General features: G+C 39.9%; 1 protein-coding gene across 3 annotated transcripts; it reads right to left on the bottom strand.

The window, feature by feature from the left end:
- Window positions 1-306: 306 nt before the first annotated feature.
- Window positions 307-30,264, bottom strand: FMR1 (fragile X messenger ribonucleoprotein 1). Of its 3 annotated transcripts, none has more exons than XM_059858943.1 (15): window positions 29,974-30,264; window positions 21,833-21,885; window positions 20,884-20,977; window positions 19,781-19,852; window positions 19,349-19,497; window positions 18,269-18,362; window positions 18,064-18,180; window positions 14,482-14,652; window positions 14,297-14,375; window positions 11,867-11,976; window positions 8,434-8,520; window positions 6,271-6,466; window positions 4,787-4,930; window positions 3,748-3,830; window positions 307-2,269 (listed from the first exon to the last, which is right to left on the bottom strand). In XM_059858943.1, exons 1-15 carry the CDS (start codon window positions 30,022-30,024, stop codon window positions 2,108-2,110), a joined length of 1,662 nt encoding a protein of 553 aa, XP_059714926.1. In that variant the 5' UTR covers window positions 30,025-30,264; the 3' UTR covers window positions 307-2,107. The 3 variants fall into 3 exon arrangements, with proteins under 3 accessions (XP_059714926.1, XP_059714925.1, XP_059714927.1); XM_059858942.1 differs by having other exon boundaries at window positions 4,787-4,966; window positions 29,974-30,261; XM_059858944.1 differs by having other exon boundaries at window positions 307-2,218; window positions 4,787-4,966; window positions 29,974-30,255.
- Between the last annotated feature and the right edge of the window lie 30,684 nt (window positions 30,265-60,948).

Below are 60,948 nucleotides of genomic sequence, written 5' to 3'. Positions count from 1 at the left end.
TGTGGTTTAGGAATTTCACATTTACCTGGATTAGCACCTTAGTGAACTCAACCACTGAATGTGTGAATGTGAGAAATGAGTGCATGAAGTGTGACCACTCAACAGGTACTGTACCATTCCATGAGGAGACTGTGTCTTCTTGAGCATTTTGTACTGTATTTTTGAAATCTGGTAATATCTGAGACTTTCTTAAAATGTGTACATAAACAATGGCTACAGTTAAAGTCTAAACAAAGAAATACTTCCTACTTTCTGTCAGTTGAGATTTTTTAAAGCAATCATTCATAAGGATTGCATCAACATCAGTTAGCAGAGGAAGATCAAACTTTATTGAAACTGCTTGCATACAAAATATATTGCACTATAACCAAACAAATGTCAACATAAAATCCAATCTGTTGTAGCTAATATGTACAGAGAATATTGCCCAAGAGCAGTTACATTACAAGGTCAGTCTACCTTGGTTAATTATCTACAGTATTTTAAACCAAACAGCTTACAGATGATGTGTGCAAGGTACCAATTTCTGTTTTCAAATACTATACATTCCCAAAATAAATAACTAGAAATCAACATTAATGTTTGGCAATACTTTTTAAGACATTTTTATATTTGTTAAATCATGTGCAGTTCGTTGCCAGTTTTAGTATGCTCACCTGTATGCAAGGAAAAAAAAGAATGAAGAAAGCAAAGAAACAAAACTCACAAAATACATCAGAGGCAAGGTCAAGTTTGTACAATTCTGTACATAAACAGTGGCTCTCCTTCTGGAGTAATCTGAACAAAAATGGACTAAAATGAAGGTCCTTATGCAGTTGTGCCCAGTAAGTTGAATGTGTGATCAGAAATGAAAGAAAGCACAGCTCCTCCCACCACTTCCCACCCTTCCCTGGTGTACAGCTGTACTTTGCATCAAATTCTGTGACACCTTCATATTAGCTGGTAATTAGGACCCTGCAGCTCAAAATATGAAGAACTTTTATTTTACCTTATATATTTCAACTACTGTATCTGTAGTTGCCAGGGCATAACACGTGGTGACTTTCTTCTTACCTCTCCTGAAATAGGCCCCAAATTAAAGTAAGCAATTCAAAAATTTTGGGAGGATGAAAACCATCAACGTTTTAGGCTGGTCATCTGGCCAAACAGCAGGCACCCATTACTAGCTTGTGAATGTGTTACACTTGTTCCCTCAGTAACAATGAGTTTTTTTAGTTTTCCACAATGGAAAGATTTTTTTTAGTTTTTTTTTTTTAAAAAAAAAGCTTCTGTACTGCCTACAAAGAAAAAAATTACACCCCTTTTTCAATAACACTATTTGCCAAATCTTCAGTGCAAAATAAATTTCCTATTCTTATAACTGCCTAACTGAATGTTTATGTAAGGAAAAAATTATGGAAAGCATGCACTTGTCTATAAAGTACTAACGTCTGACAAGGATTGCTACATATATTTTACATTTAGTGTTACCAACTCATCTTCCCTGATTTCTGCATCCAAATATAATATTCCTACCTGCCAAGATATAAAAAAGGCACAGATCATACAACTTTTTTGCTAATGAAAATGACAATTGTTACATCACACAGATTTCAGGATCCACCAAAATATTGAAAAAGGTGGACCAGAATGTGAACTGACACAGGACATAAAACGACATAGCATTTCATGAAGAACTGGTAAGTTAGATTGAAAACAGAAGCCAATTTGATTACTGCAAACACTATTTATTCTGAAAATTGAAATTGAGCAGTGAATTTGACCCGATGTGTTAAAATGGTACAACTGAACAGAAAGTTTACCAATGCACAGCTCAGTATTTTTTTTTAAAACAAACAAAAAAGAATCTTTCATCTTTTGAACTGCAATATGTACTTGGAAGCGATTTTCAGAAGTTCAGGTATTTTTATGCAAATATTTGAATAACTTCTTATTCTGAAAACAACTGCATACTGTTGATGTTAAAAAAGGCTAACAGAGAACATATGTTCATTTCATGCCCTGCGCCATCTTGCCTACTATTTTGTCTTTGGCCTAACAAGTTTCTCTAACATGGAATAGGAATTACTGAAACAGTATAGGAAGTATGACTTCAGAGTTATGCAGTTTAGGGGACTCCGTTGACCAGCGGCTGCTGAGCGTCCGCGCTGTCCGTCTTCTCCTTCTTGGGGTTCCGCTCCTTGCCCGTGCGCAGCCGGCTGCCTTCGCTCGAGGTATTCTGTAAGGTTTTAGTGTGGACACTCCTTTCATTATTGCAGTCAATTCTGATCTGGAACAATTCAGAGTTATACAAAGCATTCTCCTCCTTTTCTCCACCCCTGGGCGCTCTCGGAGCAGCAAACAGTGCCAGCCCCTCATGGCTTTGCTAAATGTATCCAGCTGCAGGGGAGGGTGAAAATTCTTCTCTGTACAAAAATGCCACATACCTGTGAGCCAAAAAATCCTCTGCCATCTACCTACCCTTTGCAGCTCAGAGAAAAATTTCCAGTTTGTGCACAAAAGAGTTGAACTAATATCAGGTGGACATCTGCAACATTATTTTAGCTTCTAGTAATTCAACTTCCTACTCTTTGTATGCAAAAAGCCCCCAAATGACATAGTGTCATTTCACGGCAGTATCTCTGAATCTCAGAATCTACTCATACCTTTTTTGAATCTGAAAAAACAAGATCCATTTAATACACCCAAATAACTTCTGGAGCCTTTTGAAGTGGTCATAAAAAATTTCAAGAGAGCATGCTGAAAGCATATTTTTATGTTTGCAAAGGAGGCAAATGCTTATTCCTTTATATGTAACATGATTTTTGCAACTTGCTCAGCCAGATTTGAACAACACGCAAGTCCTTATTTTCTTGTAACGTGTCACTGCATCCAAATCTTGGGGCAACAGATAAACCCCCCGTGATTTAAGTGGCTTATGTTTTTTTTTCAGCACCACATTTCCTCAGTGCCTACTTCAAACTGGGTAAGGTAATTACTAATTAATTACAAAACTCACATGCCCATTATTTATTTTTTGTTCTGCCAAGTTAATTACTTGCATTTCACATGCCTATTCATTACAGCAAGGACAGTTTCCATGGGGGGAAACTTAACATAGATACATAAGGTATCAGCTTGATAACTTCATGAAACAAAGCATTTGAAAAAAATGTAGAAATATCTTTATAAAAAATTTAAAAATATTTAAGGTTACAAGATATTTCAAACCTGTTACTCGAAAAGTCACTTGATGTGTATTTCAAACTTCCTTTCTAGACTGAATAGCCTTCAATGACAAATGTTTCATTCAGTAGTGAAGGTAGTTTCTAAAGTTTAATCTTTCTTACTCTGAGGATTCTGGCTACAACACACTCTATATAGTGTTAAGGATTTTCTTCCCTCAGGTACATAGAAGATAGACAACAATACACAACACAGCAAGAAATAAAAGCTAAAACCAAAGCACTAGTAAGAACAGAGACTGGAATCAAGCTGGTTAGTAAATCCTTGTGACTTGTCATCAGTTTTTCACCAGACAGAGCTAAACAGCATTACAAAATTGCATCTTTACACAGCTTAAATAGTTAGAGTCCTGAGCATCTGTGTCATTTTGTAACACAACTTTTGTAGAGGTGATTAGGGAGTCAAATAATATGGAATCACAAGGCCAGTGTGTCACTCACAACTCACAAAAGAAGGCTCTACTGTTACTATAGGACACAAGGCATTTTTAAGAGTACAGACTTGCCACATGAGAAGAGTTACCTCGAGAGACCCGTCCGCTGTCCTCCCTTTCGCCTCTCTTGAGTTGCGCTGACGGTTATCTGTTCGCGACTGTTCATCATTGCCTGGAAGAAGAATTAATCCACCAAGTTGTTCAACAAATACATCATCTTCTGCCACTTAAATTTTACACAAGCACAGCAGGCAATACAGAATTTTCTGGCTCATGAACAGATATTATTACTAACAAATAACAACAGCTCTTAAACTATGGGCCAGGAATCACTAAAGAAAATGTTCTCAGGTGATAAGGCAGACAAAACCTCAGTGTTTCAAACCACCACAGTTTAAAAAAGACTAACTAGTGACTGGAAAAAGAATGCTTCTCAAAATGATGAACTACAGAAGAGAGGTACCCAATCAGCAGTGTTTAATACCTTCACATTTTTCAATGGCTTCTAAGTTTCCTAAATTATACATTACTGTCTTATTATGCAGCACCCATATTTTGAAAAAAAAACATTTCAAGAAATAGCAGAGCTGTAGAATAAAGTATTTTAACCAATAAATATAATGGAACATAATATGTTCTTGTATCTATATATTTAAACTTTTTAAAGTTCTCCCTTCTCACTTTTGCCTGATCCTTCCCACTGAACACATAAATTACAATGTTATCCTGTTCCATGAAAATCAAATACAAGAAGATGTGAATATGGACAGCTGAATGAGTAATACAGATTTTAAAAGATTTTTCTGTATCTACTGACAAACTAGAATTTAATTCCTTGATGTCCATGTGTGATGGGACAGGCCAAAAACTTGAGCCAAGAGGCATTTTAGGAAAACAAACGATAGCAAAAGCTCCCCCAAAAATAAAGCAGGTCAAAAAGAACAATACCCCTCTGCTCAATGCCCAACACATCCGAAACAAAATACTCTATTTAAAAGACTGACAAAGAGAAGTCAGGAGAGGCCACCAGGTGGGGAGTTGGAGCAGATGAGAGCAGGAGCATCTGGCAGAAGTGTTTGCTTTAGGATTCCCTCACTGACAGCTGTTTCCCAAAAGAGTCTGGTTTACCTTTGAATCCTCCGCGGCCCCGCCCGCCCTGGCCTCGGGCGCCACCGCCGCGCCGTCGCCCATCCCCCCTGCGCAGGTAATTGTCCCGCTCCTCCTCCGCCGGGGCCGCCGACCAATCGCTCAGCTCGTCTCTGTGATCAGACTCTGTTTCAGAAGCATTTGATGCTTCAGAATTAGTTCCTATCAAGAGGATGAAAAAAATCCAAACACGCCAGTGTAGCTTAGCATGAAATTACTATAGTAGAATGCAAAATGTATATATTTACATTTTACCTTTTTTTTTTTGTTAATAGACAGTTTTGGGATGTTTTTGCCTCTGTAACATACATAATACAGCAAGGTACGTAATATATATTACTTCTTCAAAATTCAAGACAGACTAATAAAAATTAGTTGTGTGTTTAAGGCTAAATAGAAGTGCGTCACATGCTTAAAACTGGTGTTGTCAGTATATCAACAGATTACTGAATAAACTACAAAATGTAATAAAAGGCTAATAAAACAAAGCTTAATAGACTAGACTCCTTCATATTTCTACAACTGAAAGTTGTGAATATAACCTGTCCTGTCTCCTCTCACCACTGCAATTCATCTATGAAAAGAAAAAAATTCCATCATGAAACAGCCTGTAAACAGACTACAAAAGCAGAGAACAAAGTCAAAATGCTAGGAATGTATCAAATCAAATAAATGGCCACTGCAATTTTTCCAATTAACAGATCACCTTTATTGACAAAAGCTGGTTCTTTCCCCGTTTTTCCCCCCATAACCCATATTATTAGCAAGGTGAGTTGACATCTTCTAAAAATAGTAAACATCACAAAAACATTAAGTTTGTATTATGCAGAATGTAAGCTAAGATTTTCTTACAAAGCTCACAGTACAGGCCTTTCAGTCAGGACAAACACCAGCTGACCTACATTATGGATAATGAAGTAATAGATTGCTCTGAAGAAGCACAATCTGGAAAAGTATTCATTAATGAATTATCCAAGGTTTCAAAGAGTAACACAATATTTTGGTGACTAAGGTCTTCCATTAAAAACATAAAAGTTCAATTTAGTATGAAGAAAATAGCTTTCCTGCAAATTGAGCTACACAGTATTTTCACCTATAAATATTTATATTAGGATAGACTCACACAGGATTAAATGAATACTAAGACTTCATTGTCAGGAATTGTTCAAAATATAGATAAAATAACAATCCTTGCCCTGAGGAGTTAGGGAATAACTAGATATGCTCCATAATGTAGAAGACAGAAGCATGCTGTAAGAAGCAGGAACTGCATGGAAACCAGAGTAGATTACAGGAAAGCACTACACTTCGAAGTACTTTATTACAGCATAAAGCTCTAGATCATCTTCAAATATTAACACTCAATATTAACCGCATTTTAAACAGCTCTAAACTCAGTCTTTTCCAAGAAGTCATGAGACCAGGAGGCCTCCCTGAGAAGTGCAAGTGTCCCTGGAGGCACCTACCTGAAGCATAGCCTGGCCCACGCCGGCTGTGCCCGCGGTTTCTGTAGGGGCGGCTGCCGCGGCCGAGGCCGGGCCCGTCGTCAGTCATGTACCCTTTGTCCTTGTCCGTGCGGTTCGAGGGGGGCCTGGAAGTGGCCCCGATCTGTCGCAGCTGCTCATCGATTTGCAATCTTTCCAAACGCAGCTGGTCCACTTCCTGTGCAAACACAAGCCCAGAGAGTCATGTACCACCACTATGTAACCATCTGCATGTGCACACATGCAGGTCTCAGAAAGAAAAGCCACTGAAATATTACAACTGATCATCTGTTTAATACTCAAACAGCAACTCAGCTTTGAGAATAACCTGTCTAACAGAAAGACTTTCAAGTGTTCAAATCCGTGTGCTACCAACACAATTCTTCCTGTGGCACAGTTGAATAGTTTAGGTTTGTATCAAGAAAAAGTACTCAGATCAGAACACAAGCTCTTTACACTGCTGCACATAACACAGAAGTTATTAAACAATTCTGACGTAACAGTATGAGGAATGGGAGGAAGCATAAAAGCATAGAGAGAAGAGTGCTGTAACTCAGGCACAGAGGCGTCAGCACACAGCACCCTCACCATATACAATTAGGTAAAAGAGATACAGCCGCACATATTCACAAAGTACCTTTGCCAGGTTCAGATACTATCTAGGTCACATCAGAATGGCAATCCCCTTTCCTTTTTCTTTAATTAGGGGGATATCTATTGATAGAAGTTCCATTCTGACACTGCATCCTCCGCAGGTCACCTAATCCAGCTAGGACTTTGCTAGGATGCTCTGGTACTCAGGAATGTACTCCATCAGTGACTTGGTGGATCTCTCTTCTCTCCCCCTAAGGATGTTCCCTAACTCAACCTTCCTTTAGGAAGACTAAGACTTCTTGCTCCAGACTCTCCCACTGGTATCGGGGGCTGATGTTCCTTAGGACAAATCTCATAAATAAAAAAAAACAAAACTGAGGATGACATTCAGTACCTAATCCTTCCTGTTTGTGAGCAAGTTTCCTCCTCCATCCAGCAGCAGGCCTGTATTTTCTTTGGTATTCCTTTTGCTGCCAATATACCTGCAGTAGTTCTTCCTGTTCCCCTTCACATCCCTTGCCATATTCAACTTCTGATGGACTTCAGCTATCCAAACTCATCCTTGCCCACACAAATTGTGTTTTTATACTCCATCTGATTCACCTGTCTTTATTTTACTCCTTGTATCCTCATTTTTTTAATATTAATTTAGCCACAGGTTCCTTGTTAATCCCTGCAGGCCTACTGTTACTTTTGTGTGAACACCTGCATATCAAGATGAACTATTCTTGAGCTTGGGCTTTAAGAACCAGCTCTTCCAAACCTGTTTTCCTTCCAGGAATGTATCTTATGGGATTCTTCCAAGCAGATTCCTGAAAAGGCCAAAGTCCACCTTCATGCAGTCTGGGGCTGTGAATCCTGGTCTAAGTCTTTCCTCTCAAGATCCTGATAATTCACTACAGTCATTCCAGCCAAGTCTGCTTTCTTCTTTTTAGACACAAAGAAATTCATGACTCTGAGCTGATACAGTACATTTGATGTTGATGCACTATTATGTATCTTTTACAAAAAGTTTCCTTAATAATCTTTGCCTGGAGGCATAAAAACATGAAAATCTTATAGGAACAGGTTGTTCCACTTCTTGTCAGTCAACTGGAGGACACTATTCTGAATCATAAGGTAACAGGCCACTAAGATAACAACATTTTCTGTGTTTATGTTTAATGGGATGAGAAGGCCAAGATAAAACCTTAGAGATAAGAATCTATCCAGTAGTTATCACAGACTGATGAACACTTACCTGTGACCTTTGGTTCAGGAAGGTCTAAGAGCGCTAAGACAAAGTGACCATAGTTGACAATGAACTGATCAATTTAAAATTGCTGGGCTATTAAACACTTTCCACTATCATGTCAGTGCCCATTTAAGTACTGACTCACATGCAAGTATGCATTTTAGGTAGCCAAAGAAGTTTAAAGCAGAAATATCTTTTCAAATCACAGTGAGCATGCAAGAAATGAACTTGATTTTTAGTATCAAATTTCATCTGGTTCTTCTCTGCCTTGTGACAGCTGCACAAAACCAGTGGTAAAGCAGCATCATTATCCTCACCTTTAAATAATTAAGATGATAATCCAGAAGAACAGTTGCATTAGTGATGCTATCCTTGGTTCCTACAAACACAAATGGTACCATGCCCTAAAACACAGTAACAATAGGCTTAGGTTATTGAATTCTGAAGACAACCAAACTTATTACTGTAAAACCTGCAAAAAAATTCTTACATCATGAATAAGCAAAAATGAAAAAGTGAGACAACATTGTATTTTAATTCTGATATTGACTACACTATGTAGTCTAATTCCCTTTATGCAAAGAGCTTTTTTAAATAGGCAGATATAGATAATTTGCATCACAATGTCAATATTTACTTTTCTGAACAAGTGAAAGAGTCAATTTAGAACACTTTATGTTTTCCCCCTTCAAAATACCACCATCTTTGCTGACTGCACCCATTCTCTCACACTAGCTGCTTTTGTTCTACCTTTAATCTTTTAAAAAAGTAAATAAAATTAACATTGTTTCACAAAAAAACCCTGATTCTTCTTGAAGATCTGTACAGTTGAAAAAAAAAAAAAGCCAAAAAACATTCAAGGAAGAGTTACTACTTCAGGTGATGATTTCTATCTCACAGTTCTACCTTTCAAGCACGTGAAGTGATTCAATAAATACATGGAAAATATAAATCTAGTAATTCTAAAGTCTGAAATGATGGGAGACAAAACACCTAAAGATTAACTTAGGCAGGCAAAGCAGGTGAAAAAACCTCCTATCTTAAAGGGTCTCAGTGAGTGTGGAAAACAAAGTAAACCTTTAGCAAATACAAAGACAATTTTTACAACAAAACTTCTGACACTCAGCCAGGTCCCTACAGCATTTCAGAGGTGTGAACACAGCCCACCCAGGCCCAAGGAATGAACCTGACTGTTCCAGCAGCTGCAGCACCTGGGCAGGTGAAGCTTCACTGTGGACTGCAGACTTAAGCTGAGCATCTCCAACACTCAGCTGCTGAAGCCCATGCCACTGCAGACCAGAGCCTGGCACACCTGCTGATTATCTCAAATATTGTTCTGCTACCTCATCATTACCTCTAAATAAGCTTTTAATTTTCACTGTACACACACCCTTTACAGAAAGGAAGGTTTGCTGCAGAAGTGAAATGATTTGAGACACAAATGTCTTAAAAATTAAAAGCACACTATGCTGAGATTGCCCAGGAGTGGCCAGTCTATAATTTGTCTCCCCTTTAAAGGTTGTGGTTGGTTTTCTTGCCCCCTCCCTTTCTTTTACAGGCAAAGAACTTACATTAGACCTTACACATTTACATTAAGTAACCAGAAAAAAAAAAAACCAAAAAAAAAACCCACAGTCCTCTAGTCCTAAGGAACCTCAACATTAACACTGACTTTCATGAGCATTAAAAATTCTTTAGCCACAGGCATTGTTGACTGAAATGTTTTATTATCTGGGGTATTTTATGTTGCATAAATATTTTATACAACCTGATAAAGAGCAGTGAAATTTCTACTGAACTGGCATTAACCAGCTAACAGTATCAATTATTAAACGATGACAAGACAAATGATTTAAGAGGGCATTTAAGGAAACTGCTTCTGTTGCTTCTGGCAGTGAATTCAAGGTATAACAATGCCAGCTATTAAGAATATGAGCTGGTAACCATGTCAAAAGCAGCAAAGTGCTTCTTTATTAAACCTTATTTTTGTCTTCAAAGCAAAAGTACCTATGTTCAACTTGGCTGCAGTGGGGGAAATGAGCAGACTTTACGTGCATACTAAATTCAGAGATAAAAGTAATATCTATTACTGTAACAAACAGTACCTATCTCATTTTAAAATATGAAAAGCCTGTAGATAGCCTGTTATAAAATAATGGGATGTATAAAACTGCACTTGAAACTAATGGGCAGTATTCTAACATCTCAGCCACATAAAAAGAACCAAATGCTGTATTAAAATTTAATTGAACTACTGTTCTACTACAAGAAGAAGGGCTGCAATATCCAAATTTACACATGGAAAGATTATTTGGATTTTATACTTGAAATAAAGCTGCATTTAATTTACAAGTACCAACTCTTACCTATTAAAGTCTGATCTCAGGTTTCTGAATTGCACCTGGCATGACACAACTAGCACATGAAGCAGTGCAAGCAATGCCAGTGTCAGAAATGTCATTAACAGGTAAAACAGAAGTATGAATGCAGACCTTGACAGGTAAAAAAGACCTTTCAAGATAATCCATAAAAGCTGCATTTTGGGCAGAAAAATCTAAGCAAATCAGCTTTTTCAAGTCAGAATTAAAAAAAAAAAAAAAGAGCCAGACATACTCGCAGCAGCCATGAGTACTGGCTCTTTTACCCTTCTGTGATTCTCTAGCCTGCAGCAATAGCAGCACCCTCTTGCTTATTAAACTAATTCTATTTTATGCTGCAGGAATTTATCTTTAGAAATTAAATACAACAGACGAGTGAAAACTTGAGGTCTAAACATTGACCATTTACCTTTTCAGACAGATGTAAAACTAGTAGAATAGTAAAAAAACCCCTTAGTTAATTGCTTAGCTACTCTGTATAGAAAGATGGAAATTGGATTGTGGATTTCCACTAAGTTCTACAGTGATAAAACAGCAGAGGAAGTATCTACTCAAGCAGGAACATAAGGGTTCCAGAAACCACATTTCATAGCTTATCCAAAATGCAAAGGCTCTTAGCTGGTACATATTTGGGTTTTGAGGTAAATGAAAGGAAGTTCAGTTTTCTTTAAGCACATTCCACACCTGAAACTGCAGGGAGTCTTTTTGCATTGAGATGTCTAGACCTTCAAGCTGTAAGATTTTTTGCATGCCACAACTTTGCCCCTCAATGCAGCCCCACACAGAAGGGACTCAAATGACAGTGTTTGAGACTTCCTTCAGGTCCTTTACAAGGCTGAGAGCCTTCCTATGCAAATCTGGGGTTTCACAGTGTTCATGCTTGTTTTTCTTTAGGTTACAATTTACAGGCTCTTGTGAACATAGGCAGTATTTTTAAAACAGAGATTTAACATAAAGCACAAGTTTTTCATTTCAACAGAAGAAATTACTAATGAAAAATTAAACCAGGTAAAAAGGTAAGAAATCAAACTCAAGGAAGATTAATGAATGAAACCAGCAAGTTTCACATATATATAATATGGATTTATAGCCTAGCACATGCTGGGAAATGTCATTGCTTCCAATAGGAACAACATGAAATCTCTAAGAAGGTGCAACACCAATAAATTTCTCAAAGAATTTTTTATAAACAGAGAAGCCAAATTTATATAAAAATGTCCCTTAGCATTGATAGAAAATATAGACTCCATCAGAAAACACATTAATCAACACTTTATCTTACACTACAAAGATAAAAGAAAGAATTTATTTTATCATTGGGTAGGCTATAACCAATTAACAAAAAGAAAAATTAAAATAATCGGAAACATACCTCTTCTTGTGGAATATTTTTATCATTTTCAGCCTCAATTCTCACTCTTACAACGCCGGATTTGTCCACTATCTCCTGGATCAGTTTTCCATTTTTTCCTATTACTTTTCCTACAGAAAAAAAATACAGAACATTCAATCTTTATGGCTTTCCCCCAAACCTGAGAGTATTTAGGACTATTTAAGTGCCAGTGCAAGAACCTGATCCTCTACAACAAAGATTGAGCTAACGAGCCACAAACTGAAATGACCACATATGCTTGTGGTGTTCATTTATAAAACACATTGATCACAGAAATATTCAGTACCTTGAATGCTTATTTGGCTTTGCTTTGGTAGGTTTAAAATAAGTTAAAAAATTACAAACATTTCTGTTTGCATTTAAAATATCCAATCAAAACAAACAAAAGCTCTTTTACAGTGCCTTGACATTTGCTGCAACTACTTCTTCTGTAAGCAAAACTTAGTTCATTTACAAAATCTTAGCTGATCAAATGCTACCAAAGATACTGTTTGAGGCAGATGAAAAATTCTCTAAAACTGAGGTTTTCAGACATTTTTGCCAGTAGCTTATAATTCACTGAAAAGTCCAAGATAAAAATGGAAATAAATTATACTCCAATGCCAGTAATGCAGACATGTATCTTCTGAGGCAGACATTACTGTGAGACAAGGAAAATGAAAATTTAGCTCTCTTCAGTCTCAGCAAAAGAACGTGCTGCAAACTGGCAGGAAAACTAAGCTGCTTGGGACGTGATGAGGGAGGCCACATCCTTCAATCACAGCTTTCAAGAAAAACTTTTAAGAGTGATGTCAAAGATGTTTTCTTCATGGAACTAAAAAAAAGTGGTTTTATTTAACAAACTGCTGGAAAACTTAAAACATCATCTTTTTTCATTGGCATGTCACTAAATTAGAGGTAAAAAACCCCAAGTGCATAACAGCTACTGTTTGACTGATACAATTAATCCATGAAGAAGAATTTAAATGCTACTTTTAGTCACAACAGACTCCTATTGCTCCTATCATTCAAAGCTAAATAAAGTTTCATTTTTGTGTTTCAACTTTTCTGGCATGAATATTTGCAGAAAACATGACAAAATATGGCCAGTAAGTTCCTCCTCAATGACAAAGGATGTTCTGAGTGTCAAAAACTACTTCTGAGTACTTTATCTGAGTACTTTATTTCATTATATATTACTGGCAAATGGAACAGCACCTTACTCTAATAAATGTAAAAAAGCCTTGGTAATGATTAAAAAATAAATCACACAAAACCTCCACAACTTACATCAGATACTCCAATCAAAGCTTTTGTGAGGATTTGGCAACACACACAAATATTTTCAAATAAAAATGTCCATACAGTCTCTAAAAAATAAATAACATCTTAGGTGGGTTTTTTCTTTGTTTGTATTTTTTTTTCAGTTTGAATTTGTAAAAATGTAATTAAATAGAAGAAGGTGGTTGTTTGCATCTTCTTTAGATTAAAAAGTATAAAAGTATCAGTGTGTGTGTGTATATATATATATATATGTCTAAAAAAGCCTTCTGCACTTTAAAAGCAAATTACTGGGAATTTTAAAAGTCAAATTATTAAACATAACTTATTTCAGACATAACATAGGGTTCAGCCAAAGTTATATTCTAAAGGATCCATGTCAAGAATTAAGAGTAGAAATGAAAATCTGCCAAAAAAATATAATTGCTAAGTTTTAAAGAGAAACAGACTTTGAGACCTCACATTAAAATAATGATGGCAGGTTATCATTTTTACTTATCACCAGTAAAAACAGGAGGGAATAAGGAAGGAAAAACTGCTTTTAATCAATTCCAGAGCTGAGCTGCCACATTCCTTGGTACTTATCCTGCTGCAGAATTTCACAATGCTTCAACACCAGCTTTCATACACTCCCTGACAACCTATTAAAGCATTTGCTTTCAGGGCTATGCTATACAATAAAGTATTTTCTCTGCTCTTTTCTTATCTATTGAATAAAATAATGTATTTTTATTTTGTTTGTAGCATCAAAAGCTCATTAAAAATCTTCTCCAAATATATAAGGGCTGCAATGTGTTTTTAACGACTTTTTAAATTGTTTGGCAATGGAAGTATTTTAAATTTTCTTCATCACTGATACCTAGCTCATCTCACAGTGCTGCTTCTAAACATCTCTAAAAGGACAGGGGAAAAAAGACAAATTTAAGTCAAAAAAATGATTCAAAATATACTAGGAAAATATGAGAGTGCAGATTCATCTCTTCTATAGCTTAACTAATCTCTGGATTTGTTTGGGGGAAGTAATTAATTCTCTGCCTCAATCCAGAAATTATTCTGCCTTGTACTTGAACACATTGCTTCTAGTACAGTGCAGCTCTCAGAAGGCATTTTTCCTTACAATCACAGAGGCAGCCTCCAGAACTGACTTACCTACTAAATTCCTTGGGACTTGTATGACATCTTCAGCAAATTCAAGGTAACTTCTTGCCTTTTTCACAGCATCTTGATCCTACAATAGAAAGATGTGTAAGAAACAAGATGCATTTCCCCAAGTTTTTGTTTTTTTTGCTTGCTTCTTTCAGGTATTTTCTGAAATGATAAAGAAGGGAACTCACCTCTCCATAAATATGGAATGTACAAGTATCTTCATCAAGATCAATGGCAGTCACTCCAGGGACTTTTCTGGCTTGCTGAATATTAGCACCATGAGTGCCAATGGCCAAACCCATTAGGTCTTCACGTACTACAAACTGTTCATGGAACCGCGATGCAAGTTGCCTAGAACTCTGAAGAAAAATCTCATGTCAGCTCACTTTGATTGTCTCTCCAGCACACTGGAGAGAGAAATCAACATAAATTTCAAGCCTATTTTTCAATCAGGTGCTTAGCCTACTTTTTATTTACTCAATCCCTTTGCTGCACTTATTTTAGCTTCAAAACTACCAAGGAATCTCCTTCAGAAATGTTTAAATATTAACATAAGGCTGGCCTCTAGCTGTGTTGACAACTCTATTTTGAATTACCCTTTAATAGCTACAGCTATCAGGTGTTACTAGGTAAGACAGCACTCATAAGGTAGTAAAACAGTGACTGTGGTGATTATTAAAGCAAACCTTATGACTCTGAGAAAAAAAACTGCACCAATTTCAACAGGTGGTGAAACTGTAATAACCCAATGACTGACACAATTATATATAAAACAGAGCAGCTGTGGATATCTACTGCACTTTAAAAAAATGAAGAATCTGTGCCTGTGCATGACAACACAAAAACTGTTTGAATTCAGAGAACAAATATGTTCAGAATTTCATCCAGGAATCACCCATCTACCCAGACAGAAGGGTCACACTGAGCACTCACAAGCGTGAGCATAACAGAACACAGGAAAGGAACAATTGTTTAATGCATTGTGAGAAGATAGAGAATTTCCAACTGTGATAATCTGTTAAGGAAGGAGTGTTTTGCAAGGAAGAAACAAGATAAAAGCCAAGATATATAATCCTGTCCATGTTTCTGCATTGCAATTGAAGCTGTAACTACTGTCAAGACATACATAAGCACACTTCAAATTAGCAGTTTAATGTCAGCAAAATGAGACCCTACACATGTTGAGAAAACATCAAGGAATGGCCCACAACAAGCCCTATACTGTTCCAGGTAAATTGGTACTGCTTTCTGAACTGCTCCTGCCTAAATCTGTTGGTAAATATCCTGTGCTAAATCACTGCTTCAAAGAGCTAGTTACAGTAGATAATGGTCTAAGTATCCAAGTGTTATGAAATACTTCAGATACTCTGAGAGCACTGTCAAGTACTTCAGTAGCCACATTACAGACCATTTGGAAAGCAAACATTATTTTTAATTGCTCACATTTCTACTTCTAACAGATAATCCAAATGCTGATTCACTAGCTGACATCTTTTATAGACAGCCAAATAGGAGGACAGAACAAGATGACCAAGACAATGATCCATTGTTAACTATCTATGACATGTGGAAAAGATGAAGCTACATCATCACTGAGGACCTTGGCTTTGACAGTCAAACCAGAGTTTTACTGCCTGCACTAAAATATCATCAGCTTTTCTGCAAATGATTATGAAGTGTGCTCTATTTAAACATCAGAAATTCTGTATTCTACTTCCCTCCAATACATTAATAAGAAACATCTATGCAAATAATGTATTAATACCTACACAGCAGCCTGAACTGAGTTCTACTTAGATACAGTAAAATACAAACCAGAACTTAAAGCACTTGTCAATTCAGGCTTTTTAGTATGTGAAAGACACCCAAAACAGCTAAATCACACCCACTGGGAAAGAATGTTAACAAAAAATAATCTGTTATTTTACTTGGTGCTCTAAAAGCCATGTTTGAGCAGTAGAGCCATGCAAGTCAAGAAGATAATACGCAAAAAAAAAAAGGTACAACAAACAGGAAGAAAACAACTCCACTGAACAAAAGAAGCTGGTCTAGTGATTATGATAAAGAAACAAAATAGGTAAAACTGCTAGAAGAAAAGAAGTGGCAGACTTTGAAAGTTCAGTGACTGTGAGACACATACAAAGGTTTACTTGATGAAACAGTGAGCTGCCATTAATAATGCAGTAAAGTCCAAAGCGTTCACTAAATATTTCTTCTGCAGATGGACACGTGCAGTCTGTTGGTTTGTCAGTGTCTCAAGAGTAATCATGAATATGATTTTTATTATCTGAAGCTCTTCCTTTAAACTTTGGATGAAACTGATTTTATATTTACTCTAACTAAAAGAAACACAAATGCCAAACTGAAAAATACCAGCCAACTTCTGTCACACAAATTTTAACTGTATATATTTATCCCACAACCTTTATTTAAGTACTAAGGTAGAAACTGCAGTTCAATGATGGTTTTCTAGTGAGAACCAAATCAAGTTTGAGACTTTCACAGCAGCAAAAAGACTCAGTGTTACAATGACAAGAAGAATCCAAGATTAGTTTGGGAAAGGAATCAATGACAACAGTTGTTGGTGCATGCATTTGTGGGGGCAGGTAAAGAGAATTAGCTCTAGAGAGGCTGTTGTTCTTCCCACCTCCAAAATAATACTTTGCACTTCAAGAGGTAAACTGCCCACACAACTGTCAGTTCTGGAGGATAAAGAAGAATGATTACTGAAGAGCTACAATGGGGTGCTCAGTAAGGAACACCAATGAGGACAATCTGGTCCATCCTTCATCTTGAGAAAAATCAAAACCCAAACAAACTTGGATTTCAGCTCTGAAACACAGAAATCAAGATACGAAAGGGAGAACAACAGAAGTGAGAACTTCTTGTAGCAGTGAGTATTCCCATTGGATACACAAGGCCTGAACATGCCATCCCACTTCAAACAGATGCAACCCCAGGGAAGGGGGAATGAAACCTGGCTCTGCAGAAACACTGCTGGCATACACCCATGTCAAACTAAGTTACAGGAGTTTAAGTGGTACCTCTGGCTCTTGACAGTGAAATCTAAAAAGTTTTCATAAATATTGCTATTTTTTCTAATTTGTAGATAGGAGAAAAACCATGAAGAAATGTTAATTCTGGTGTATAAAAAACCCTTATTTCCTTGCCTACTCTTTTCTTTTTTTTTTTTTTTCCTTTTACCCATGGACAAGTATGACTCAAGCTTCTTGCCAGTCAACACCCACTCACCAGTCACAGGAGTATCAGAAGCTGTATCTTCTGTAAGATTATTTCCTAACATTTTATCTATAGACAAACTTATCCCTTCTTACATTCTACCAGCATCAGTTTTCACCCCTTTCATCTGTATTATTTTGCTAGATCCAGATCTAGTCCTATCAGGATCATAACATATTCACTCCCATCTATTTTTAAAGCTACCAAATATGTGGTATTATTTGTGCAATGATGGCTAACAATTTTATGCTTCAAAATATGAAATAAATACACGTGTATGTGTGTCTACATAGCTGTATTTAATCCCCCACAAAATCCTGCTGATAAAAATGAGTCTTTGAAAGAATAGGCCCTATAACTGTAAACATCTTGGTTGGATGACACTTCCGCCTGCCTTTTTTACCACCTAGATTATTATCAATACATTATTACTTTCACCTCAATGAAAGTCCCACCAGCTAAGGAACACACCAGGGATTTTTTTATTATCTGTTTCACTCAAATTACTTCAGGGAAAACAACCAACATACCTCCAGCTGTTTGCTGGCTTCTTCATTTCTCAGTATCAGGGATAACTTGGTGCGAAGACTCCGAAAGTGCATATCAATCAGCATGTTGGCCCGCTTCGTGGTCACATCGTTGATTGACTGAATTGTTAATAAACACAACAGTGCTTTACACATGGACTCTTGAAACAAACCACTGCCAATGGTACAGTAAAACATTTGGACTTACCAAAATAATAAGCTGGTGGTTTTCAGAATCATATGTTACAGAAAAAGCTCCAACTGCCTTTTTGAAGTCCTTATGTGCAGATTCTTTGGCACACCTAGGAATAAAAATGTAACAAAGTTAAAAATGGTAACCACTGCATTTATGGTTAACAGCCAAAAAGAATAATTCCTTAATAGAAAGAATGTAAATAAAGATTTCCAAGCTCTCCCTTTCAAAGCAGGTGTTATTTTATTCCATTATCATTTATTTTACTAATTTTTCTTTCATTTGTTTTCACATGAGTAGGATTAGAAGTATTTCAGAAATTTTCTGTATGTAGATCTGTGGAATGACAAGTTAAACAAAACTACATTAAAAACTATAATCACTATGATCAGCAAGTTCAAGATTTCAAACACAAAATGAACCATTAAAATGGGTGATTTTATTTTAACCCCTGCAGCATTCTAAGGACCATATGCTCATCTCATGCTGTGCTTGGCTTCTCCAGGTTTCCTGTGTCCACTTGTGTATGCTGTAACACTAACTTCAGGAAGTTTTAGTCTAACCTGAATTTATAACTCATTCCACACTGAGGCAATAACACGCATCTCAAGGAAAGCAGAAGGTGATCTGAAGGTAAACAAGGGGAGTCAGTGTTATTCTGAATTTTAGAGCTGTAACTATATGACAACAGCATGTCCATGGCCTAGGAGAAAGCTAGCTGGCTTTGTATCATACTCTGGGAGGTTCCATTATTGCTCAACTATTCCCAAAGCCATCATCAAATAATAAAAGTTGACCAAGAATGGATTCAGATTAACCTGTCCACACCACTGAACAGCACTGAGTGAAAATCTTAATCTGTATTACACAAAAACCTTAAAATTTTGAAGAAAGTGTTTCTTCCTCCAGGAATAAACCGCAATTCAAAAATTACCTTTTCTATTTTTCAAGTATGACCACATCGATATTTGTATTTTTTACATTCATACATTTCAATAAGTTAATTTAGAGTGGCAAAAAGCATTTTTATTTCTCTTGTCTCAGGCTTAAGAAGTACCCACACTCAAACAATTATAAAGAAACGCTTGTACTTACATTTGCCTTAAATCTTCAGGAACTGCCAGTTTGATTTTATGAAAAGTATCTTTTGTTGCGGGTTTATTGGGGTTCACAGATCTCAAACGCTCAATTGTGACAATTTCGTTGTATGTAGCATCACAGGCTGCATATTCTATTACGTAGAACTGATATAAAAATAATAAAATCATCCAAGCCACATATTTTATGACATGAGTGAGCATTACACTATTAAGGAAAAGGTACTTTTGTTAACTGTACAAGTCAAATTTGACTTCTCAGGTTGAGGTTAATGGTAATTGCAATTGTCCTAATCAAGAAACTCTTAAAAAATGAATAGAGATTAGTTCAAACCACAGTGTACATCAATATATAAAGATAAAAGAAAGAAAAAAGTTTAAGTAAATATAAAAAAAAAATATATATATATGTATATATGCATACTCCTACCTCACCCTTTATCATTCTCACTTTAGCCAACCACCAACAGCAGGGTTCTTTTTCATTTGCCCTGGAATAAACCTGAACAAAATACATACATTATATCCTTAAAAGTCATCACAAAAGCTGACACTAATATGATCAGGAACTCCATAGGAACAAAACCCCAGCAAAATATCTTAGTACATAAAGTCTCTGAGCACAACACAGAAAGCATGTAATAGCAAGATTGTATAGACAAATAAAAATAAATAATACAGTGCCCAATCTACTGGCATTAGCTGCCTCAGTCCTGCATACAGTCAAAAGAGAACGATTCAGACTTTTACATCTGTTAATATTTAGTCAACAGTATTTCTAATTGTGTGTAGGTCTGATGAGGTCCTACCAGTGGGTGAGGGGGGGGGGTCACACATCTACTCTTCTTTAAAATATATATGCTATCAGCCACACCCACATTACAGCAGTTTTGCTATTTTCTTATCTTTCAAATTAAAAGCCTACAGAGCATGCAAGCAGAATGCAAATCTTGCAAGTACTCTTTCTTTAAATTAGTTATAAAAATAAATGTTACAATTTTATAAATAAATGAGGTTTTAGAAATAAGCTGCTTTAAAGTCAATCTCTTTGCATATACACATAAGTATTTACATATACACATATATTTCTATGTTTTTATGCATACACACATATAAAGCAAATTATCTGATTCAGCTTGAAGGTTTGGTAATAGAGACATTATTACTATACAGCTTAATAACTACAGTTCATCACCTGTTTCTGAATTAAATGTCCTAAAAAGGACTGATCTGTAATCAATGCAGATTGAATCAATGATCATGTTTGTAAATCAGCATATTTGTAACTCAGCATGGAGGTCATGGCACATGGCATTTTACACGGCCTTTTGCGGTACATGGAATTTACACGGTTTATTACTGTCAGACTCTGGGTTTGGTGATGTGCCTGACACTGTGCTTTCTGCAGGACTTGGAATCAAAGGAGGTGACATCACCTAACATGGAAGCAAACCTTCCAGTGGCTAGGCTGCCATTTTTCTCAGCAAGTTCTCTCACTTCTCAAGACAAGAGCTGTTAATGGAGCATACACACCTCTACTTCATCGCTTTCATTTATGTCTTTATTATAGCCTGCAGGTGGTGGGAACCTCACATCATGGAATGGGATTTGTCTCTCTGGTTGCCAGCTACAAACAAAAATCACAGTGAATGGTCTAAATATTTTCATCCTATTTGTAAACAAAATCAAATATTTTTAATCCATTAATTTTACAGTTTCAAATTCCGTGGAGCTTTTGTGCACATATGTATTAAAGGTAATGTGATCCAATTTATACGTCATAAGAAAAAACACATCCAAATGACCACTAAGCATCTTAAATGAAACCCTGATGCCCGCTGCAGTCTTTTCAATCTTCTAGTAGAAGCTCTTCCTCTATTTACAGGTATGGTTTTTAACCCCAATACCAGAAACACAGATTAAAAAATATTCCATAACACATTTGGACACTTCCTTCAAAACAGGTCTGTATCTTCTTTTTCTTTGCTTCTACTACAGGTTATGAAAATTTGATCAGGATCCAGTCTGAATACAGTTTGAATTTTCAGTTTCTTTAATGGAGACTGGATAATTTTATTTTCTAGATGAAAAAACTGGTATTCATCATTTATCTATAGAACAAATTTTGTAATAATGGAATCTTCTAAAACTAAGGCCAGACATTCACATGTGAAAGTCAGTAATGGTACACTGTTGACTTACCCAAACATGGCTTGTCATCACATAAATTCAGTAACAATGTGATTATCTTCCCAGCAAAACCCATGTTCCTATGGTTTTGCACTTGAAAGTATTTAAACCATTAAAAGCATTTATATAGAAATATCACAAAATAGTAGATACTAAATATAATTTTAAAACATGCCAGCAGCAAGTTTAGAGTATCTAATATAAACTACTCTACACTAAGCCATATTTAGGTCAATCAAATGCAAGGTTGACACTCTGTCATTTACAGGTACAACACCAGCAATACACTTACTTGTTTTCAAATGAAACTGTTATTGAATCTTCATGCACATCCTTTACAAATGCCTGTGGAGGAAACAAAGTATAATTATGGTATGCTTATGGACACTTTAAAAGTAATTTTAAGCCTGTAAAACACATCCTTTTCACAAATATTGATGAATCTCACAATGAAAGTATGTTTTAAAGTCAGCCTTTTTAATTTTGCAATAGACTTATATAAAACACATACTGAAAGCTGATAACCTCCTTGGATTCATGACTGCCAGCACACTGATACACAAACAGAATGCCTCAGCTATGAAGACATTACTTCTACTTTTTAGAAGCAACAGGAAAGGTTAGTAGGAAATGACAAGATAGTTCAAGAGTTTTAAAAGTTTCGTTTTATAATCACATTTTATGTATGGACTGGAGTAGAAATAAACATCAGTATTCCTCAAAAAACAAATGAAACCAAAGCCCACAAAACCTCCAAGTCCTGTCTCTCCTTTCCTTACCTCAAAGAACATTTGAACATTGCACTAGCAAAACTCATCTATATCAATTTCAGCAGTTATCTTCCCCATATTTACCTCATCACACTAAATGTGTAGAGCACAAACTTTGGATAAATGCCCTGGGGCCTGCCTTCCCTTTTTTCCTGGGGGAGGGACAGCAGTTGTGCTCTCCATGCCACGACAAAGCAGAGGACAGAACCAGAATTCAGCACCGAGGGCTCCTCCTGCCATAAGCACTCAACAGATTTGGATCTGTCAATATTTAGCTTAAAGCCTCCAATGCTTCCCCCATTCCCCATCTACAGAACAGCAAGACCAGCATACTCAAAGAACTTTGGGATTTACCAATGAAAATATTTTTCTTAGCCTAAAACAATGGAGGTCACAGGTTAACCAAGGATGAAAAGATCGTGGGAGTTTTATTCTTTATTTTTTGAAGTACCTCTATGAACTTCTGAAACAAGTTGCTGACGTGCTGAGCATTCCACTAACATTAGTCCACACATAGTATCATTGCAAGGTAGGTAAATAAAAGCCCATGAGCAAGAAAGAATAGAGATTTTTTTCTGCTAATGGAGATCCACCTTACTAGATAAGAAAATTCTCAGTAAATCGAAAACAATTTAGCAGCAACTACCACTTCTGTAGAAGAATTAGTTAATGAACATTTTATTATTCTCCATTTTATTGTTCTTGCCCTTGCAAGTTTCCAAGACAAGAAGAGATCTTATCCCTTACAAGAGGGTAAGAGTCTCTCTTATATGGAACCTAAATGGTTTTTAAAAAATTCTTTTGCTATTTTTGCTTTACGAAGTATTCCAAAATATTTCCTGAGTTGCAGCAGTATCTTAGTAGCAAAGAAGAGCAACACCTGACCTAATACAGAGCTCCAAGAACTGGCTAAAATGAAGTGGTAATGCATGTGAATGTCATCACCCAGAGTCATTCAGTACAAGGAAGAAACCATCCGAGTTGAGAACTGAAACATAACCAATGCCACTGTGGCTAGAAGTCGAAGGAAAGCCACAGTGACAACAGCAAAAAATTATTTTACACCTTGCTCACCTCTCAATACTCTTAAGAACAATATTTTTGCCAGCAAGCCAAGGAGACTTAAAAAAGTCTCCAAATGTATTTGCATAATTATGAATTTCAAAATACCATATTCCTTCAAAGGGGATTACAAGCACAGCTGATGTTTTTCAATGACATGGTACAAAGAAGACTTAAGACCATGTCTCAAGATCATGTTCATAGGAGTACAGAAAAGGTATTTACATGAAGAGGCAACAGAGCTCTCAGGTGATCAGTATTGATACATTTAGCTCATGTTTCATATTGTGTTGTATTCTGTAAGAAGATTCTAGAACTGGATATGCATTTGAACAATACAATGGTAGTCCTGACTCATTTCACATTACACATATCACCTTCAAGGGCTTCACCCACATGTCATCCAATGGTAGTAATGTGCAACTTATTCTTACAGATGCAGCTGAAATGGATGCCTTTAGCACCTGAAAACCACTGTGATCACTACCAGATACTAGGCATGGCTCCTTTGTGCCACAGACTGGACAAGGATTAATAGTAGTACTCGAGTATGTAAAAGCAGTGATTATTTTACAAGGCAAATTCCACAGAAATCATACCAGCAATAATTAATAGCTTTCAGGAGAACAGGTAAGAGTAACACAACCCATGCCCTGAGAAACAATCTGTTCATACCTAATTTTCTCATATTTATAAAATGTCAAAAAAAAATCGCCTTTCCTCGTACAAAAGGTACTTTGGGAGAAGTCATCACCTCTGTGGTGATGAAAACACCAAAAGGTGACCTAATCAGCACTCTAAAAAAGTGAAAGAAAATGGCAGAAAAATTCACAACACAGCAGCAAAGAGCAAGACTACATCACACAACCAGAAAGAAACAGAAGAGAGCTCCTAACATCCAACTCACCTTGAGCACAATCCTAGGGACTACAGCAGTACACCTCATTAAAGGTAATAACGCTAAAACGTACCATTAATAAGTTAACCAGGATGTGCAACAAATAAATCTAAGTTAAACAAATACATCTAGTTAAGACTAGCCTGGACCTTCAAACTGTTTAGCAATTGTATTATCTGGAAACAGCAAAACTTGAGAGACACAGCTGGCTGAAAGAGGAATGAACTTCACTGTCCTGTTTCAGCTCTCCTTAAACAGTTCTTGCACGTTGCTTTGGTCACAATGCAGAAATCAGAGGGAACCTGAACCAGGAACACTGGTTAAACTACTGACCTTACACAGGTAGCATCAATACACACACTGCCAGGGAAAATCACAAATCTGAACCTCTTCAGCTTACACCAAGTTCAGAAGAGTCAACCACAGAAACAGATGAATACCTGGTTTTCCCTTCAGTCTGGCCAAAAACACTGATGTCATAAGACTGAGGTTTGTCTTTTAATTAATAGTCTCGCAAAATTAAAAGAGTTCATTGGAATAAATTTATAATTAATTACAAAGTGAACAATGCCTTGCCAAATAACTAATTTCAAGTATGCAATATATGAAACATGTCTGTACACCTCTCTGTAATCTTTATGCTTAAAACCACTATGCAAAATATTTTAATGACTATTAATACAGTCCTTAATATTTGGTTGTCTAATCCTATCTGTCCAGAGAAAGGGGGTTTTCCTTGTTTTTCAGTTTCTTGTGTCACACAAAAATGTCAGATACTTATCACATCAGTTTACCATTGTCTGGACCACAGCATCATGTCAATTTTCCTCCAATATGAATATTTTAACAGATTTGTAGTACAAAAACGTATTTGGACTCTTCAGCACTATATATTTCAATTTGTACCCTTTCAAGTACAAACAGAAAAAGTCTGAAACATTTTTAAGTTTTCCTTAAAAAAACCTAATATTTAAGCAGCAATGCCTTTGGGAAACCAAAATTAATACTTATCCCAACTGTTTGACAGCCTTGTTTTTGTAATACTTGTGAAATTACACACAATGTTAAAAAGAAATGAAGCCTTTAACACCATAAGCTAAATTAACAGACATAGGACAAGCCAGCCCCAGATGTCAGTAAAGGTAGAGAAGGGGCTCTAATCTCATGAGTTTCATGAGAAATACAATAAGCATTAATCAGCCTTTTTGAGATAGAGTGTAAGTAGGCATGGAAATTCAAACATAATGGTGCAGATATATGAGCTTAAAATGCACCCCCATGAAGGGACAGAACAGTGGCTCTGATGAATTTGGACACAAAGATGAAATGCCTTAAAAACAAAGTGAAACTGGACAGAAGCAAAATGAGGTAACAGGACAGTGAAAGACTGATGAGCTGACATACCATTATTGCTAACAGCAGAAATACCAAGAAAGAGTACACAAAATTCTGAACAGAAGCACATTTTGTAATGGCAAAGGTTGATTCTTCTTCTCTAACAGGGAAAAAAAAAATCAAATGTGGTAAGTTTTCTACACCAAATTTGACTCTGAGTCACATAAACCATTTCATTTCTCTCCATGCTTCAGATATAATTAAGTAAAAAAGTTTACAGCATGGCCTTTCTCAAACACATAAACATCCACATTCTAAGAATGGCTATATGCTGAATATATGGTCTAAATTTTACAAATTGTTTGTTAAAAAAATAAGAATCATTGGAAACACCAGCATATTTTTATTTTTATGCTAAATGGACACTTCAAAGGAAAAAATAAAGGCTTCTGTTGCCGTGAAATTTTGCTTTTTTAAAGTCTGCTCACATCATCAGATATGAGCATTGTCAACCATTTTAATAAAGGAGGATAATTAGCTGTAAGAAGGGGAAGTAGGGAAAATACGCTTTTTAACATGAAGAAGGCTATGTTGATAACAAACGTGCATCTATGGTTAGTGTAACCGTTCTGTAACATTTCATACCTGTTGGAAGGAGAATGTCAAAAGGGAACTCGGTGTATAATCAAGTCTGAGAAAGGCTGGACATACAAAGGAACAGAATAGGGAGAAGAAAAATAGTCACAGAAATGGTCACCAGATAAGGGAAAGTGCACAGGCGGTCATCCTCAGAAGGACTGAGCAGACAGGCTCATGAATGTACAAAGAGACTGGAGATATTGGCTGAGGGTGTCTGTATGGAACAGCAAAAGAAAAAAAATGGATACAGAGGGCCACAGGAACAGTTGCTAATAGTGAGACCCAGAGTAATAAAGTAGTAAGAAAGATGAATTATTTTATCAGCTGTAGCTTCAATGAAGTTATCTATAAAACCAAGCAAACAACAGCAAGGTGCTAAAACTATTGGGATAAAATGTGGAAGAGTTTCACAAGGTTATAGAGCAAGAAGTGTCAAAAATTGTGTTATAGACAACATATAGATATTAACAACAAACACCATCACAAAACGGACGGCCTCATAAACAGGATGCTTTCCATCTTTAGCAGAGGACACGAGAGAATCACTCCCAAACTCAAAAAGAAAAATCAATCCCATGTTGGAAAGGCATTCAGCATGTCCCCTCTTAGAGAGAAATATCTAAAGCTAATCCCAAAAAGACGAAGCAAAAGCTGTTTGTTAGTCTTCTGTGAATAAGAACTTCAAAACCCAACTTACTACTCCTGCACAAGAAAAGGCACAAGAAGATAGGTCCTAATACTGCACACCTTCAAGATTTAGTTATCTGGCTGTGAGTGCAAAAAGGCAGTTTCCCCCCCTTGGATTCACAGTCCTGGTGGTTGTTGGACCAGTCTTCATAAAATAAGTAAGGAAATCTAGCATTTTCTTTCCAAGGATTCTGGGCCCAACCACATAGCAAGTCATGACTAAGCATCTCTAGGTACCAGACTGTCAATTATCCCTGAATCATGCCCATTTACTGCACTGTGCTTTCCATGGAATCATTCATCTTGGGCAAGGAGTAAAGAAAATCATGAGAGCACAAAGTATGCACTAAGCAGCCTTTTAATTCCATTCAGAAAGAACTAGCCTGCACTACAGCAGTCAGTCACATCAACACACTCCAGTATTCCAGTGCACCTGACCAGGATGAAATTTTAATTCAAATCTTACAGCTGGCTATGAAGGCATCCTCAAACCATCTCCTATATCTTGTGTGGGACATGAATCCTCTGGATATATCTCAGAAAACACTGGCTTGTTACTTTCAGCAGGGCTTAGGTGGGCAGTTTTGTACTGTCAAGATCCAGATGCTGGTGGGTACACTCAAAATTGTTCAGGTCCTCAGAGAGACCTACAAGGAGGAGATGAAAAGCTGAAGCCACAACTGGGTGCCTACTTGAGCCACTTCATCCCATCCTGACCACAGCAGCCTCATACTCCTCCTCCTTCCATGTCTTAGAAACAGGAGAGGTATTTTCCCAAAAAATTTACATATTCTCATTAATTCAGAAATATTCAAAGCCAAATAAACCTTCACCTGTTATCAGTAAATCATGAGATTGAATAAAAGAATTATTTTGCTTTTGGTTTGTTTGAAACATTACTGCCGTAAATCACTGCTCAGGAGGCTGCTTAACGAAACTTCTAAAACGAAAAAAATAAAATCATCCTGCAATTAACTTGACACCACTGCACACTTCTTGCTATGCTGGGTCAACATTAATTTTTCACAACTGAATTGCCCATCTCTAAGATGGGCATAAAACTCACAAGAAAAAAATTAGATATATTACTTTACAACAGAGTGATAGTCAGACATCATGATGAAAGAAAAATCTGTAATTAGAATTCAAGTAATTCAAATTAGGGGAAACCAGAGGAAAATTGCTGGTTTATACTGAACATTATTGCATGAGAGTGTAAAACAACTCCCACTTTTTTATTCCATAAAAAAAAAAAAAAAAGTTGCATTTATTTTAAGCATGATGCTCCATCTCAAGGGGTAATTCAGGTAAAAACAGATAAATCCATACACCCATTTTTCCCTTCAGCCAAAGCTGTTTGGTTAGTAATAAAGAAGAAACAAAAAAATCCTGTCAAAATTTCTAAAAGTTAAGGACAAACATAACTATACTGCTTGGGGCAATGTCTGTGTTAGAACCTGGATACACTAAATCATGAACAAGCTTCCATGAACACATGCTCAAATTAAGCTTTCACCTACACACAAGGGGTAAAGGGCCCCATAGTGTCAAACTCGAACATAAACAATAAAAGTTTCAGAAGCTTTCAATTCTCCCAGGTTTATTCAATATTTGTCACTAAACAATGTACCATGTCATTATTACCATCATCTCCTTCACATCATTCTGTAACTACTATAATTTGATAAAAGCCTCATTAAAAGTTCTAATGTTCAATGTATTTAATCCTTCTGCTTCTTTCTGACCAAATACTGTACCTTTAAAAACCTAAAACTGATTTTTTAAAGTGCTAGATTATTTAATTCTAGGAAGCAATTTACAGATCTACAACTTTGACTACAGCACTGTGAGCTCATAGGAGCTTATTTACCACTGATTTGTATCACACACTTTTTTTTTTTAAATTATTTTCAGAATGGGATACTAGCATACTAGCACATGTATTTTAAAAATAAGCTTTTAAGAGATGTTTTTTTCTTAGAAAAACTCAGAAGTTTGGAACTACATCATTTGGATATCTACCTGGCTTACCACAGGAACACGTGAGTGTGAAACTCTACCCGGTCCTTCATTGCTAACATAAATATTGGATGTTGCACTATAACTAGGCCCAATTTTTAAAGTCCTAGGATCATTTAAACCATGGGAAACTGGCAGGAACTGATCCATGGCTGTTCCTGGTATGTTGATAACAGGTCAATGAGAGTAGGCCCAAACCAACCTTACCCAAATTTTATTTTCTATAAAACTACGAATTATACCCTATTAATAAGCTGATTAATACAACCCAACTCATGCAAAGCCACACAATACTACACGGTATTAATAAAACATATTCAGCGCTCACATGTTCAAGGCTCAGGGCTGGCTTTATTAAGCACAAGGGCTTGGAAACAAACATGCAATGCCACTAAATAATTTCAGTGCGAAGAAGCACATTTGATATCTATATGTATTCAGAGACTCAGCACAGATATATCTGGCCAAGCAACGCTGTCTTCAGTATCAGGCAGCTTCCCCTGCCATGGCATTAGGAGCAAGAATCCACCACAGCATTTCATCAGGAATGTGTATTAACGAGGGCCCCCCTTCTCCCCGCCTTGCAGGCCGTGCTCATGCAGTGCAGCTCTCCTGGAAACCCGGACGGCGAGAGAGACTTTCCTTAAGTAGCGACAAAAGCTGAGGATTTAGCAATTAATGCCCCATCCCAGGGCTGATCCTCGCTCAGCGCCGGGACAAGGCGGCCCCGGGCGCCCCTTCCCACAAAGGAGGAAGGCCCGAGGCCTCCCTGCTCTCCCTCCTCATCGGGCCTCGAGTCCGCTCAGCCCCGGCGGCCCCCGGCTCGCTCTCCGCGGCCACCGCGAGGGACCCGCCGCGGCCTCCACCCCTGCCTGCTTCGCCCTCCTCCTTCCTGCCCCAGGGCCTCGGCTCTCCCTCAGCGCGGGGAGGAGGAGGAGCCGCCGCCGCCTCCTCCTCCTCCTCCTCCCGTTGCCGTGCCCGCTCCCTCCCCAGGGGCCCGGCCCGGCCGCGAGCACCCGGTACCTTGTAGAAGGCCCCGTTGGAGCCCCGCACCTCCACCACCAGCTCCTCCATGTTGTGCGCGGTGCGGGAGACCCGGGCCCGGCGCCGCCTCCCTTCCCTTTCTCTGTGCCGGCGCAGGCGGGGGAGGAGCGGTGTGTGTGTGCGGGGCGGGGGCGCTCGGTTCACGCCGAGCCCGGGGGTGTGGCCACCCTGGGCGGGAGCGGGGGGCAGCGCCGGGGGCTCCGCTCGGCGCCGCCGCTCTGGGCCCGGGGCCGCCGGAAATGAAACCGAAACGGCGGCGGGCGGCGCGCGGAGGGCGCGCGCAGGGCGCCCGGTTCGCACGCGAGCGCTCGGGGCCCGTGTCACGTGACCGCGGGAGGGGCGGGGCGGGAGCGGGCCCGGGGCCGGCGCGCGCCGCTCGCTCGCCCACCCGCCACCGCCGCCGCCTCTGTAACGGCCCCGCGCGCGCGCAGCCGCAGTGGCGTGGGGCGCGCGCGAACCCGGCAGTTGCGGGGCCGAGGTCCCGCCTCCCTCCCCCCCACCCCGCCCGTTGCGCGCTGGAGTGACCGCCCTGGTGGCCAATAGGGTCGCGCGGAGCCGCGCCGCGCGCCTGAGTGACCGCCACTGCTGGCCAATCAGATCGCGCAGCCTGAGCGGCGCTGGTCGGGGCGCGCGGCACTCTCAGCCAGGCCCGTATGGCGGGGGGTGTGTGTTCGTGTGGGGCCGCGGCCCCGTGTCCGTGTGCCCGGCTCGGCCCGGGCCGCGCTCAGGCGGGAGCGGTGCGGGCGGTGCTCAGGCCTGAAACGGCGCCGAGTAACGGCCTCGGGGAGCGATGGCCTTGCGGGGCCCGGGGCGAGACGAAGAGAATGACGGTCCGAGCTGCGCGGGGGCTGCTGGGATGGAGGGGGACATGGCGGCGGGGCCTGTGGGGTTCGGGCTCGGTCCCTGAGGGGCTGCCCTGTTGGGGGGAGAAGGCTCTGCCGTGCAGTGGGCTCTGCCTGCCTGGCCATGGCCAGGTGTTAACAATAAATGTGAATTGAGCACACACTTTGAGTTCTTTGATTAGTTTTTGGCGCCACAGTATAAGAAAGCGCTAAAGCGCCTGTCCAAAGGAGGCTACAAACATGGTGAAGGCCCTTGAAGGGAAGCCTTGTGAGTAGCAACTGAGAGCACTTAGTCTGTTCAGCCTGCAGGAGGCTGCAGGGAGACCCCATCGCAGCCTGCAGCCTCCTCGTGAGAGACAGACACTGCTCTCTGGGGGAACGGCCTGAGGCTGCGTCAGGGGAGGCCCAGGTTGGATATCAGGAACAGGTTCTGCACCCAGAGGATGGTCGAGCACTGAATAGGCTCTGCAGGGTAGTGGTCACAGCCCTAAGGCTGCCAGAGCTCAAGAAGTGTTTGTACAACGCTCAGGCACAGGGTGGGATTTTAGGGGCTGTCCTGTGCAGGGCCAGGAGTTTGATGATCCTTGTGAGTCCCTTCCAGCTGAGGGCAGTCTGTGATTCTGTGAATCTTGACTCTGCGGTAGGAATAGTCCTGCTCCTTCAGGGGTTCTGCTGAACACCTGAACAGCTCCCAAGGGTCTGGTACCAGATGAGCTGAGCTGAAGGGATGATTCCTCTGCCTCGCCCTGTAGCAGTTCCTTTGTTCGACACACAAGTTCTCTGTAACACATACTAATATTTTAGGACTGTAGATTCCATAATGTTGGGAAAGATCTCCAATATCACCGACTGATCCTTCAGCTGCACTTAAACCCTCATGGACATTTCAATGTGATACTGCACATACAGTCCACTGTAGAGCCTGGTGGTGAATAAAGAGCTCCACTATGTTGAAACATCTACCACTTAGGAATGCACTGACACAAAAGCTTCTTATTCAGCCTTACATTAGACCTGCACAAACGTTAACATCTTCATGTTTTCTAACATAAATGCAAAGTATCAGAGAAGGAAAAAAATCCCAACTGCTGCCCCTTTGTGCTCAAAAATCACAATGTATTACTGTGGTTGTGATTTCTCTGAATATGTGTGTGATGCTCTCCCTGCATGTGTCGTGGTGAAATTCTACCCTTTGCACTCATTAGACAAGCAGTCACAGGATTAACCCTGCTTGGGGTTAATCAGTTTTCTTCAGTTCCTCTTGGACCCTGCAGAGGGTCCAAGAGGAACTGAAGAAAAAAAAATATTTAAAATGAGGGGCGGAGGAGCAATGACAAGTTTTCTTGTATGGAAAAACCCCACCAGACAGATTAGATCTTAAAGAGTCTTCATGAAGGAATTTAGATACAATAGATCACTGTTAAGACTTGTTCATGTTTGTTTTTGTTTTGTTTTGGTTTTTTTTTTGTTTTGTTTTTTGTTTTTTTTTTTTAATTGGAAACCATATAAAGGGTTCAACTCAACATTTCAACAGTCGCCAGGAGTGATGATGCCCATATTTCCTAGTCTCTACTGACCTGTCCCAAGTTCTGGGTCTGGTCCTGAGGACAGAGTAGAAACCCAGTACTTCTATTTCTTACTCAGATCTGCACAGTGCTTGCAGCTGATCTGCTGACTTGATTTGTGGTCCTTGTGATTTGAAATACCTCTTTTCATCATCCAAATAATTAAAAGGCAAAATAAAACAACTTTGGCTTTTATTCACTAATTGATTCACTCAAATGGCTTCTTAAATATTTATAGAGAATGTAAGAAAAAGGTCCCTTCCCATCTCCTCAGGAAAGTTGAAGGACAGAAAGCTCAGGTGAGGGACACTCCTTGGTCATATCAGAGGATGTGATCCTTGATCATTGGTATCAATTTAACTAATACTTTTTTCTGAGGATTTGTATCTTAGATGTTCCGGCTGTTCATAGACCTTCACCAGAAAATGCCAGCCTTGATTCCATACATTGAGGGAGTTAAGAATTTAAAATGTAGCCATTGGTGCCTACCTTTCAGAGCAGCAGCAACCGTCAGAGCCTTACCAACACCCTGCTCAGTGAAAGACTCCTCCTGTAGACACTGGGCTAAGAGTGACAGGAACTACTGAGTATTATCCTCACGTGGAGAGATTTACCTAAAGGGATGGCCAGGGACGACAGATAAGAGTTACTCATGAAACATTCTTTTAAAAAGATGATAATCCAATTAACGATCAGAGTCTCTTAATGGAATTTTATACCATCTTCCTTACTTACCTATTTTGGGTTTCAGTCTTGACAAGATTCGTAGAGATTTTAACTCAGCTTTTCAAATTCCTATGGGGTGGTTTTCCTTGTGCATTACTTCCCATGGCAGCCTATCCTGGCTGACTCCTTGTCCCCTCCATTATGATCTGTAGCATGCCATACAGGTGATACTTAGACCTCCATATTTCCATTTAAGACTGGTAGTCACAATATATGTAACTCGTTTCTGACACTGTGATGCTGAGACAAAGGGACTTTGCATTCATGTGGGATACATAGGATTATGAGTTATTTCAATGAGACTAAACAATTCAGACTGTTGTCTTGTCAGTTTAAAGCTGCAGCCAAAAGTGTCAGGGGGCAGAAGACTATTACACTCTGATAAAAATGGTCAGATGTTCTTTTCTTGCTAATTTGCATGATATCCTCAATAAAGGCTTTTCTATAACCTCACTGAAATGGTGATGTTATAATAAACAGATCAGCACTTGGAAGAAACTGTTACAGTTAATAGAGATACAAAAATAAAAAACTTCTTAGGCATTGCTTTATGAATAATCAATAATAGCTGAAGGTTACATATAACCAAAATATTGCAGTTTTATTAGCTTGCCCTTGACTGAAGTGATACACAGAAGTGACAGATATCCCAATCAGGGTGTAGAGCAGTGGGTATTCCCAGAGTTTGAAGACAAGCTGAACTAAACTAGGGAGGATTTGAAATGTTACTGTGTGTGGACAAGAAATCAGATTATATGATGCCTGTTCATTCAGTTCTTTGAATAGCTAATGTGAACTTTCTCTGGGAATGCTAATAAAATACTCTGTGGGGTAGTGCTCAGATGGAGGGACAAAAAAAGCAGAACAATTGCAAAAAGACAAACCTGAATATTGCAAAATGATTAAAACAAAAAATCCTTCATTACATGTAATAGGATGGTGGGTAATCTTTAACCTTGTAAAAATATATTAGTGAGAAGAGCCAACTAGTCTATTGATTTTCTGTCTTAATTATTTAAGCTGACCTTCAATGAAACTTAATTGTTTCTCTGTTTCTTTTGTAAGTCATTAGTTCACCTCTGCCTCTGAATATGTAGTTTTCTGCATAGTAGCCAGGGAGTAGAGTGCCATCCTAAGTTCATTTTTACCACAGATTCTACTTTAGTGTAGATATATGTTTCCACGAGTGGTTTTTAGTTTCTCCAGTATACTGTGTCTTCCTGACCTGAATATGGAAACAAGGCTGAGGGATTTAAGACTACTTTGTTCCTGCAGGACAGAAGCCTCCCAGTTTCACAGAGAAGAGTCAAAGAAGTAAACACTGGAATCTGAACTTCAGGAGGTTATCAAAATTTTTAGCTTACACATATATAATTTTCTAAAAATCTGTGGTTTTGAAATACTACCTATTAAACTATCAAGCTCTAGCTCAGTTTGCTTATTCCAAAACCAACATTTTCATTCAACTCACCTGTGAAATAATTGTGTTAGTGGGTAATCTCTTTGTTGTTTGCGTCATGTTATGTTATTTGTTGGAATAATATCTGCATTCTTCCAGAACTATGGCTGTATATCACGTTGGTCCACAGCTCTCAGTAGCAAATTTCCTTTTTTTGCATGTCAGTGAATTTGAAAGAGTACTATGTAGCATTTTGCTGCTTAATTATTTAGTTTCGGCTCCCACTCATGAGTTTCCACCCACTTCTCTTGTAACTCCACAAATGCATTTATCATTATATTAAACCAGCATGTTATTTCCTCTGCAGAAGCATATTGGTATTGTAAACAGTCCTTTTTGACAGACAGCACTCACATTCATATGGAAAACTGCATGTTGCTTTACTCAGCTAATTTTTTTTTAATCACTGACCAAATAACATGAGATGAAAGTGAAAATGAATTATGTGTATCTTGAATATCTCTGAATCATGTATATCTTGAAAATGAATAAATTTAAATAGAAAAAAAACCCTCAGAAAACTTGGGCTAAGACTGGTTAGAATGCAACACAAGATAAATGTTCTGCTGTTGTCCCATGGTTGGACACATCCATAACCACCCCCATGGTGGTTAACCACTGCCCTCTGTGCAGTGTGTGCTGGGTCACACAGCAGCCCTCAGTTCAGGTTAGGGACTTCTAGTATGAGCATACAGCCTTTGAATAAGAGCTTTTTTCTCTGAGAACTAAAAACTTAATATTCTATACTAATCATGAGTATAGGCATTGATGCTGTGATTAAAAAAGGAAAGATTTTGGTGCATTAGCAGTTGCTCTGTCTGGGGTGGCTTTCCTTCATAGAGTTAAGAATTGTATCCAAAAGTTACTGGCATCAAAATGACCCTGATTCTCTTGACTGTGTGGAGAGGGAGGCAAGCAGCCCTCCTTTGCAGTGGCTGTAAGCAGAGCCTTGGGTAGCAATGCAGATGGAGACAGCTGTGCTGTGGTCAGCACACTTGGATAGATTCCACAAGGGTCTTCACTGAGTTTTCAGCCAGCCCCTGTCTGTGGGTGAAAGGGCAGCACTCATCAGTGTGCTGCATTTGCATGGCCAGGTGTTGGTAGTCAGTGGGAAGGGGATCGCAGGTGTGGCAGGTGAGAAGCTGCCAGAAGCTTCCCCCATGTTTGACAAAGCCAGTGGAGCTGGCTCTAGGATGGACCTGCCACTGGTGCCAAGGCCAAGCCCATCAGGAATGATAATAATGCTTCTGGGCTAACATATGTAAGAAGGGAAAAAAATACTGAGTGGGAGTAGTTGTGGCCAGAGAAGTGAGAATGTGTGAGAGGAGCAGTCCTGCAGACAGGCAGGTCAGTGCAGAAGGAGGAGCAGGAGGTGCCCCAGGTGCTGGAGCAGAGGTTCCCCTGCAGCCCCTGGTGCTGTCATGGAGAGGCAGCTGTGCCCTGCAGCACAGGGGGGTCCTGGCAGCAGGGATCCAGCTGCAGCCTGGGGAGGAGCCCACACCAGAGCAGGGGGATGCCCAAAGGAGGCTGTGACGCCACGGGAAGACTCTGCTGGAGCAGGCTCATGGCAGGGATCTGGCCCCATGGAGAGAGAAGCCCATGTTGGAGCATGTTTGCCAGCAGGACTTGTGACCCCACAGGGGACCCACTCTGGGGCAGCCTGTGCTTGGACGGTACCCTGTGGGAGGAACTCACTTTGGAGAAGTTCTTGGAGTGCTGTGTCCTAGAGGAGGGAACTCGTGCTGGAGCAGGGGAAGAAGTTCTCCTGATGGCAGACCAGCAGCAGAAACTTTGAGTGATTAACTGACTGTAACCCCCATTCTCTGTTCCTTGGCATCTTTGGGGGCAGGAGGTAAAGAATTGGGAATAAAGCCCATGAAAGAAAGAGAGGTAGAGGGGAAGGTGGTTTTAGGATTTTTTTTAAATTGTCATTTTCCTGGTCTGATTTTGATTTGTAATACACTCAACTAATTTCCCTAAGCAGAGTCTGCGCTATCAGCAACGATATCAAAGATGGAACTCGTGAGCTTAGAGAGTCTACATTTCTAGTCAATCTAAACTAGAAAAATTTCAGTCAATAGAGTGACATTTCTAGATCACTCTTCTGAGTGTATAAAACAGAACATGGCCATGTTTTTCTAGCACCCATTGTAAATCCATTGGGTTACCACCAGGCCTTTGTGTTGCTGTGTGCAGAAACAGGAGGCTTCGGTCTGAAGCTGACACAGAGATTTATGAAGGTTGATGACTGCCTCTCTTGAATATACTGCACTTTTAGCTGAAATTAATCTGAAAACATCACATGACTCTTTCCAATCCATAGCAGAATTCCCAGTGATGTGGAGGAGCAGTAAGTCTGTATTTCAAAGGCTATATATGCCAGTACATTTATGTGGCCTTAATGTTATTTTTATTGACCCTGGTGGGAACTGCTATGGAACTTCTATATAAAATGTCATTCTCCTGACAGACTGTGATATTTAACTTCTTATTAGAAGCATATATAACTTAAATTATTTGTATTTTTCCACTAAATTGTTATAGAAAACAATGTTGTAATCTTATGCTGTGGCAACAGATGAAGTGTGTGTGAAAAAAAACAAGCAAAAGAAAAAGTTACTCTGAAATAGCAGTCTTTTAGTTATGCTTTTTTGTTGTAGTTGGTTTTGTTTGTTTGTTTTAGTTTTGCTTTTTTTTTTTTTTTTTTTTTTTTTGGCTGACATAGCTGACATTTTTGCCCCGGTAGCTAATGTTTTATTCTTTACTAGTTCGGAACACAGTCTTTGACATAGCACTTATAGATTAATATCCCGGACACAGCTATGCTTTCACTTTTTATTTTCCCTGTGTCTTTCAGCCATCACTTCATACGAGCCCGCGTTTCCCGTCCCTCGGAGCCCCGCCGAGCGGCGCGCGTTTGCGGGCTGAGGCTGCAGTACCGGGCTGCGGCCACACGAGGGCGCCCCAGGACCGGCCGTGCCGATGGTGGTGCTGGTGCCGATGGTGGTGCCGGTGCCGATGGTGGTGCCGGTGCCGATGGTGGTGCCGGTGCCCGGAGCCGGTGCCGATGGTGGTGCCGGTGCCGATGGTGGTACCGGTGCCCGGTGCCGGTGCCCGGAGCCGGTGCCGATGGTGGTGGTGGTGCCGGTGCCGATGATGGTGCCGGTGCCCGGTGCCGGTGCCGGTTCAGGCTGCGGGCGCGCCCCGGCTCGTGGTGCTGGCACTGCATTCACTGCGCTGTGGGGACAGCACATTGCCTCACTCAGCTCCCTAAATACTGCCTATGACCACCTCGGGACTTACAGTGTCTCATAGAAACCAGGAAAAATGCTTGAAACACTAAGAGCCTATAATTCCTTTTATTTTGGTTTTTGTTAATAGTAAATTTAGTCTCTTATAAAGGATTTTTTTTATTATGCTGAATGTATTTTAATTTTGAGAGCTGTCTTAAATAATATGACCTAGAGTGTCCTTCTATTTCTTGCAGGCTCTCAGAAGACTGTCAAGCACTTGTGCAGTACGTGTGTCAAATCCTGAAGTTCCCTTATGAACCCTTTAACTGGACTAAACCTATTTTACTTTGATGGTCCTGTTCCTTTTAGTTTAGAGATCTTTTTCATTTTCACAGCCTTTCGAAGAAAATCTTATGTACTGAAAGTGGAGAGAGAGGTTTTGCTCTCTTGGGTTGTAATGAAAAGTCAACTAAATTTTCTCATTCAGTGGGAGAAACTTTGGTGCTGCACCCTTTACACTTTGAAAGGCTCCACTTCAATAATGTATCAGTTAACCAAATCAGATGAGGTTTTCAGCAAAACCATCACGATATTAAAGGGAAAGTTGCCAAAGTAGAGTTTTGTCAGAACTCATTTGTCTCCCCACTTTATACATCTGCTTTTGTTAATATTATTGTCAAAACATCTAGTCCTGTACTCGATGTTAGATTAACAATTTACACCTTTACAAAAGATTTGGCAGAACTCCAGTGTTTTGATGTCAGTTGTGATTATTGATTTGCATTTTGAAGAGGTGTGATTCACTCAATGCATCAGCTTTCCTTTTGTACATGTAACATTTTTCAGAAGAGATTTCAGACAGAGAAGGAAAACAAGACCTAGGATATTTATTTTATGAGTGCTCTCTGAATTTCTCGGAATAAGAAAAATTGCTGAGCCTGGGAGCTAGAGAAAGAAAATTTTAACTTTGGAAGGAAAACTTCAGATTTCAGTGAGTGCAAGACAGGGTTCCTCTGGCAGAGGTGTTTTCCTCTGCACCAGCTGCAGTGGCTGTTTTCGTTTTGGCTGCCTGAGAGTGTGGGCAGCTTGGCATCCCCTGGTCTGAAAAACAAAAGCTTGGGTTGGGGACAGCAAAAAGTTCCCACTAGGCAGCACAGGTAATTTTCTCACCCTAGAGTCACCAGCTGCACCTCTCCACCAAACTGGAGTCCTGGGACAAGGCTGTTTTGGTGCAGGGCTCTGCTGAGCAGAAGTGCCCCAGAACTTTCCTACTTCCAATGAGGTCAAGGTTCCTCCTGCCATCTCCTGCTTCAGTCTGCAGCATCTAAGCTGCCCAGCTAAGAACAGAGTTGCAGTGCATGACCTTCAGACATGCCTTCCAATATAAATTATTCTGTGATTCTGTAATGGTGCAGCAATTCTGCATTTCAGGCATGTTCAGATATTCATGCTATTTGATGGAACAAGAAGTGATGTCCATGTCCAGTTTTCATTAAATATTAAAATGCCACATCTGTGGTTAAAATGAAGCTTAAGAGGCACTATTTTTCTTCTTTATTGACTCTTTCAGTGCCTTGTTAAAACTCATCTGCTGAGCACATTGCAGCAGATGTCTGAGTTGGAAACGATACCAAAGAAAGATTGGAGTGTGGACACAGGTTCTGCCACAGAGGATTTATAGGGATGTCAGGTATGGCTGAAAAGTAGCTGATGAACATGGAAGGATAAAATAACAAAAAAGACACAGTTAACCAACTGCTGAGAAAAGCATCTCTGAACAAAAGAAAAATGTCTCTGAAATGGCTGTCTACATTTCCTAGGAAGAGACAAGTGTTAGCAGTCAGAATCACAACACACCAATTGTTCTTATGTGACATTATGATGATAGGCATCCTACTCCCTGAAGGAATTTGTCTTAATGAAATAGTGTGGCACTTTCATGTAAAACTGCTTCCAAATGGTATAAACACAAACTGTGTTTATACCAAAATGCATAAGAAATTGTGTTTGTACCAAAATTCATAAGAACATGAAACTTCCTATAGTAACCTGTAAAGTCTATCCAAGCCTTTAGTTATGTCACTCATAAAAGGGAAGAAAATGAAGGTAGTCAAAGCTTTTGGCCCACTGGAAACTCATTATGTGCTTTACAACAGCCTGAGGAAGAATAGCAGGACTCTGGTTACTTGAGGAGATGAAATGAAACAATATTGCTCATCAGGTAGTGTCTCAACTATTTATTATTGATTGGACAAAGAATAAATAAATCTCAGCCTCTGGGCTGAAGCATTAGGGAATATGACTGTTACCAAAATGATAGGGAGAGTTTTACAGACAAGACAGAAAGAACTCTGGATGATGCAATTGAGAGGAGGATGAAAGGCCAAAGAGATGAGATCACTGAAAGAGATGAAAATCTCATTCTGTAAATGAAAATAATTCCATACTGGTGGTCAAGCAGCTGTAGAAGCCAACAGTTTGTTGGTGGTGAAGCTGTATGAAGTGAAAAAAATCAAGATACTCATTGAAAAGAGCAATGGCAGAGAGTCTGTTTCCTCATTCTCCCTTCCCCATGTCCTGAAAGAGTGCTGGGTAGGACAGCAGGAAAAGCCACCGAGTGTGGTCATGCTGGAGGACAGCAGCATGGGCAGCCTATGGCACAGCATCTTTCTGACTCATCTCTCAGGTCTGTCTTAAGCAAATAACTAAGAATGATTCCTAGTAAAGTCAAGAACAGTTTTGTTTGTTACCTGAGTAGGAGCAGAGTAGAGCCAGCAATGTTCTGTGTGTGAAACAGGTCTGTCAAACAGCAGCACTGCTTGGGCATGTAGAAATTAGCTGTTGCTGATGGGTTTTGCTATAGCTATTGCTGATAGCTGTTGCTTTGATTTTAACTTTGACAGCTTCCCAACAGGAAAAGGAGTTATTAATTCAGAGATTCTGTTTAATGAAAAAAAGGTTATTGAGAAGCTGTTTGTGTCTCTGTGGTTAACAAAATTGTGCATCAGAACCGATCAAGAATTATCTGAGGAGAAAAGGGAGGGTCTACATTTAGATAAAAACACACAGGGCATTAGGAAGGCAGAAAAGGAACCACAAGTGAGGTCTCTCTTTTAAGTCTGTTTTCAGTCTCAGTTAAGTAAACAGTGATCAGACTAACATCATTGGTCCTTCTACCAGTGAGAGACATTTCCAGCCCTTTCAGAGCCTGAAGCACATGCTGTGCAAACCATTCAACCCTCTCAACAACTACACACCTCCTTTGGTTTCTGCAGACAGGAAGATGAATCCCAGTGGTTTTGATCAAAATTAGAAAAACACTGAGAAAAAAAAGGTAGAAAAATACTCAAGCTTTACCACATAAAATAACAGAACTCGGGCTGTTAGGGTTTGGGGGGGATATTTTGTTTTCAGGTCGTGAATCTATGTAGATGGAAGAAAATCAGGATGTTCTTCAGTAGTTATTTGTAGGGAAATACCTATGTCAATAAAAATCTGAGCTCCCTGAAAACTTTACTCTGCTTGGTCTATGTCAAATTAATCACCATTAAGAGCTTATCCAAACTGATCAAATTTACAACAGTGTGTCTGTCAAAACATGAAGCCATAGTTCCTAACGAGTATTCTTGGTACATGGGTGCTTATCAGATGACAATCTTAATAAAAGAATAATAGGTACTCATTTTAACTGTCATTTTAACTGTCCAGCTACTACACAGAAGACTAAAAATACATTTTTTTCCCAGGAAAGCATTTGCATTAGAGTTGTTTGCTATCACCTAGAACTGTTTGCTTGACCAGCTATTCTTGTGCAAAGAGAAAAAGAAAAAAAAGCTTTTCCAGCTAGAAAACAGGATGAAATTTTCTTTTTGGTCAGTACTATAAAACAGAACAGCTTACATTAGTTCCCATTTTCCTTTATCACACCATAGTTTCAGATACTACATAGTGTAAAAACATTAGGTTTCCTATCTCAGTGTGAAAGCCTGTCATTAACAGGTGATTATTCAATTTATTGCTTCTTTTTTTCCCTAAAATACAGCACAAGCCTTCTAATCTTTCAGTCATATACAACAGAATAATTATAATTTCTTTAGAAAAATTGCTGAAGGTATTTTGTCCTGTTTGATAGGCTAGGGGTGATTGATGCTTGGAGGTTTGGGGATTTTTTTAGGAGTTGGATTTATTTGTGGATTTTTGGTCACTTTCCACTGTGGGCTTTGATAATACAGGCTAAACGTAGGAAGGTTTTATCCTTGCTAGGACTGAAAATGTAAAACAGAATTTTTCTTTTTATTAGAGTTTGTCTTTTAAGCCAGAGGCTACAGTAATAACAATAAGTGAGATAATTTTGTAAGCATTATCTGTAGGAAATGTAATAAAATAGCTACAAGAGGAAATGTGTTTGGAATTATCTTGTTGAAAATATTATTCAATATGTTAGAGATTAGAAACAATAACATCATGTTTCTGTGGTAAAAATGTGCTAATAAGAATGGTTATATTAATAACATTGTTGCAGGCAGCCTGTATTGTTGGAGTTTGACATCTACTAAAAAAAATTGGGTTTTTTAGACTACCTATATTTAGATTGTAACACTGGAAGAAATAATCAAGATCTCTTCCCTTATATCCAAAGTTTTCATTGCAGTTGGTTTTGAGAGCCATAAAGTTTGAGATTTCACTTTGCAGACTGCATCTGTAGCTGAAATTCTTTTGTTTTAAAGGCAGTGTTGGTTGATCTGTTTGATCCCACCCAAAGGCTTCAGGCTGCTGTCACTCCTCTGGAGTCCACAGGAGCCTGGGGGGGTGTGGGTGGTGGTCCTCTGCTGTGCTGCTTACACCAAAATCATTCATTGCATCAGGTACCAACTTGGTTTCCTGAGTGCATAAAAGAGAAAGATGAGCTCAGGATGTAACAAGCCCTGCTTGGTAGAAATAATGTAAAAGCCAAAGAAATAAAATAATTGGAAGGACCAAAGAAATAGAAATGATCAGTAATGGACTGCATCTAGAACACTAAGAATATGAAGCATTCAGCAAATAATTCAGGTTTAACACACTGACTTCCCAGATCTCTTTGTCAGATTTCTGCTGCTTTCTTTGGTCCATCATTCCATATTTCCTTCCCTATTAGATTTTCTATTTTCTATTTCAGACTTCTTTCAAACTTATCTGCGAAATACATTGCCTTTATTTTTTGTTTGTGGTTTCTGGCAATCAGCTTCTCAGACATTTCCTGCAGTTTCCTCTTCCTGCATGTGCTGCCTTGTTGCATCAGAGGGAGCCTGGAGTGGGAGCTCACTTGGCTGGCATAGTAAAGTTAGAGTGTGTTTGTCCTTGCTCCAAACCATTGACAATAGCAGTAGGCAAAATAATTTTAGAGAAAGGGTCTAGGGGGTATGCAATGTAAGCTACATGATTTCTGCATCTATGAAATTTATGCCATAACTTGGAAAGGAGTTCTGAGTGAGTCTGTTAAGTTACATTAAATAGAAAGTGGGGGGAAAAGGAGCTGCTAAAGTAGGCAGATAATAGAAAACCTTTTTATCACTTTTCACAGTTGTGGAACTTCAAGTCTTTCAGACAGCAAGGCATTCAGAGGCTGAGTATGGTGCTTGTGGAAATGGTTGGGTAGAAGAAGGGTATTCCATCAGAAAAGACAAATAGAAGGGAATGAAAACTGCAAACCATCTTAATGCTTTCCACATAGTGTTCACTAAGGCAGTATTCTGTGTTTTCTGGACAGAAGGACGTAGGTAGACAGAGACACTGCTAGATTTGTGTCTCTGTTCTGAAATGAAGTTTGAATGAATAATGAGAACAAGTTGTGGGGGCATGTGGAGTCAAATTCTAAGGTGCTCTCAACACCTCAGGCTCCAATTTCAGGTGGTTGTTGGCAGTGTCACAATGATTACAGTACAGGCACATTAATTTGAGCAGTCCAAGACCTATTTGACCATAACAGAAAATTTCTCATGGACAAAGTACATACTGGAAAGTGAGGCTAGAACTCACTGCTGTTTCTGTTTTGCCATGTAGCTCTAAGCCCTACATCTGCCCTGTATTTAAAATGCAGGACTTCCTGTTTGTGTGGAATCAAACCAGAGCCAGATAAAAACTCAGAACTCCTCAGCTCCTGTGTGGTAGGTATGAAAACAGAGGCAGTGTAAGCATTCTAATCCATTAGATCAAAACCCCCTGAGTTTGCTCAAACTATAATTGAAGCTGCTCCTGGTTTAAACACACAGGCTGACACCCAGTACTGCAGGTGCAAGTAGTGGCACAAGAAAGCAGGTAGCAAGACTGACAGCAAGACTGGTCTTGTTGCTAAAAGGTGCTGTAGATTTAAAGCCAATGAGTGGCATAGCAAATTAAGAAATCTGTTAGATATTCTGTTTGTGAAGACCCAAATTTAAAAATAACTAGTCTGAGCATCAGCTTGTTTCTTAGGCTGAGTGACATGTTTTGAAATTTCCTCTGTACACAGAAAATGGAAAAAGCTGACTAAAGAGTTCTTACTGACCTATAATGCAGAGATGTTTCAGGCACTAAATGGCTTGCTTATGTGCAAATCCAAAATATCTTCTACTGCATGAATTGTTGAGCTTGTCCTAGAAGGCAGAAAGTAGCAACGTGTTCAGAAGTATAAAGTTTAAAAGGTCCCAGAGATTGAGTGCCATGCCATGCGAAACAAATGTGCAGTTCCTTTTCCCAAGGCTGGAGGGGCATTGTGGACTTCAGGGTGATCCAAGCTAAAGATGTTTATCCAGCCTTTATGTGCATGGTTTTATGCACAAAAATTGCATATCATCCTGAAATTCCTGCTGGGTTTTAGTTTCCTCCAAGGAAAGAGAGCTAAGGCTATTAATTTTAAATAGTGTGCATTGCTCCTTCTGATTATTCACTGAAGGGCTGGGTGATGATTGAAAAGAACCTCTTCCTAATTCCCTTCCTAATACCAGCAGGCTTTGGTATTCAGACACCTCCAGAATTCAGAAATACTCTGTTTAGTAGGATTAATCCTTCTATTTGTTACAACAGTTATTCACATGAATTGCAGTCTTCCCCTAACATGACTGCACACAGAGATGTGTGAAAAGTGCACCAAAAACCACTGCACTTCTCACCTTTTATTGCACACTTCTCTCCACCTTGCTTGCAAAGCCACTGTTATTCACACAATGGATTTTTGTCTAAGCATGTGCCAGAGGCAAGCAGCAGTTCCCTGCCAGGCTCTTTATGCTTCCACTCCCAATTTTGACATCTCTCAGTTCAAAATTGTGCCTTGTGGGGGTGCTGTGCCACCTAAAATAAATTGTATTGCATTACACTCTGAAAGGCCTCTATAGATCAGAATAATATAGTGACACATATCTGAAGACATTTCCTTTCCTTCCTCCCAACCACCCTTCAGCATATTCTGTTCTTTTATTTCCCACAGGATTCTAAGAGCAACTCTACAACTGAGTTTCTCTTCTGCCAAAGAAATCTTCAAATAAAAAATAGATTTTTTTTTTTCAGAATAAAGTAGCACCTTTCTACATGTAGGTGAAAAACTTCCCCAGGTGAAAAATGGAGAAATGTATACTTCAAGAAATGGACTTTTCTAAATCATACCAAGATAAATAGTTTTAACAGATTTCAAAGAATTTACTTAAGATTTACATCTGCTTCTGTGATTAGCATCTAGCTCTACAAGATAGAACCCCAAAGCTAGTTTTGATGGTACCTACTTAGGACATTATTTGAAGTATTTTCCCATCTTTTTCCAAGCAATCTACAGTCTTCTTCTGTTCAAGTGATAATTCATAAGGAGTAAGTCACACTGACAATTCCTAGGACACTTTTACTTCTGAAAGGCACCAAGAAGAACCTGTGCAACTTCGAGATTTTCCTCCATTATAAGGAAAAGATGCAAGTCTGCTTTGGACCTTAAAAACACAGGCAGATACTTCAATGACAGTATTTATCTGTGTTTAATATATGTGCCAGTCAAGAGTGTGCTCATGCTCAGAGCTGGAGTGCTCTATTGATTTGGGAACTGTATTTTTTGTCTTCAAGAAATCTGAAGTAAAGTCTTTGTCTATTCTTTCACTTGAATCCTTCTAGTTTTCTTAAAATCTTACCATTTGAGGCTGAACTTTCAATGCCAGGGTGAATTAATTTGAAGTCTCAGAAGGGTAATTTAGATGCTTTGGAATAGCAGAACAGAGAGCAGGTTTTGTATTTAGAGGAAGGTGAGGTTGTATAAGGCTTTGTACAACTGTTACTCATTTTTTTGTTGTTTGCTGCTAATCTCAGACTGGCAGAAAAAAATATTCTGAGGTTGATATGTAGTTAATAATTGCTTTTTGAACTTAGGGAGAGAAATCTATGCTTCATTCAAAGTGCTTCTGAAGATTTTAAACAGAAAATATTATCTTGCAGCTTCTGTCATGTCACAAGGGCTTCCTTTTCATTCTCTCTCAGCAGCCTGAGAGAGAAAAGCTGCTGGTTTCAGGTTGCTACTGTGAAAGGCAAAGACCTTACTCAAAACAATAAAGAAACATCTCGAAGAAATTACTCAACTTCACTGAGAAAAACATGCAAATAGAAAGAATATTTTTTGCAATAAGAACTGCCATTTAGAAAAAAGTAGGGGTGAAGCAATTTAAGTTTTTCAAATATATAATTTTTAAAACCTAGAATTAACATAAACTGAAAAATGTTAGTCCATTCTCCAGGCAGAATTATTTACTGAATTATATTGGAATTCATAAGTAATTTGGATCCCTCAAAGCCCAGTGGCATAGGACCACAAGGTATTTCAGGCAGGAAGGGATCTCAGGAACTCATCTAATCCAACCTCTCACTGAAAGTGGGGTCAGTTGTTAGGTCAGACCACGCTGCTCAGAGCAAATCAAAACCAGGCAAACCTGAGATATCAATAGATTTCCTGTGTATAACTAAATGAATTTGAATCCACCTGATACCACTGAGCTTTGGATCTAAATTCCAGCATATCTCAGCTAAAGAGCATCTGTAGCTGGGCTGTTGTGTCAAGAAGCAATTCTGGGGCACCCCCAGAATTTAAGCCAACCTGTTTATGTAATGTCAGCTGTGCCCAGCCTTTCAGGTGCTGTGGGCTCCTCACTGCACACCAGGCTGGGCCATAGACTGGGTTAGACAGAGACTCCACTGCTCCTAGTGCTGGATGTGCAGCTAGCAGCACAAGCTGAAAAGTTGTTACTTTCATAACCCCCCAAATTTACTGAGAAATTTTACTCATGTGAGTAATTTACTGAGAATTTTTACCCATGTGAGTACACGTTCCCTTCATTTTTAATGGCAACAGACATTCAGACTAAAAATAAGGAGTCATTTCTGTCAGCACAGTGTGAGTGCAATGGCTCTGTGCCCATGAGGAAGAGTACAGTGAAAACCAGCAGCCATTGCAGGGTGGAAATCAAGCAGGCATGAAGGAGCAGGTTGAGGAGTCTGTGGCTTTACCTGGGAGCTGATAAGGGGCAGCACAGCAGGTACAGCCCCACTCTGAGCCTTCCATGACTGCTGCTGTCTGCAGGGCAGCTCTGGGAACAGAAGCCCTGGAAAGCAGCACTGTACAAATTAGGTGTGCTCTTCTCCCAGCAGCTTGGGGCAAATTGAGCAGCCAAAGAAAGTTTCAACATGTAGGCTGAAAAACAGATTTTGTTTAGGGAGGTATTACCTGTACTCTCTCAAACTCATTTCTCCTTCTCAGACTTTAAATTTACTGGATTTTGAGTGTTGTTGTAAGTCTTTGTAATGTACTTTAATGGGAGAAAATTATTTCCTTGCTTTCTTAGATTCTTCAGGAATTAAATGTCCTGCAAGACCTGCTTTTTTTTTTTTTTTTTTTTTTCCCTGGACAATGTGTGGTACCTTTATTATCTCACTGCAAATTTGTTAAAAAGACATTATTAAGAGAAACACCACTGGAATCACAAAAAGCTAGGAAAAAGGAACAAAATTTTTCCTGTAAGACAAATTCCAAGCTTTCAAGAATCAATTTTTCTACCTTGAAATTCAGTTTCTCAGTCTGCTATAGCACTTTGACCTGCCAAAACTTGACATTACCTGGAAGCCCAGCTACCTGTGTCTGCTTAGCTGCAGGTGGCAACACCTCCACAAGTGCTTGCCCCGCAGGCATTTTACTTTGAGAAGAGCTAATGAGCATCACCTGTGATCCTTCCTTTTCTTTTTTGCTATGTGAAAGAGCTAGTGATGGGCACATTCCAGAAAATCACTGTATGGGATTGCCCCTCATTAATGGAGCAGGTTCCATTTATGTAGAATATGAATGAATATAGATTCAGGCTCCTTGGAAGGATGAAATGCACTTTTTGTTTGCTATTCCCTCCCTCAATCCCTAACAGAGCTAGTTCAGCTTGTATAAATTAAAACAATGCATAATTCAGTGGTGCAGCAGCAGCTCAGTTCAGGGACCAGCCCTCATGTACTTTGAAATTAGTTCTATAGGAAGTTTGACTGGTGCAGAACAGCACAGAGAAGCAGGTAAAAAGCTAAGGATTCAAGATTATTGGAACAGAATGAAGGATAAAGGAACCCAAATCTCTGATTTTTCATTTAGGGCCTCAGTGATCCTCCCACCAAAGTGAAAACCATTGTTGCACAGGATCCCATTAATGGTTGTGGAATTGGAAAAAGATACCCTGAAAGCAGAGTGAATGTAAATGGACATTATTAGGTTTACATCTCTCAAAAAAGCAGAAGAGTGAACATAAGTATAAACAGTCACACACCAAACCACAGAAGCACTGATGAATTCCCATGGAAGGGGATGTGGATTTTAACCTGGGAAAAATCTACAGCCTTTTTAAAAAACACTGCTATAAATTAAAGATGCTTTTTTTTTTTCCTAGAAATGAAACATTCGCTTTGCTCCATTGCAAGTTCCTCAGTTCTGCAATAGAGTTGATAAAATCTGAGGAAAATGTATCAGTGTTTCTTTGTGTCTCAAACAGCAATGTTCACAAGCCTCTCAAATCCAGTTCTTCATAAAACAATGCCTTGTGCTTCTTCCAAACATTGGTATAACCAGAAAAGACTCTGCATTTAGTGTTTTTAAAACAGCCCATAGAAAATACATATCACTGAAAGCCCTCAGATGTTTATCTTTGTCTGCAAAAGCTCAACATGGGAATTTCATTATGTGCTTCTTTACTTTCATTCCTTATCTTCTTTTTCTTAATCCACTCTCTCTTTCTGTGGAAAATGGTGTCATTTTTTGTGGAGTACCTGCAGAGAAATATTTTGCACTTTAGCATTGAGTGATCCAACCATTGCTTCTCTTCAGAGGCAGGTTTTGTGAACTGAAACCCACAACTTCTCCCAGCTGCCCTGTACACTACTGAGCAGCCTCTCCTTTGCCTGTGGAAGTTTGGTTTGGGGATGAGTTGTTCAGTGTTTTATTCCTTTCTGCGTGCTTGTTAGGAACAGAGTGTTAATTGTTCTAAGATAATTACTGCATTCAGTACCTCTCCTGCCATCCCTTCAGCAGTGATGGATGCAGACCTGGGCCCCCTAAGCCCTCAGGTGTCATGGGGGAGGCAGAGGAAGGATGTCTCTGGATACTTCTGCCTCCCTGTGTGACCAAGCCTGTTTCTGGAGCACCCAGAAGAGACTTCAGAGTGAGTTTTGTTAGCGTGATTCCCCAGGTTTCTAAAGGATTGTGGCACCCCTACAAACAGGGACAAGGTAAGCTGAGATTCCCCTCAGGGCCAGGCAGTGCTCCATGGCCCTGGAGAGAGATCAGTTAGCACAGGGCAAACTCAGAACCACAGAGGGGCAGTGCTGGGGATGGCCTCTGCTGGATACCACTACTGCTACTCATTACCTGGCCAGCTGAAGCCAGAAAATTGCCTGGATGAGTTCTTAAACCTTGAATTCTGCTTTTAAGCAGTTTAAAGCAAACAACCTGGTGTAGCCTTTTATGGTTTTGAAACCTTTGAAAGTTTCCAAACACAGGTAATCAACTGTTAAATCAGAAATGGAAGACACACTTTCTTTCATACAATAACCATTCCTCAGGGCTTCTTAAAAGATGGACTACTATATTTGTTAAATTTTCCCATGACCACAGGCTCATATTCCTGGGATGTGTAGATGTATCAAAGTTGGAGTACTCTCAGATCAAGAGATTTGACTTGTTTAGCTCTGTTGAAGGTCACCACTTCAGCAAAAAGGACAAAGTAGAAAAGCAGGAGAGATTCTGTAAGCAGAAGCTATTCATACGGAAGGTGTCTCAGACTGAGAAGTTATTTTTGGTCAAAGAAACAGAGTTCAATACAGCACTTACATTATAAGTGCCCTATATTAAATCAAGCATTCATGATTTCTGAGTAGTTTCATAGGTAAAAAGATCAGGCTTCATTTCTTTTTCTCCTGCCAATGCATTGTTGAGCTTTAGTCCTGCAAACGCATCCTAGACTTTACAGCCCCAAGCAATCCCAAAAGATTGGTTTTTGAAACTATTCTCTTTTGCTCATCATCCATCAGCTGCTCTTGGTCAGGTTCTGCAGCTGAGGGTCAGCTAAGACAAGGCTTGCCTTCCTGCAAATGCTGTGTGTCTGTGTCAGCCAGCCTACTGTCTGGGACTAAATCACATCTCCCTGTCCTACCCTTGTGCACTGACTCAGTTCATGTGCACATTACAGTCCAGTGTTGTCATCAGTGAGCTCATGATACTCCACCTCTCACTCCAGCTGCAAGTTATTGCCCTGTAAATGAGTAAGATACCAGAGCACATAAGTCTGTAAGGAGGAAGGAAAGGAAGATTAAAATTCAGATCAACTTGAAAGAGTTTTGGATGGAAATATTGTCAGATCAATAAAGGTTTGGGATTTGTATTTTGTTTTAAAAAAGTTGATTCATACATGAATGTTTAAGGAAGTGTTAAATCTCTCCAAATAAAGGTCTGTCAAGTCAAACAGTTAATTTATTTTAACCAGAACCTTCTTCATGCCCCAGGTCAGTTATTTGCATAGATCTGATTTCTTTATTTATGTAGATTTGTATTACAGCTTCTTCAGATTCTGTGTTATCTCAATTATATACATTATATAAATAAAAACCCCTGGAGTTTATCTATGTCTTGTCTGGCTTTATTTAACCAGCAATTTAGGGATGGCTCAGTATTAAGATATAATCAAGCTAACAGCCCCTGCTCATGCAAATAGTTCCTAATCTCTGGAGAAGAACTTGCTGACATGAAATCTGCATTTTTGTGTTTATATATTTAGTCTTCATAGGGAAAATCTTTTGCAGTGGAGCAGATGGTAGGAGATACTGTGAAATTTACCACTGAACAAAGTGCATGAACATTTTATCATCAAAACTTTGGAGAGAAAATAGCTTTTAATAGAGTAGAAAGTTTTATGAAGAAAACCCCAATGTCTGGGGTAGAGGTCGACAACAAGACAGAACAATTTTTCCCTTGTCTTTGGCAATAAATTTTTTGTGGCCTTTTTGACTGCTGAAGGCACAAGATAATTTGTTTTCTAGTAACTTGATAAAAACCCCCATACATACTGGGAAGAGTTCAAATTACCAAAAAAAAAAAAAAAGGCAAAAATAATTTGTTTTCAGAGCAAAAAATCCATCCAGGCTTTTCTAAATCAGTGCAAGCCTATATATGAGGCTGTCCTTCCTTGGGAGAGCAGCTCTCAGTGCTTGGGACAGCTCTGGGGGTGCAGTGTGCTCTCATCTGTTCCTGGGGCTTGCTCTAGCAGGTGCTTGGTAAATGCCCCCACATGGACCCAGTTGCAGGCAGCATCAAAGCCCTGTTGTAGAGCTGGCTGTGACTAATCAGAGCAAACTGCAGGATGGACATAACAGGCTCCCCTTGGCTTGTCCTACCTCATAAACAGTCTGCCATCTCTCATCCCCATCAAAGCTGCTGTGACTGAGCTTCTTACCCTGGCACAAATAAAGAATAATCCAGGCGAGAGCTGTCACAGGCCTGGATGGCTGCAGCCAGCTCTCTGCAGGACAGCAAAGGGCAGATTTACACATTTACCAGTCACTGATTCATGGGTTTTCTTTTCCTACAATTAGTTCATCACCCTTAAGAGGGAGATAAGAAGCTGATGGCGCTGGATGTCCTTTTTGTCCCCAAACTAGTGCTTCAGCTGCACCCCCAGCTTGCACTCTGAGCTGAAAAAAGCTGGGATTTTGTACCTAGACTGGTGCAGAAGGTACAATATCCACCCCTCCTAAATGGAGGTCAAAAGTTAACCATGAATTATCATGGGAAGAAAAACTAAACGTCAGTCTTTTAGTGACATGAAACAGAACCTGAATTTGACATGCTTAATCTGTTCTTTAATAGGAATATTTGATCAGTTTTGTGTCACACCTTTGTGTTCCATTCCATCAGCCTTAATAACCAGAGCAGGACCACAAGAAGCCCAAGCAGGCCAGTTCTCTCTGTTCTTTGGTGCACAGTTTAGTGCCAGGGAAGTGAGGACACAGGGTCCTACCAAAGAAGGGGGATGAAGGAAAAGGAGAAATGGCATAAATGAATCTTAGTCAGCATTTCTGGAGTTCTCAAGTTGCTTCACAAATCCTATTTAATTAAGCCTTCTAGCACAGCAGTGAGGTACTTATTAGAACTATGTGAATACCTCATTTTGCTTTGGTGACATAACTGAAAAATTAGCAGTAATTTTCAGAACAGTGAACTGACCCAAAATGAAATTCATTCCTTGAGACTAACCAAAACAATTTTTTTTATTTACATGAAAAAATCTTGGTGTCCAGTACTTGCAGTAAAAGAAAACAAGCCAGAGGTTTAAAAGAAGAGACAGATAAGTTTTCTAACTAGATGGGGTTACAGCATTTCAGCAGACATGGGCATGTTACTGCTTAACATGGTAACCTGTGATCCACACTGAGAGAGGTCACAAACATGGATTAAATCAGGAAGATATTGACAGTAATTGAGAATGGGTGAAAGGCATGTTGTATCTTTCTATAAGTTCATTAAAAAGCTACATTTTAGGAGCCCTTTAAAGGAAACCAACAATAGAATTTTCTCTAATTCCCTTTCCATGGTGTTCCTAGCAGCACCACTAATTAATTTGCACAGAAGGTCTTGTGCACCTCGATTCCTTGTGGTGGTAGATTCATGCAGGCAAAGAAGGAAGAGAATGGGAAGCTCCCGTCTGTTGGAAATGTCAGGATCAGCCAATGCAAGAGTGCTCAGCAGGGTGAAACCAGCTGGGAGTGGTGCTGATCCTGCTGGTGACAATGCCTGCAGGATCCAAGCAGCATCTCCAAGTCTCCTCCTACCTGGGACTGAATCCTTTCTCTTGTGCAGCAGCCCCTGACCTGCAGAGAAATGTGAATTTTATCATGCTGTACCCCTCCTTGTATATATGGCCCAGAACACAAGCTGGGAAAAACACAACTTAAACCCCTTAGTGTTAGTGATAAAAGCTTCTTGCCCCAGTCAAAGTCAGAAGACATGCCAAAAAGTTGCAACATAACATAATTCATGGGTAGTAAAACTTTTCAACATTAATGCAGAATGTTCTGACATGCCAGAACAATTAGAGCAGCTCAGCTGCTGGAGGTGGACTGGCAGAGCAGACTCCTCTTGGATGGTGCTCATGCTGTTAAACAAAAGCAATGTTTTATGAAGAGATGACATGAGACATTAAGTTTGGCCTTGTATTTGTCATTGTGCTTTTAAATAATTAAAGGACCAACAAGAAACCTTTATGAAAAGTAGTTATATCATGCAAGCTTAATATTTTCCAGGGAACTCAATAAATTTACAAAGGTACTTCAAACAGCATCAAGGAACCATTCCTGAAAGACAAGAGAATAAGAATTGCACCTAAAAAAAGGACTATTATGATATTATAGTAAATGATTAGGATTTAAGGGTTTTTTAAAGTTGAATTTTAATATTCTTGGCTGTGTTATGACTAGTGTAAAGCTTGCAGGAAAATATATTATTTTTAAACACAGCACGAAGGAGGTACTGGGGGAGTGAAGAAACAGAATGTTGATGCTGGTCTGAACATCCCATTTAACTTTGCAACTTTCAGTAGCTCTTTTAGAAGTAAGATTTTATTATTGGCCAAAATACTCTGTGTGTGGGTATATGTGTGTGAGTAGTCATGAATTCCCAGTGTATGATGCAGAATTTCTTCTTTTGAAATTGCTGAAGCAGAATGCTTCAATGGGTATGTGAGAACTCCACTTTAAGCCAGAAAGAACACAGCATTTTACATTGTCATTTTATCCATGTTCCCTAGCTTCAGGTTTGAAACCAGCCTTGTTATTCCCCTCAATCTACACACAGAGCTTTATTCACACTGCTCTCCTCAGCCCAGAAATGAACCTCACACAGCACACATGAGACTGATGGGTTCACTGGCCAGGTATAAACTGCTGTCAGTGGCTTGCAGAGATGGGAAAAGAGGCTGAAGAGGCAAAGAGCGCAGTGACACAGGCTATTAGCATTTTCTTTTCCAGGACCTATGTCCTCACGTTCCAGTTAAGCAGAGCAGAAGCTTGCTGCTCTGAGATTTGCCCTCAGCAGGTAATTTTGCCTATTGCACCGTGGCACAGGGTGTTTGCTGTGTGTGCTGAGCGTAGGAGCGGCGGGGGTTGATACAGGGATGAGAGATCTCTGAAGCCAGGTCGTGGAACTTGGGGTTTATTGCAAAGGGCCTGGGTGCAGGGCCCTGCTGGGAGCTTCCAGCTGCAGAGGAGCAAAGAGAGTGGGAAAGAGAGAGAAGGCAAGACTGTGGTAAAGAGGATGAGAGAGTAAATGAGGTAAAGAGTAAAAGAGGATAAGAGAGCGAGGTTCCCGTTCCAATACCATAAATCTTCTTCTGTGTTGAATATTCTAATTCTCACTAGCAATCTAGTACAAGACACAAATCCTATAGCATTTACATACAGCCTGTAAGAATCATTACATTACCACACTGTGTTACATTTTAAACGCTAAAAACTCCTCTTTGGACCCCTTCTGCCAAGCTAGTTGGGTCTGCTCTGCCCCTTGGAGCTGTCTGCAAGCAGAGAGTATTGTTTCACCAAGAGGGGATTACCTTCAGCTGGCCACACCATTGTTTTCCAGTTGTTCAGTAACTAAGATCTCTCAAAGCTTGCTTTCATTTCAAACTCACTTACAGTTTCCATATTCTCAAAATCTTTTGCCAGGCAATCATATTTATAAAGCTTTCCTGTTTCATCTTCCCCAACAGCTGGGGGTGCCCTGGTGAGCCCTGCAGACGAGGCAGAGGTGCCAGGGCTGGCTGTGAGATGTGCTGCCAGAGCTGCACTCACAGCTCTCCGCATTCAGGGCACGTGCCTGTGTTATGCCTCCCTCCTGCCAGGGCACTTTGGTTTCCGTGAGGAAAGCAGTACATTCAGCTATCAAAGGGAAAGGGTGAAGGCAGAGAAAAGGCCAGGAAGTTCCCATGTTTAATGAACCTTTCATTCAGTACATACAGCTTCTCACGTAAACCCAGTATGTGCAGAGATCCCATGGAACTCAGACCAGGCAGCGTGTGGGCTAAATCCTCGAACAGGAAAGTCAGCAAAGAGTATAAAGGTTTATTTAGTTATCAAATTCAGCCCTTGTTATCTTGAGCAATCCTATTCTCTAATCCAATTCATAAAATGATGTACAATTCACGACAATTTTGCTGTGAAGAAGAGAATGGGGGCGAATTAACCTGTTCTAATTTTCTGTATGACCTTAGTACTTGTCAGGAAGGATGGAAAAGAGGATGATGAGCACCATTCCTCTTTCCTCCACCATAAAGTTGCATGAAGTTGGATGTAATTGCTCATCAGTGCAGACTTCTAAGCATGAAGGATAACGATGGTCACTATGAAATAGTGAATTACTTAACTGGGTTCTTCATTTCTCCCAGATGTTGGGTAGAAGAATGTAAGAGACATCTATCTTCTGAACCTCACTGGGCTTTGAACTGTGTAAGAATCTTTGGTTCCATAAAACTGAAATGCCAGCGTTCCGCATTTTTCCTTAAATCCAAGTTGGACAAGCAGAAGTTTTGTCCCTTTGCAGTAGAAGAGTCAGTGAGAACTCAGACTCACAATATTATTTATACACTCTGTGTGTTCTCTGAGGCTACAGCTGTGAGATGGTACCCAGATTCCAGAAATTGTGTGGTATTATTCATTCTGTGTTGGATCATGGAACAGAAGCTCCTGCCACGAGTGGGTGATCTGATTCAAAGTGAGGGGGATGTGGGCCAGTGCTGTGCTTCTTGCTTTCTCATCATGGCACGGAAAATGAGCTGGTTCCCATGCCTGGGGCTGGGTAGGGCCATGGAATATCCCGTGTCCAGGACAAGGGCATAGCACGTTGCCAGAAGAGAGACAGGCAAAGGCAGAATTGCAGCTCTGTGTATGTGCCAGTGCAGCCAGCCAGGTGAGAGCCAAGCAGCCAAGAGCCAGCATCACACCTCCAATATCTGACAGGGCTGCCAGAATAAGGAGCCTGTGCTGATCTGCCTCATCTAGCTGGCACAGAAGCCACTGTTTCCATGACTTCATTGTCATGGGTGGGCACTGAGGGGGAGGAGAGGATGCTCAAATGTGCCTGTCCAGGCTGCAGCAAGTGCTCTGTGCTGCACAGACACATCTACAGCTACTCTCAGCCTTAGCAGAGGCTCACTATGACACCCACTCCTCCTAACTTTTAATTCCTGAAACTAGGTTTTCCACAGGATTTGAGCAGCCCACACAAGGTTTTGCTGGTCCTCTTCTTAAGGAGCATTTTGCTTATACTGAATATATATAGAGGAAAGTTATTGACCCTGTTATTACTAATGTAAAACACCTTCCAAACCCAAAATTGTTCTTTATAAATATTCAACAGGAGATTTGCTTATGATTGATAGTTTTACTTTTACATATGACATATGTAGGTGTTTTTACTTTATGTTTTATAACAGCATAAACAGAACACTTCATGTTCTGTATGAGTATGGAAGTAGTGCAGCAAGCTCTGAGCAAGAGCCAAATGCCATGCAGAGACGAGATGTGACGAACATTTATCAGAACCAGGAGAGAGAAAGCAAATTTCAGCATGTTGGACAAGCTGTGCTTTCTAAAATGTGAGCTTTCCTATCCCATGCTGTCATAGCTCCTTAATAACCTGCTGCAATGAAAGCTAATAATGAGGCACATTATGATTAAATTAGCTCTGCTGAACAAATGAAAATGTGGAATTGCTATGAATTCTAAAGAGTAAAGTCAGGTGTTGGCAGTTGACACCCCAGCCCTTGGACTGTGAGTGGGTACTTGATCATCAGGTCTGGGAAGCAGGCTGGCCTCGTGCCACTGCTCAGAACTGCAGTGGCTGAGCAAGAGTGTGATTAAAACAAGGCCTTCACAGAACCTCAGAAAATTAGCTTGCCAGGGTGTTTCATCCTGTAGCCTGAAGGCTTAGATTAACAACCTGTGTCGAAGTGACAGACTTTGGATCTTCAAAGGTTGTGGAATCCTCCCCATAGGAGGCTCCAGAGCTCCACTCTTTTTATCAGCCTGATAAAATCAACCTGCTTAGACTGTGGGTGAGATTGAATTTATATCCAGAAATGAAACAATTCAATCTGTAACATTTAAAATGAATAATGAATGTATCTTCTTGGTTAAAAAGAAAAGCAGTGGGTTTTGTTTCTCCAAAATGCTGATCATTAGCTTCATCCTTCTCTAAGGTGTGCCAGCTTTGTGACAAGAGATGCACAAGAATGCCTAATTACTTGCAGATGATTTGTGGCTGTTGCTTCAAGCATATGTCAATGAAATACAAGGTCTGTTTTGTAATACCAAGGCACTAATCTACTCTCTTTGCTAATTAAATGGAATTATAGAAGTCAAAAAGTAAGCAACATTTGGCTGCTGTAAGAAACTTATTCTTTTTGCCTACATAGAAAGTCCCATATTCTTAGTACACTGGACCCATATTCTACTTTCCTTTCAGCTACAGTATTGCACTGACTTCTGTCCTGAAACTGTTCTCTGCCTGCATGAGGAGTGCTTTCCCAGGTTGGTGGAAGGTCTCACCTCTGGTTACTGACCCAATATCTTGGATGTTCTGGGTGAAGTAAAACCAAAGTAAATTGATGCAAGGGCTTAACACGCTGTCCTTTGACAAGCTTTGTCCATGCTGGTGTGAATACCTGTAGGTGGATGGAATATAAGAAAATAAGGATAGTGTAGAAAGTAATCTTACCCCTAAGGAGCTGCAGCTGGGCCAATTACCAAAGATTAGGAGCAGACCTGACTTTAACAGGCCACAGCTGTAAGCAATGAGAAGATGAGTGCTATAAAAGAGTGGGGTGGTCGCTTGAGAGGGGAATTGCAGTCAGTTGGCTGCTTTGTGAAGAAGAGAGAGTCAGTGCTCTGAGGAGCTGCCCACAAGAAAACACCAAGGAGGTGTGAAACTTTTGTGATAGGAGACAACAGTATGGGACCCCTGCTATAAGATGACAACAAATACCTGATAAAGAATTCTTGAAAGAGGCATCAATTCATTGTAGCAGTGTGTGCAGCCACCACAGAGTCAGTAATGGCTTTGTTAAGGCTTGACAGGGAGGAGGCTCCAATCCTTGTCTCGAACCTTTGCCAAAAACACTGCTAGGGAAACTGGGTGCAATGGTGATGGGGTGTGATGAGAGCCACCCATGCTCAGAGGGAGGTGGAGGTCTCCCTTTTTCCAGGATGATGAAGAACACCAGCCCAATCTGTTTGCTTACACACACTGCTATGTACATGCCCAGCATTCCATACCTGAATTCCCTGCTGTGGCTGTGTTCAGGGCTGTGAGCAAGCTGGGAACAGCTTCAAGGCTTGAGAAAGTGCAGCACAAGTGTTCCTGGTGTCCAGATGTTCCTTCCCCAGGCTGAAGCATTAGGGACTGGGTGAGCTATACATAAGTCATAATAAGATTTCTCAATTTTAGATTTGACAGCTTGCAGTGTTTATTTCTCTCTTATATTTGCTTGTAGCATTTAAACTAAGCAGTATTTTCAGGTAATTGAGACACTTGGGAAAACTGGTATTAACAAAATCTATTTTTCTGTGTAAAGTGTTTGGCAGAAAATGACAAGCTTTCAAGTGTTTTTTCCTTTTTAAAATGCTATTGACTGTTATTAGTGAGGGTTAAAAAACCTCCAGTGTGAGCAATTGGCTGTTCAACCAGCACAGAAGGACTGTGGCTGTGTTAGCCTCTGCCCCTGGGGAGAGCTGCAGGTAACAATATCATAGGAGTTTTGGCAAGTAAAAATACAGGAGAAGGCAAAAATTGTAAAGATTTCTGCCCAAGATAAGCTTGAAACTACTTTAGGTGTTGTGGCAGGAGCTTCTCCTGAGTAGCTGACAGGAGGGGTATGGAGTCACTGAATTTATGCTATGGCTCTGCTGTCAGTCTGGGGACAATCCAGCAAAGTTTCACTTCCATCTCTTTTCCAGCTAAGTGCAGTCTGACAATTTTCTGTTTAGGAAGTGTTTCTGATTGGATGGAACAAAGAAAACCTAAGTGATAAATTGTTCTGAAATGAACAGATCCCTGTGAAGGGAGGGTGGGTGCCTGGAGGACTGAAAAGGATCTGGAGGAAGTCTATCAGAACTGACCAGATTCCAGCCTGGCTTCTGCCACATTTCCCTGCAGAGCCTGTGTTACTTCCCTGTGAACTGGATCCCCAGACAAAAAGGCATTTGTGCCTTTTAGCACTGCCCTCCCCACACTGCGTGCCCGCTTCCACGGGGGAGGTCACAGAGCTAATTTAGCTGAATCTCATCTCCAGCCTGGGGGTGGAGGTTGTTCTCCACAGGGTTTCATAGCAGATGGAGTAGATCTCAGGGAATAGGAAGTGTCAGAGAGAGATGTATGGAAAAGTCTGCATTTAGCTTCCATGTCTATTTAGAGCTGCACCAGAGCTCAAAGGCTGAACGTTGTGTAGACAATTCTTTTGTTCTCTGTTTGTTTGAATGTGTGCTCATTTGGTGGGAGGCTGCTATCTCAGGGGTTCCTTGGGTTAAGGTTGCCTGCAGTGGCAGTTTGTATGTCCAGGAGAGTGTCCTTCCTACAGGGTGGTATTCTGGGTGAAAGCCTCCATTCTTACTGAAATGAGGCTAAGGAAGAAGGAATTACAGCTCAAAATAAGAAAACACAAATGAACCCCAACACCAAAAATAGCCAGAGGGAGCCAGGTTCCCTGCTGTTCCTGAAATGTTCCTGGACTGTCTCTTGGAAGACCAAACATGAAGATGTCCCAGTGATGAGGGAGCAAGGCCCAAATCTTTCTTTTTAAGTTCCTGAATGACTCTCTTGTTTCCTGAGCTGCCTTCAATTCTGCCTCTCATCCTGCAAGTGCTATCACACTGCACAGGGCAGCCTCTAAGCCATGGAAGTAGAGCAGTGGCTGCTATGTCCAATGGGGGCTTTCTAAAGGAAGCCACATTAAAAAAAAAAAAAAAAAAAAAAGAAAAACCACAACTCATGTCCTTGCTATTGTTTGATATCTGTAAGATTCAGTAGGATTTGGGAACCCAGCATGACATCAACCCCTGTCTGTTTAAAATGATTGTCAAGTCTGACTCTGATCTTTTCTAGCAGAGCATGTATATTGCTTTCTTATTGTTCCATCCTGCCCTTCCCTTAAGGAGCAGCACTTGTGATGGGCCATCAGATACTGGCAGAGGAACCTTTTCACCCATCTGACTTAGACATGTCTTTGTGTATTTTAACAACTGTGTGCATTTGTTAGCCTTGTGAGATATTTCATTAATATAAGCAAAATAGAAGCATCAGCTGCCATTTACTGAAGGCACTATGAAGCTGGTTTCTGAATCTCTCATGGATCTGACTTCAAATGTAGCAGGAATTAGGTGAACTAGTCCAGTTTCTTTCAAGGACTCCTTCATGGCACTCCCTGATTATGTATTTATTTTTTTGCTCAGCATTGTCAAACATTTCTAAGACACCTGAAAACATGAGTCAGTGTTGGCTCGGTTTAGCAAGATGAATAGAATAAAAACTGTTTCTTGTAGGTTAACCCACAGGGTAGACAGCTCAGCCCCACACAGCTGCT

Source organism: Haemorhous mexicanus, chromosome 14 (assembly GCF_027477595.1).
Source record: "Haemorhous mexicanus isolate bHaeMex1 chromosome 14, bHaeMex1.pri, whole genome shotgun sequence".
Lineage (NCBI taxonomy): Eukaryota > Metazoa > Chordata > Aves > Passeriformes > Fringillidae > Haemorhous > Haemorhous mexicanus.
This window is presented reverse-complemented; position numbering and strand designations above follow the sequence as displayed.

Excerpts from the sequence above, each read along its gene's own strand:
- FMR1 (XM_059858942.1), bottom strand. The coding sequence starts at position 30,024 with ATGGAGGAGCTGGTGGTGGAGGTGCGGGGCTCCAACGGGGCCTTCTAC. Across the intron at positions 19,853-20,883 it reads ATGAAAGCGATGAAGTAGAG|GTTTATTCCAGGGCAAATGA; the intron begins GTGTGTATGCTC and ends TATTTTGTTCAG. Across the intron at positions 14,376-14,481 it reads CATTCCATATTTATGGAGAG|GATCAAGATGCTGTGAAAAA; the intron begins GTGAGTTCCCTT and ends TTTCTATTGTAG.